A 72089-nucleotide genomic window follows, 5' to 3' on the forward strand; every position below is an offset into this window, starting at 1 on the left:
CATAAGTTCCGTGGGAAACAACGGTCGTGATTCCCATGGAACGCATGCAGTGCTGCCTTTTGAGGGAATCCTGGCCGGAGTTGATACACAGGGCATACGCTCCAGCCGGGATCCCTAGCGGCACCGTAGAAAACTGACGCCCGCATCAGAACTCAGCGGCGCTAAAGATCATGTGGCCGGTACTGCAGGATCATCTTTTCTGAGACTGGCTGTGACGGGTCACGGAATGGCCGGTCTCTTTCGTTGTGTGAACATAGCCTAAAGGTGAACAACACAACCAGAAAAAAAACTGACCAAAAAGAGAAACCTGTAATTCTTGGCCAAAAACTCACCAAGTGGGCGTGTCGTGGGGGTGTGTTTTAAAAACTGTCACAACCAACAGACCAACAGCAAACCATAATTTTTGACAGGTTTTCTATTCTAAAAAACAGCAACTTCTAGTGTGACAGGATCATTAGGTTTTTTACTTTTGTCCTGTGAAAATCCTTACAGATTTACATTATTGAATTGGGTGCGAAAAAAACAATAACACACAAATGACAGCATAACAGCTTAAACATTTTTTAGTAAATGAGGCCCAGTGTCTTTTTTGGCCGCTTAGGGGCATTTTTTTGTACCGCCGCCATTTCACAGAATTTTAAAGAATAATATGATAATAATGTGATATTGAAAAAATGACCATCAAAAGACATGGTGTGGTCGTGTCCTAACAGTGAATGGTGTCATTGGTATGGCTGCCCCTATAAAAATGTAATAAAGAAATTACAATTAGAAAGTAGAGATAAATTAGAAAAAAATAAAATTGCACTATCTGGCTCTGATTATTAAAGGGGTTTTCTGATTTAATATTATAAGACAAGTACTAGATGCTGGGGGGTCCATCCACTGGGTTCCACTGGCAGTCCTTTGCTTTGAATAAAGCCACAGGTCAGCATGTGACCTGCAGCTCCATTCATTCCCTATGGAGCTGCCGGACAGAGCTGGGGGTTCCATATAGAATGAATGGAGCTGCAGTTCATGGGCCTACCTGCGCCTCCATTAAATCTATTTCTTGTCCCCTATACAATCTCATACTTGTCCCCTATTCTGTGTTTGCCCGCTCCTCAGCTGGTTACTGCCACGTGGCTGATTATTGGCCGAATGAGCATTTCTCAGAATTCTCATTGCCGATAATCAGCCTGTGTATAAGGCCCTTTACACACACTGAGGCTCTCTTTACATGTATATGGCTGTTTTTACAGTCAGGTAACACTGATCAGGAAGTCTTTCAGGAGGCTTCAGAAAACCATCACTGGTTCCTGACCATCAAAGCAGTCTTCGGTAGGAGAGCGGCTGTCTCTGGCCAACAGAGTGATTGACAATACGATGCCACCTGATGAGGAATGCGTACAGTTAAAGGGCCAGTGTCAGCACCCAACGGCGCTTGCCCAGGTCTTGGTGCTGTCCTGTGATGCCAAGTAGTGCATCAGTAATTCCTAATGTGTATCTGAAGCTGTCTGGAATTCCGGATGCCTCCCATAGGGCTCTATGGGGCATCAGTGCTGGAATTCCAGACAATTATAGGACGTCTTTTAATATCCAGGACTATTTTCTGACATGGAAGCCCTTGAGGAAAAATCCTAAAGGTTGTCCGTGCCCCATAGAACCCTATGGGTCAGGATATTTACCTAGCTTTCCTTATAACAAATCTGGTTAGATTTTCCCAACGTGTGAAGGAGTCCCGAGTGTTTGGACATCTACTTGGCAAATAAGATTCGATGTGGATAATTGTAAAGTTATGCACCTGGGGACTAATATTCTCCATTCAGAAGTAAAGTGCAAAATCTCTAGCACCACTTGATTTGAAAGAATTTTTTTTGCTGAAGTGCCCCTTTAAAACAGGCATGGACCCTCGGGACAGGGATATAATATAATATTATTATAAAGCTTTGGTGCGGCCCCACCTGGAGTATGCTGTCCAGTTTTGGGCACCGATTCATAGAAAGCATGTCCTAGAGCTGGAGAGGGTACAAAGACGGGCAACTAAACTAATAAGGGGCATTCAGCATCTTAGTTATAAGAAAATATTAAAAGAATTAAAGGTGTAGTAAATAGTAAATACATTTTCCGACAAGAAATATGGGGAGAAGATGATTCAGGTACCCCTTCCCCCCTTTAAAAGACACGGGGCACCTATTAAAGTGCAGCAACCAGATGTACATGAATGTGAAATTGCGCTATTAGTTACAACTATTTAAAGTGAATGTACAGTACCAGTGGTACATCACTTATCTGTTTTTTTACCATGAATAGACCGGTGCCCCCACAGGGATGCCAGTGCTGCAGTCCCTTTTTTGAACTGCGGCCCGGTTCCCATGCGCAGCGCCGGTGTATTCCCAGACACCCCCTCCCCTCTATGATGTGGCTCCATTGATTCTAATGGAGCCACGTCACATGTAATTATTGGTGGTCAGTGGGTTTCCGGACGTTTCCAGACCCCCCCCCCCCCCCCCAGTTGCAAAATGGCACCCCCAACATGACTGGTAATATTATTATATTTTTGTTATGTTTTAATGGGTTTTATAATTCTCCTTTCTTAACAGATTCTGGCAGGATGTCTCCGGTGCAGTTCTTTCTCCTTACTATGGGAATTGCTCTTCTGGGTTCTGTTTCATGCTTCTATTCATACCTCTCTATAGTCAATTTTGATGACTTTTGTAGGAAGCACGTTGTAAATAGTAGCGATATAGATTGTAAGTATAAAATGAGAGAGATTAACTGGAATAATGAGTGCAAAAAGATAAACACCTTCATTATTGCTGAGAAGATGCAAGTCAGAGAAATCTGCGAGAACCATAGAAGGGAAGCCATGTGCTGGAGTCAGCAGACATTCAATGTCATTCATTGTATACATAGGAAACAACATCCTTGTACATATGTCCGGAAAGGGGAAAATGCCGTACATATTCAAGTATTATGTGAAAATGAGGCGCCGGTGCATTTAAAAAACACAAGTACAAGCAGCAACGTCTGTCCCAAATGTGGAGCTGGCACAGATCGCTTCCTCTAGTCTCAATGTATGACTCTTGTAACCCACTTGAAGACTGGTAAATATCTTCAAGATATCCAGATCTGCTATAATCTAAAGAAGACATTGAAGCTTTTAGTGCATGTACTTATCCATACTGTATACTGCTTGCTATCATTTGTTTCTTACTGCAAACAATAAAATAATAAATCATTGTTCGGCATTTCTACTCTGAGCCTTATTTCATCCTTTACTTTATAAATTTATTTAATTTATTGAAAAAAAAACAAAAGAAAATAATATTAAAGGGACACCGAGGACGAAGATACAGTAAGTGTCTTACTTTCCTCGTCCGCGCCGGTCCGGGGGGGAAAATCCGCTCCGGAGCAACATTAGGAGCACTGCCTCGTCATCCGGCCCACCCCTCCTAATGATAAGCAATGGAGGAGATGGGCCAGATGATGCAGCAGTGCTCCTAATGGTGCTCCGGAGCAGAGTTTACCCTGACTAAGAGTGCAGGGACCGGCCCGAGGAGAAAGGTAACACACATATCTTCCTACAGCAGGTTAGATTCGTATAACCTGCTGATAATTTTCCTTTAAACATGAATTGATGGAAATAGAGACATGAATACTTGTTGCTAGTACAGACTAGGCTCTCTGTAATATTCCTAGTGATCTTAGAGAATTTTGGTAAGTAATACCCAATGAGGAAGATTTATCAAACATGGTGTAAAGTGAAACTGGCTCAGTTGCCCCTAGCAACCAATCAGATTCCACCTTTCATTCCTCACAGAGTACAAACACACACCGTATACGCAGCAGATCTGCAGCAGCTTTGATGCTGTGTTCAGTTATTTAGATCTAATCTGCTGCGTATCTGCTGCTTATCGCAGCAGAAAATACGCTGCTTATACGATGTGTGTGTTTGTATCCTAAAAAAATTAAAGGTGGAATCTGATTGGTTGCTAGGGGCAACTGAGCCAGTTTCACTTTACACCATGGTTGATAAATCTCCCCAAATATCTTTGGTGAAACATGTTGATGCAGATATACTGGCTGATATACATGATTCACAATGGGCTAGGTTGGCTATGGATTATCTAATATCTTTGGAAGTCTCAAGTGATTTATTTGTTAACAGAATATTCTTATAAGTTTAGGATGATACAAGGGTTATTGGAGGGGGTTTATAAAAGCATAGGTGCCTAAAATTTGGATTAATTATTATTATTATTTTTTTTACACCTTGAGGCTATGTTCACACTACAATGGCAACAACGGCCGTACCTTGCACGTTGTGGAACCCTGCTTCTCATTCTATGGGATCCCGTGCGGTGCCGCAAATAACTGACGTCAGTTTTCTGCAGCTGCAATTCAGTAAATTGCGGCCGTAGGAAACCCTGTCAGTTCACACAATGAAGCGAGTGACTCCGGACGCTTGCTTCATTGTGCGCTATGGGAAGCTCTGATGCGGGCACACGCTGATGCACCCGCATCAGAACACTGAGGCCAGAAAGATCATCCGGCCGGTAATTAAGTACCTGCTCGGATGATCTTTGCAGAGACCGTCCATTCCGTGACCCAGCCGGGTCATGGAACAGCCGGTCTCTTACGTAGTGTGAACATAGCCTAACATGTCCTTTAATCTAAATTAAATTAATGTACTTAAAACTATTACTGGTAACCAGGGCCGCCATCAGGGCAGTATTGGCGGTACAGTTGTCAGGGGCCTGGTCCCAGCCTAGGATCAGAGGGGCCCGGCCGACCTGACAGCTGTACCGCACACAGTTCCCTCCACACAGGCAGGAGGGTGTCCACACAGGCAGGGCCCCCTCCGCGCTATCTCTGGGCCCCTCCCCCGCCCCCTCACTACCTTCAGTGCTGTCTTCTCCTCTCCTCATGTCGGGACAGAGAAGGGGGAGGGGCCCAGAGCGGCTGTGAGGACGAGAAGAGAAGCTGAGAACTGCAACACGTGGAGCCTCCCTGCATACAGTAGTGTGTGTGCAGTGGCGTAGCCACCGTGGTCGCGGGGGTCGCCGCCGCGACCGGGCCCGCCACAAGGGGGGCCCGCGGGGCCCCCCGATCAATCACTCTTGTGACCGCAAGCATTGTTTTGCTTGCGGTCACAAGAGTCTGGCTCCGTCTTTCCCACGGCTGCTGCGCGGCTGCCGGGGGTGTCGCGTCTTACCCCCGGCAGCGCGCGCATCCCAGAACTCCCTGCGCGCCTTGGGCCCTGACTTCCGGTTTCCGGCGCGCAGGGAGTTCTGGGATGCGCGCGCTGCCGGGGATAAGACGCGACACCCCCGGCAGCCGCGCAGCAGCCGGGGACAGATCGAAGGAGTGAGGATCAACGTGGGAGCGCGATGTCAGGTGAGTTAAGTTTTGTTTTTTTATCAGCCTGTACAGGTGGGGGGAAAGGAGGGGGCCATCTATGAGGGTGGGGGGAAAGAGGGGGCCATCTATGAGGGTGGGGGGAAAGAGGGGGCCATCTATGAGGGTGGGGGGAAAGAGGGGGCCATCTATGAGGGTGGGGGGAAAGGAGGGGGGCATCTATGAGGGTGGGGGGAAAGGAGGGGGGCATCTATGAGGGTGGGGGGGAAGGGGGGGAAGGAGGGGGGCATCTATGAGGGTGGGGGGAAGAGGGGGGCATTTATGAGGGTGGGGGGAAAGAGGGGGGCCATCTATGAGGGTGGGGGGAAGGAGGGGGCCATCTATGAGGGTGGGGGGAAAGAGGAGCCATCTATGAGGGTGGGGGGAAAGAGGGGCCATCTATGAGGGTGGGGGGAAAGAGGGGCCATCTATGAGGGTGGGGGGAAAGAGGGGGGCCATCTATGAGGGTGGGGGGGGGGGAAGGGGACCATCTATAAGGGAGGGAGGAAGGGGACCATCTATAAGGGAGGGGGGGAAAGTGGACCATCTATAAGGGAGGGGGGGAAAGGGGGCCATCTATAAGGGAGGGGGGGAAAGGGGACCATCTATAAGGGAGGGGAGGAAAGGGGACCATCTATAAGGGAGGGGGGGAAAGGGGACCATCTATAAGGGAGGGGGGGAAGGGGACCATCTATAAGGGAGGGGGGGGAAGGGGACCATCTATAAGGGAGGGTGGGGGGAGAGGGGACCATCTATAAGGGAGGGGGGGGGGGAGGGGACCATCTATAAGGGAGGGGGGGGGAAGGGGACCATCTATAAGGGAGGGGGGGGGAAGGGGACCATCTATAAGGGAGGGGGGGGGGAGAGGGGGCCATCTATAAGGGAGGGGGGGGGGAGAGGGGACCATCCATAAGGGAGGGTGAGGAGAGAGGGGGCCATCTATAAGGGAGGGGGTAGAGGGGGCCATCTATAAGGGAGGGGGTAGAGGGGGCCATCTATTTGGGGGGGGCAACATAGGGGGAGAGGGAATACACAGAGGGGGGCATATATTATTAGGAGGTCACATAGAGTCAGGGCTACCCAATAAATGAGGGTGTAAAGGGGACAGTACAGATGTGCAGTGTGTAGAGAGATGGAGATGGTGTCAGAGTGTGGAGCCTAATATGTCTGTCTGGCAGATTCTGTGGATTCGTGGGTCGGAGAAGTTCTCATAACGGCCTAGGACGGATGGAGAGGATAATGAAAAGGAAAGAACTCCGATCAGAAAAGACGTCTCCTATGAGTAACCTGATATAACTGCACAGTAATGTATATGGTGTATAGAGCCTGTGTAGAGCTGGGGCCACCTCTATATGACTGGATGAGGTGATTTAGTGTACTGGATATATATTGGTCTCAGTATACAGGATTTGGTCGGTAACAGTATGGCGGTAATAGGTAATATCTGTCTTGGTGTGTGTGTGTGTGTATATATATATATATATATATATATATATATATATATATATATATACATACAGTGGTACCTTGGTTTAAGAGTAACTTCGTTTAAGAGCGTTTTGGTTTAAGAGCTCACAGTTTTTCAAAATTGTGACTTGGTTTAAGAGCATTGCTTTGGTTTAAGAACTTCCTGTATTGGGTGGGAGCGCGAGTGGAAGGGGCATGACCTGCATAGCGGGGTCTACAGCACTGTACTCTAAACACCTTCCAAATCATAGCAGATCCACTTCAGGCTGGGGTTTACATCAGGGGACAGGACTGTGGGGGGGGTAATCTCTCCATAGCTGTAACCCCTCTCTCCCCGGACAGAGAGAGCTGCATGTATGTGCCCACATCTGCCCTGCTCATTCCTTCATGCTCCCTGCAGTCTCTGTCAGCCCTTGTGTTTCCCATCCTCTCCATTACTGTACAGTACAGAATAATAAATATATTTGGGGTGTGGAACCAATTGTCTGCATTTACATGATTTCTTATAGGAAAATTTGCTTTGGTTTAAGAGTGGATTTGGATTACAAGCACGGTCCTGGAATGAATTATGCTCATAATCCAAGGCACCACTGTGTGTATATATATATATATATATATATATATATATATATATATATACATATATATATATATATATATATATATATATATATATATATATATACACACACACACACAACAATAGCATCACTTGGTCGTGAAAGGAGGGGGGGGGGGGGGGCCAAGTTGGCCTCTCGCACCAGGGCCCAGGAGACATTAGCTACGCCCCTGTGTGTGTGTGTGTGTGTGTCCATGTAATGTGTGGGTGTTATTATGGCTGTAAGTAATGTGCATAAGTATGTATATCTGTGTGACTGTATGTAATGAATACTATATGTCTGTGTATGATATATATTATGTAAAGTGCGTGTGTGTGTGTTAATATGGATGTAAGTATGTGCATAAGTGTGTATATCTGTTTTAAGTGTGACTGTAATGTACTGTATACTGTATGTCTGTGTGTATGATATACAGTATGTAAAGTGAATGTGTGTATGTATATCTGTGTAAAGTGTGATGTAATGTATACTGTATGTCTGTGTATGATATATAGTATGTAAAGTGCATGTGTGTGTTATTATGGATGTACTGTACAGTAAGTCTGTAATGTGCATAAGTGTGTACTGTATATCTGTGTAAAGTGTGACTGTAATGTACTGTATACTGTATGTCCGTGTGTATGATATACAGTATGTAAAGTGTATGTGTGTGTACATGTATATAACCTGTAGATATGTAGGAGTCCTCCATATGACAGTCCCGCTGATCTGTCACTGTAGCCGCCTTGCTCCTCATTTCAGCGCTGTTCTTATTTTTGTAGGAATGAGGAGCGAGGCGGCTACAGTAACATATCGCACAATCAAAAAACATGCAGTTTTTGGAGTTAAAGTTTTACTGTAATTTAAAAATTTTTTTGACATGTTAAACAAACATGTCAACAATTAAGATCTGTCAGAATGCTGAAACCCCCTGGCTTAGCTTAGCAGGGTATGTTCACACAGAATTCTGCGGCGGAACTTTCCAAACAGAATCCCGCCTGCCTCAGTGTGCCATCGCCTGCCTATGGGAGAGCGCGCACTTCTCTGCTGCCGCCGCTCTCCACTGCAGTAAGTGTCATGTCACTACTGTGAGCATAGAGCGGCGGCAGCGGAGGAGCGTGCGCTCTCCCATAGGCAGGCGATGGCACACTGAGGCAGGCGGGATTGAATTACACCTGATTTACTCAGTGGGAACATACTCTAATGGTGCGTTTACACAGGCAGATTTATCTGACAGATTTTTGAAGCCAAAGGCAGGAACAGACCATAAACACGGAACGGGACATAAAGGAAAGACTGAGATTTCTCTTCTTTTCAAATCCATTCCTGGCTTTGGCTTCCAAAATCTGTCAGATAAATCTGCCTGTGTAAACGCACCCTTACACAGAGCGATAATCTGCCAAATCAGGCTGATTTGGCAGATTATCACCAATAATCATCTACTGAAATGATCATTTATTTATTCCAGCTTAAAAATCATCGGCTGTCAGGTTACACGTAGTGATGCATGCCCTGCTGATGATGATTTTTAGGCTGGGATAAATGAAACTATCAGCCAGCTGATGAATGCGCAAAAAATAAAAATAAACCTTATGCACACCTCTCCACGTTCCCGGTGTCCTTCTATCTACTGCCTCCTCCCAACAGCCACCGCCGCTGGAGTTTCTCAGCCTCTGAGGTGATAGGCTGCTGAGCCAATCACTGACCAGAGTGGTCCCGTCTCTGCCAATGATTGGCTCAGCGGCCTGTTATTTCAGAGATAAGCTCAGAAGCTCCAGTGGCGGTGGCTGCGAAAAGAAGCGAGAACAGTAGACAGGTGTGCTAAGGTTTACTATTTACCACTGGAGCAAGGGCTGCTTAGACATTGCTAACGCTTATATATATATATATATATATATATATATATATATTTATATATATATTCGGACAATATCGTCCGTTACGTCGCCACGTGTAATAGAAGGCGAGACTTGATAATATCAGATACAGACCAAGGGGCCGTCACTATCTGCTCAGTTACCAAGTCTCGCAAGAGATGGGGATGTGTGGGAGGGAAAAGGCGGCCTCCTAGTCTCTTACATGCCCCAACTCTAGGACCAGGGCCACCAGTCAGACACGTCACTGACCCAAGATGGTGCCCGATCCTAGCCAGCAAGATGAGACTAAATCATTTTTCTATAGAGTTCAAGACCTCCGGTTGTGGTAAGTGTAGATAATATAGCACTATGCGGCCAGAAGGGATAGTGACAGTATATTTAGATGTTATATAACTTTTATGGGGCAATACAATAAAATATGAATTTTGGCTGGAGTACCCCTTTAATTAAAATAACAGTAATTCTTAAAAAATTCTTACCTGCAACAAAGTTAATGCCTTCGGAGTGGCGAGCAGACGTAGCTGCTGCTGGGAGCTCGAGCATCATGTTTTTATTTTGGTTAATAGAGCTCAGGCACAGAACTCGGCTGGCATGGGAAATATCCAAAGTAACTGTTTCTGTACGCCACTGCGGAAACATCAGTTAAAGATACATCGCAAATTTTTGTGATTTTTGCTCTTCCTAATGGGGGGGCCCTGACACTTTGGCTATATGGGGCCCCAAAATTCCTGATGGCGGCCCTGCTTGTAACAGAAGTCTATATACCTTAGGACCCAGACACGTCCACAATGTATGGTCCGTGTAGATCAGATGTGTCAAACTCAGGCCCTCCAGCTGTTTTAAAACTACAACTCCCATCATGCCTTAGCCAACAAAGCTAAAGCTTTGGCTGTCCAGGCATGATGCGACTTGTAGTTTTGCAACAGCTGGAGGGCCTGAGTTTGACATCCCTGGTGTACATATACTGCAGACCAGATCTCAGAGATCCTGTCATCATGATTCCTTATGATGGCAGGAGCTCCAAAACTATTTTCTCGCTACTGTACTGACCCAGTGTCAGTACAGTATTGCAAATATTTAAACAGTTTCTGAGCTCCAAGCATCATAATGAATACTGATGCCAGGAGCTCTGAGGGTCTATCCTCAGTATACAGTCTGTGTATATTACAGACATGTAAATACCCCATATCCTGCTACCCAGCTCATATGGGCATTATAGAAATATCCCTTACACAGATGCACTTCTAAAAAGCTGAAAATATATAAGTCCTTTTCAGGGGCGTAGCTAGGGGTTCAGCCTAGGGGGGGCGAGTGAGTCTCAGTGGGCCCCCAACCGATTATGTTACCCATAGGGAAACTCAGTAGATGACAATACTTTCCAAATAATAAAGGGTATTTTCTACTACATTACTCATAGTGAACAGGGACTGAGAACAGTGGAAAAGACTTTCTATATTTCACATATATAACCATGTAAAAATTAAAGGGGTTATCCAGCATTGCAAAAACATAGCTGCCTTTTTCCCAGAAACAGCGCCACTCTGCTCCGAAGCTTGAAAGTGGTAGTGCAGCTCAGTTCCACTAAAAGAGAATGGAACCAAGTTGTAATACCACAAACATCATAGAGGAAGCTATGGCGCTGTTTTTGTTTTCTAATTAGTCATCCATCCATCCTTCTATCTCTTTATCTCATATCTATCTGTCTAATATCTATTGGGCAGCATGAGGACTGCCGACGGGTATACCCACAATACCAATAGAGTAAATGTATAGTACAAATGCTGGGTAATAACAATAAATAGTCCCATGCAGTCTAAGGCAACTATACCAAATATTCTATATGCAAAAAAGCCAGACTACTGCAACATAACTAAATGGAATAATTACTTTACTAATTCATAGAAATAATACATAACAATATATTAAAAATATCAGCAGCAGAAATATATATTAAAAATATATATTATATATATTAAAAATATAGTAGCAGAAATCAGCCCCGATAATCATGGTGTACAGGGTATATGAGAGCAGCCAATTTATGCCTCCATGTAGTATTTAGACCCAATTTTAGCCCTCATATAGTTCACAGGGTCCCTCTATGCTCTCATATAGTAAAAAGGCCACCATCTATGCCCTAACATAGTAGATTATCCCCCCCTTGTTCCTCCATATAGAAGATAGACCCTCCATGTGACCACCATATAGTAGTCAGGCCCCCCTGTACCTTCATGTTGAAATTCAGCTTCTCTGTGCACCCATATAGTAGTTAGGCCCTCTGTGCCCCAATATAGTAATTATTTCCCTCTGCATTTATCTAGTCTTTAGATCTCTGTGCAGGCAATCCCCATGTTAGTTAGTATCCTCCAAGTAGGCATCCCCTCCAGCACCATCTTATGTAGGTTATCCCCCAGTATTTATTCCCGATGCAGCCACTCCCCTCCCCAGCAGTATCTCCCTAGTAATCCTCCTGGTGGTTAAACACCACCACCACTGTGAGTAGATTGTACCTCCAAATTAGGTACCCAGATAGGTCTCCTCCTCTATACCAAGGAAAGCCATACTTACCTGCTGTGCGGTTGCAGTTCTGTAGTCTTCTCATGTCAACTCTCTCCCTTCTCTCTGAGTGCACGAGTGACATCACTCATGTCCCGCAGCTCTAAGGGAGGGAACGGCCTCTTGTGTCCACAACAGTGATTGGCAGTGTGGGGAGCCAATGCTCTCCTCGCCTTGTCAATCACCCTGCTGCATTCAACTGTATGTTCTCCTCACATACAGACGCATACAGCTAAATGGTCAGACACAACATTCGGTAGCCAAGTGGGCCAAGTGGGAGCACTGGTTGCTGGCCAGGGGCCACCTACAGCCAATAGACATTTATAATGTCTGTCAGCAAAAGCAATAGCATTCGTGGACAGCATTAACTGCCAAAATCTTCAGTGGGCCCCCTGCCTGTGTGGGCCTGGGAACGGCCGCCCCCTCTGCCCCCACCAAATTACGCTACTGGTCCTTTTACAAATGTCGATTATCAGCTGTCAGGAACACTCATTGCTGATGAACATCCCCTTTAAAAGGACCAGTGATCAGTCAATAAATAAAAAAAAAATTAAAAAAACAAAACACTGATAATTCTTGTTACTTCCATGGAAACTATACAGTCAGCGATGTTTTTTTTACCTTTTTGGGTCAAGTAGAGCTTTTTTTACTAATATGTTGCCACATTACTTGGTTTTAGCACAGAGACTGTTGGCCTCAGATAATACAATGTGGTGTTATTTTTGCATCTTTTACCACTGTGAAGGTAAGAGGAAAACATGTATTGAGAAACAGAAATGTGTTTTTACTGCTATCGCCACTATTTTGTTTTGCAGTTAGTGACAGTGTGGTTTTGAAAGGCATAAATAAATGTGTCACGTCTAAAAACTCCACCACAAAACCAGGTGATTTACAGCAAGGCCATGTTCACACATTGAAAGTTTCATATTAAGCACAGCCATTGGCGTCGATTTGCAACAACGGCCGTGATTAATATGAAACTTGCGTTGTGATGCCGTCTATGGAATCGCGGCTGGAGTGTATACACATAGTACACACTCCGGCCGGGATCGCTAGTGACCACGCAAAAAAACTGACATGTCAGTTTCCTACGGCCGCTATTCATTGAATAGCGGCCACAGAGAACCTGTCAGTTCACACAATGCGCATGCGAGGGGGGTAAGTTCTCATAGGTGGTAAGTTCTCATGGGGGGTAAGTATTTTTCGTTTAGGGGACGGGTTGAAGATAGGTATGTCTTTTTAGTTGTTTTATGCCATGGAAAGGCACTAAGGAGAGTTTGAGATTACCCCGGACACCCTCTTTAAAGCTTTGTAAACATTTTCCATACCTTGTGCTGTAAGGGTTTTGTATTGAATTGACATGTACAGTTGATCTTTAATAAAGCTATTCCTGTTTTCCAGTTTTACTACATGTCTGGATCAATTGCGCATACCACCACAAGTACACCAACACCCAGACATCACATCATAGTGTACTATCTGTGCAGATACCCAAGTTACAAAGTCACATGTAGTTAAAAAAAATGAAAAAAGTGTCCGATGAAGAACACTGGAAATTGTGTGTAAATTTTCTTGCCCCCTTACGTTGGTATGATGACGAGTGATCATAGGTACATATTTAAAAAGCCCCTGACTTTAGAGGATACCTGGAAGCTTAGAATGAAGCCAGATAAGGTGACCCATCAGGTGAGATTAAAAAAACACTATATAAAATGTAACACTGTAAGTTGTAAGATTTACAGTACATATATATCATACATCAAATAAATATCTCTTCCTTTTATATCAGGGGGTCCTTGCTTTAATATCTGAAAAAGCCAAGTCAGCCTACTGTTCTGATAAAAGGAGGATCTCGGTAAATTGCTTCATAATATTTTTCACCAAGAAAAAAAAAAAAAGCCAGGATGGTGGTTTTTTTTTGTCACATTTATCAGAAAAAAAATTAATAATAATAATATTATTACAAATATGATACTAATAGAGACTGTGGCGCAAAAAAATCGCTATAGCTCTTAAGAATGTAAGGAGCAAAAAAATGAAAAATGGGGGATTACGGGAAAAATTTGGAGATCGCAGGGAGTCTGACCTCTGATTCCCCCCCCCCCCCCCGGTGATCTCTGTATTGGACCCTGCATGCTCTGTTATGAATAGAGCCCTGGCTCAGCATGCGACCTGCAGCTCTATTAATTCCCATGGAGCTATGGAAAGAGCCGAGTTCGCAGCTCTTTCTGTTACTCCATAGGAATGAATAGAGCCGCCGGTCACATGCCAACCCGGGGCTCTATTAATAACAGAGCTGTCGGGGTCCGATGCAGAGATCAGTGGTGGAGGTGGTGGTGGGGTCAGGTTCGGACCCCACGTGATCTCCTACTTTTCCACTATCCTGTGGATAGGGGAAAAGTAAATTTTTCTTGGAATACCCCTTTAAGGCCAAAATCCACTGTGTCCTTAAAGGGTTAATGTTCACTGAGGACGCTTAATCACTGGTACAATGTACTGAACAGTTCCTCTTTGTGGTAGAAGTGGGGATTGTTAGAGGTGGCTGGGAGTATGTCTTGTTAGGATGGGGCGAGTGAAGGGGGTAAGTATGCTTTGTTGAAAGGGGGTAAGTATGTCTTGTTTCAGTGGGGGGAGTTAAAGAGGGGTAAGTATGTTGCCTTAGTTAATAAATCCAATCTAAAAGAAAAGTTGCAGCACTACTGTGGGATTAACTGGGGCAGGGGGATTACTACAGTGGGATTAACTGGGGGAGGGGGGTTACTACAGTGGGATTAACTGGGGGGGGGTTACTACAGTGTGTCCTATGGGGAGATAGGGCTTACTACAGTGTGTCCTATGGGGAGATGGGGGTTACTACAATTGGATATGGAGGCACAGAGGGGTCTGTACCATATGGGGGCACAGAGAATGACTGTGAAGCAGATGAGGATGATACTGGAGAGAGGAGCCTAAAGTGTTTGTCTCACAGATGGCCGGAGAGGTTTTCAAGATGGCCTTGCATGATGGCGAAGAAACACAAAAGTGACCAACAAGAGAAGACGTCCCCTGTGAGTCACTGAATAACAATCACCTATAAGGTCTGCAGAAGCTGTGTACAGTCTAATCTACCGCTATATGGTCACTGCTGAGGGAGATTACTGCTCTGTGTATAGTGGATGTTATGTAGTAATGGTATGGGGGGATAAGTCACTATGCGGTGAAGATCTAGTGGTATTATTTGTTTCTTATATAATGGTAATAGGTAATGGGGGCGAGGCACATTGCTGTGACTGTCCCTTTTTCCTCCCAGCAAATGTTGGGAGGTATGCACTCTCATTAATGAAGTCTATGAGAATTTTGCACAGAAAGCCACATCCATCCCCACTGTAACTGAATAGAATTGTTAAACAGCCATTAGGGATCCCTTTATACCTGGGAGGTGCCGGTCCCAATGGGGATCAGTGTATAAACACCATCAATATAAACAGGGACTACAGGTGGCGTAACTAGAAAACCGATGTGTGTGCACCTGCCGAATATACCCATATGGTGGCATATGTTGGAATTGTACATCGGGAGTTGCTATTGATAAGTGGATCTAAGAGCAGCCGCAAACATAAAATAAACTTATATCAACAAATCACTATGGGGGACATTTATCAAAATGCCCTACGTTGAAGGCATGGAAAAGGGGCAGATTGGACCGTTTTCTATGGCGTACACCAGTGACTTTCAACCAGTGTGCCGTGGCACACTAGTGTGCCGCGACACATGGTCAGGTGTGCCGCGGAGAAAGTTCCCCAAACTATGGTGCCCCTGTGAAAACAATGGGGGAGAGAAACCTGGGGATGGGGGAGAAACAGGGGAGAGAAGCAGGGGGGAGAGAAACATGTGGATGCGGGAGAGAAACAGCGGAGAGAAGCAGGGGGGGAGAGAAGTTTTGTGAAGAGAAGCAGGGGGGAGAGAAGTATGGTGGAGAGAAGCACAGGGGAGAGAAGCACAGGAGAGAAGCAGGGCGGAGAAGTATGGTGGAGAGAAGCACAGGAGAGAATCACAGGGGGGAGAAGTATGGTGGAGAGAAGCACAGGAGAGAAGTAGGGGGAGAAATATGGTGGAGAGGAGCACAGGGGAGAAGTATGGTGGAGAGAAGCACAGGAGAGAAGTAGGGGGAGAAGTATGGTAGAGAGAAGCACAGGAGAGAAGTAGGGGGGAGAAGTACGGTGGAGAGAAGCACAGGGGGGAGAAGAAAACAGGCCCAGGTTTCACACTGAGTGAGTATAAATAGATTTAGAATCTATATTATTAACTATATGTATAATATGTACTGTTTTAGTGTCATTTTGTGCCATTTTGGTTGGTGGTGTGCCCCGGGATTTTTTAAGTATAAAAAGTGTGCCGCGGCTCAAAAAAGGTTGAAAATCACTGGCGTACACCAACCTCCTAGTCGCCTGATGTGCAGGCAGGGGTGGCCTGGCAAGCGGGGAGAAGGCATGGCTTCTTCCCGCACCTCATTTATCAAGGTTTATGCCTAAAAGCAGGCAAAGTAGGTGTCAATTTTTTCACAATTCTGCAAGTGCAGGTTGTGCCCAATTCATTAAGAGACACATGCCTTATGAGTAAACTGGTCCTAATAATTGTCCCCTTTTGTGAGCATGTCAGACCTCCCAATCAAAGTTTAGAAATGACACTTTAAGGGTGGGTTCACACGTACCGTAGCCGCAGTGGATTTCACACTGCAGGTTCGCAGCAAAATCTACTGCGGATACCTTCACTGTCATTTTCAATGAGATTATGTACTCACAGCAGGATTGTCATCCTGCTGGGAGTATGTTAATGCCGGCCCCCTTAACACCTCCCCGCCGGCCGATAGATACATTACCTGATCCACGCTCCAACTGCATCTGAGGCTTCTGATCCCCGTAGGTCCCGCAGCAGTCACTCATTGGCTGGGCAGGAACTCCGGGAAAATTTGCTTTGGTTTAAGAGTGGATTTGTATTACAAGCACGGTCCCGGAACGAATTATGCTCGTAATCCAAGGCACCACTGTATATATACTAGATAATATATAAAAATAAGGCTAACCCAAAATTTTTTAATTTGTAAATTGCTGTGACAATAACTAAAATCCATCCACAGTAGCTACTGATTTCCTATACATTTGCGGCTGTTGTTTATTTCACCTGCAGGTGGCACTACAGGAAGCTAAACATGTGCAAAAAATGTCATAACAAAAAGAAAGTTGGGTCATTGTTAGTAGCAACCAATCAAATCACTGCTTTCAGTTTCCAACTTACATTAGTAATAATGTAAAGTAATGTAAAGTGTAAAGTAATTAGTATGTAAAGTAATTAGTAATTAGTTACTGGTGATATTGTTGAATACATTTTAATGGGTTTTTATAATTCTCCTTCTCTGTACAGATTCTGGCAGTATGTCTCCGATGCAGTTCTTCCTCCTCACTTTGGGAATTCTTCTTCTGGGTTCTCTTTCCTGCTCTTATCAAGAAAACGATGATGAAGATCCGTTTAAAGGGTTTAAGAGGAAACATATTGTAGGTGATAGGACATTTATAAACTGTACACATTTCATGAAGACATATGTGAACAAGTATTGGAACTGTACAACAAGGCCAATAAACACCTTAAAGGACAACTCCGGCGGGACCCCCCCTCCCCCCCCAAAAAAAACACAGACACACACAGACACCATACTCACCATCCCTCCGGTGACGATCGCCACTCCATTCGCCCGCCGTCCGCCTCACCGTCACCTGCGTCCGCTGTCCAGCGATGTCTCTTGCTTCCGGGTCCATGAGAGTGAAAAGGCTGCCATCGCGCTTGCGCACCGGCAGCCTTTTCATTGGCTGGAGCGCATCACATGGCTTCCAGCAAGCTCAGCCAATCAGGGCTCCCATTTTCTCTCCCATTCACTCTCAATGAAGACGCCGAAGAGGAAGAAGACCCGGACCGCCCCCCAGCTCTGACGTTACCCGTCACCAGATGCCGCCCGGGAGAAGAGGACCGTGACGACTGTAATAGGTAATGTATACATTCTTTAACTTCCGGGGTGGGGGTCGGGAGTCGGAAAGTGGGGGAAGGGGGCCAGACCGAATATTTAACCACATTACAAAGTTATATAACTTTGCAATGTGTGTTAAATAAGCCAAAAAAAAATTTCGCCAGAGTTGTCCTTTAATCTTTGGTTCTGAGGACAGAATCATTAAAACCTGTGGGAACGAAAATTATGCCTCCTGCTGGAGTAGAGAAAAGTTTGGGGTGATCGAATGTAGCCTGTCACAGGCAAGACATTGTAAATACAGGGATGGCAAATATAAAGAGGTACATATTCATGTATTATGTAAGAGTAAAAAACCAGTACATCTATTTGGAACAAATCCGCAACCCTCTGGCACGGTTTGGCGAACTAGTTTCCCAAAGCCGAATTACTGACCCTTGTTATCCACTTGAAGACTGGTAAATGTCTTCAGATTATCCAGATACATATTAAGTAATATGAAGAATAGCAATGAACGAAGCAGGCTTTGCTAAGGTTCTTACAAAGCCGAATGATCTGCTTTTGAATTCCGCTGTAGCCATGTTTTTCAGGCGATCCCCGGGATGTATTCACCTTCTCTACGGAGCAGTCAGACATCCGGATTCAAAAACCGATCGGCTTAACAAAACCCGCTTTGCTCATCTTTGCAACCCGCTTTGCTCATGAAAAAGCAATGCAAGTTTTTGCTGAATCTGCTTGTCTGCATGCTCTGTGCTATTATGTGCTTCTTAATAAAGAGTATTATTGCAAATAAAAATAATGATAAATATGCAAAACTTGGATATTGTGCCTTTTTCTTTTTTTAACTGGTAAAATTTCAGTTTTTTTAAAAAACACAAAAAAACAACAACAAATAAACATAACAGTAAAAAAGAAACAAAAAAACCTGAATGTTCATTGCCTGAATGTCAAAAATGTAAAACTTTTAAGGTATGGTTTACACAAGATGGAAAAGCTGCAGATTTGGAATTAATGCATACAGTATATGTAATAGCAAATGTATTTTACCCTGGACCCACTGCATTTCTGCACCAAAGTCTACAGCAACTGTGGATTGATTTTGAAATGTAAATTTCCCACTGAAAAGAAGTTGGTGTAAATCCACAATATTAGGCCTTATTCATGTCCCGTAAAATTGTGGTCACAGATCCACGACCATGGACAATTTTAGGGCTCATTGAATCCTATGTGTGCCTTCACACCATCTGTGCCGTCATCCGTGTCGTGATTCTTGCCGTGAAAAATTGGACAGGTCATAGTGCAGATGGTGGCACAGATGCCTCCCCCCCGCTCTTGTCACCCACTCCCATCTCCTCCGATCCTGTCACCACTCGTGTCTCTCCCCTCTCCCCCACTCCTGTTGTCACCGTTCGTTTCTCTTCCTGTTACCATCTCCCCAGCTCCTGTCACCGCTCGTGTCTCTCCCCGCTCCTGTCACCGTTCACCTCTCTCCCTGCTCCTATGTTCCCCACTCGTGTCTCTCCCCGCTCCCATCTCCCCCACTCCGGTCTCTCCCATCTCCCATCAACACTCCTGTCTCTCCATGCTCTCATCTTCCCCGTTCCTGTCTCTCCACGTTCCCATCTCCCCCACTTCCATCACCGCTCCCATTTCCCCCACTCCTGTCTCTCCCAACTTCCATCACCACTCCCTTCTTCCCCGCACCTGTTTCTCCCTGCTCCTGTCTCTCCCCACTCCCATCTCCCTGGCTCCTGTCTCTCCCCATTCCTGTCAGCCCCCCACTCTGCCCCCAGACAACACTCCCGATCCGCAACCCAGCTGTTTTTCATGGATCACGAAGCGGACTCGCGGTCCTTGAAAAACACTGGGCTTTTGAAGGAGGCCTAAATTTACATGGTGCAGACTCAAAATCCACACCTCATTTTATTTACAAATTGCCCATGGATTTTTTAATGTATCTGCTGTGGAAAATTCACAGTGTATGCATCCCATGAGAACATGCCCTTAAAATGGCATTTACAAGCAACCTGGTGACAGTAAAGTGCCCATTTAATTATTTTCCTTTTGCCAACTTTCTACATACACTGTATCACTCTATTTGTATAGACCGATTTAGGGGTCATTAGTGAATCATGCCCAGTTTCAATCTTTATAAATTACTATAAATCATCTATCTATCTATTTACATAAATCTTAACTCTGTTTAATTTTTGTTTTTTTCCGTCTCGCCTTCTAAGGCAATTAATATCCAACCAAATATAAAACATCAGTACTACCTCAGTATCTTATAGCTAAAAATAGTTTCCCAAATGCGTTTTAGGGATCCAGGCCCCTTCCTCAGTAACTTATAGCTATAAGCTACTGAGGAAGGGTCTCAGAAGCTTAAAATGCATTTAGAGGACAGTTCTACATCATAATTCGATTATTTACTTAAGAATTGGACAATGTCTTCTTTTTTCTATTTTAGCGTTTTATATGCCTTTTGAGGTACAGGGGTTGTCCATTGACCTTGGGTGCGGTACAGGTATATAAATGAGCCTCACTAACATTTTACCTTGCAGAACAGGTGATTAGTTGACTACCAATTACCTTTTTATGTCAAACATATTTTTCAAGAATTTTTGGTCATTTACACAGAAAATAGATTAGAAAAAAAAGCAACGTTTAGATTTCTAGCTCTATTTACTACAAAAAATATCTAAGACTTAATATGAGTTATATGCTGGGAAAGTATTGCAATATATTTAAGGGGTATTCATAAATCAATGGGGCTAATCTCCCTCCTAACTGCTTGACAGAGACCCCATGGCCTGAGGAAGGTCCTGGTTGGACCGAAACGTTGCTCGCTAACATGGTCCCTTGCTCTCTTATTCTTACTACAACGGTTGGAGTAAAATTCTATAATTTCTCACTGTACAATAAATATTCACATTTGCATGATTCAAAGAGTGCCGTGGTCTTACTACCAATATCTATTTAAGATAGAACTGCCCTTAAGTGATTATAAATACATACAAAATACAGGCACTAAGAATATAATATTACATTTAGTAAAGATAAAAATTACACCAATTCAAAGGTAAACTCAAGATTTTAAGGCACATTTCCACTGATATCCATGCCCACATGAATCACACCAAAATGGTGAAAAAGCTATCTGAGTACACAACCTACCTCAAAGAAAATGTGAGAAATACTGTGGTCAAACATAGTCAGAAAACATCCCCCTCACCACTGCCCTTCTTATCTTTTTACATCCTCGTACTGATATCTATTTTTGGTATTAATGTGAGGAAGGCGTGACTGAAGTGACATATTCTGGAAACTTCTCACTATAGCAGATACCACAAGTTTGGGAGGTGGGACATAGGTATCAGGTGACCTTTCAGGGGAGATAAAGCAGATACCAGATAAAGCAAATTTTATGAGGATCACATAAAATAACCTATAAAGTGTAATAAAGGCTTTAATGCTTAACCAATAACATATATATCTTCTTGTTATGTTAGGCTACGTTCACACATAGCAAAAGTGGCAGAATGCCGCCAGCCTCCCTGTCATAATGACACTCTATGGGAGGCTCACGCACCTCCTGTCTCACATCAACATGTTCATTCTTCAGCATGGAGACAGGAGCCAGGTGAGCCTCCCATAGAGTATCATTATGACAGGGAGGCTGGCCACCACAGAATTCCGCCATTTTTGCTATGTGTGAAAGTAGCCTTAGGATATGTTTTAATTAGGGATGAGCGAACTTTGGAAAAGTTCAGTTCGATCCGGCGAACTTTCGTGAAGTTTGTATTCGTACGAAACGAACCTAAAACAAACCTTGCTATAACGGCTGAATAATTGCAGCTACAATAGTGGGAGTGTGATAGGGTATAGCTTTGTTTAGTTGCAGTTTCTATTACAATGAAAAAAGTGGAAAAAAATCAAAGTGCAAAAATAGTGAAAAAAAATATAGCCAAGGTGTAAGTGATTACACGGGACATAGGACACAAAGTTCCTTGGAGCCAGTAGGGTGGAAAACAGACATTTGACAGTGAAACCAGCAGCAGTAATTGTACTGTATTGGACCCAGTATGGTTGAGAACAGACAAATGACGGAGGAGGAGCAGTGCACTTTCCAGAACATGGACGAGTGGGATGATGTCGTTGACCCCATAGTCATGCCTACTCACAAACAGAGTCGCTGCCTCAAAAGGCATCAAAAATTGGCAGGAAATGTTGGAAGAAACCTGTGCACTATGAGGTTTATCACATGTGCCATACAAGGTGTATGACTCAGCCCTCCCTGCTGCACTACAGAGACAATGTTCCTCCCATTGTCGGCTACAACACTTCCCACCGTTAGTTGATGTGGGGTCAGCCATTCATATATCTCCTCCCTGATGGCCCAGAGGAGCTCCTGCCCACTGTGGCTCCGTTCACCAAGGCTCACAAAACGGAGGACAGCCTGAGAGCACCGGGCCTGACATTGTTGGTAAGACCCCGGGGCAGGTTGGACTGCAGTCAAAGCAGCAGATGGTTGCAAGGTGGTGGAGGCAGAACTTGTGCAGAACTGGCCCCCTAAAGCATCGGGGAGGTGACAGTGGCAAGAATGGCCTAACTTTCTGGTGGGCTTCTGGGAGGATGTTGACCCAATGGGCAGTAACAGACATGTACTTTCCTTGCCCATAATTAAAGGACTAGACATCAGCACTCGGGTGCACGGTCTTGGACACCAAGAATACCAATGAGTCGCCAACATTTTGCTACACAACTGTGCAGTGATGGGACAGCTGATGGGACTTTTTTTTTTTTGCTGGGACAGTGATGAGATTTTTTTTAATTGTTTTTTTAAACTTGTTTTGTTGTGGCTAAACGGGGTTCTCCTATTTTATTTTTTGAAGCTTTCACTTAAAAAAGTAGATCAGCTTGAATGTGTCTTGGTTGATACTCACAGACAGCTGTCACATTACATTTTTGATTAGGCAGCACCCAGGTATATCTGAGGAGACTAACTTAGGGTCTCACCCTAACAGCAGGGCCGTATTTACCACTAGGCACCCGTGGTCCGGTGCCTAGGGCAGCAGCTTGCAGGGGGGCAGCACCAGGGAGTAGGAGGGAAAAAAACTAATTTATTTTGTTTTTATTTTTTTAGTCTCCCACCTCCCGGTCAGACTTGCCAGTAAATCTGGTGACTTTTTGAGGGGGGTAGGGGGGAGGTATGATGAGGTCTGGTGTGGCTGTATTGTTCAGGCCTGGTATGGCTGTGATGCCTGGAGCTATTAGGCACCAATCTATCAATCCTGTGGTGAGAATTCCTTCAGACAATATGCAGACTGCTGTAATCATTCATTCAATGTGGATATCTATGTTTTAAACAGTTAAAAACCATAAAAATGTGATTCAGACAATGTTTCTACATGTAAAGAAATGTGTGTGGCCGAAACCACACTCCCCCACGATGGGGCGTCTTCAGGTTTAGTGCCTAGGGCAGCAGCAGCTCTTAATACTACCTTACCTAACAGGGGTGACGTCACACATCTTGATATTCACAGAAAACCAGGATACAAGGGATTATAGGAGTAATAATCCCTTGTATCCTGGTCTATTCTGTGATTTTATTTGTTATTGTTATTTTAACCAGATTCGTTACGAACTTTTTGCAAAGTTCATAACGAATCTGGTTCATTACGGTTCGGTTTGCTCATCCCTAGTTTTAATAAATAAAGCCAATTCAATCTACTATTTTGGTGAAAAGTTTAGCGTTGACCCTTTGAATGTTGATGCGGAGGGGGGAAAAAAGTACTGTATATTCCTTATATTAGGAATTCTATTATTAGAAAGTTCTTTCCCGCTTGCAAATCAGATTATATCCCTGGATCAACAACACTCTTCTAGGTTCTAGTTAATATAACATGTTATATTATTATTGTTTTCCAGAAACACATCAAAGCCGTTTTTGACCGTAGTCTGACCACAATGTATGACCTTTGTACCCACTTGTATTCAGATATGCTATATTATAAAGAAGAAACATAAGCTTTTAGTAATTTTACTATTTGTTTCTTAGCAAAAATATAAAAATAATAAAAAGTCATTGTCCTTTCTTTTCTATTTTTTCTGAAGAAAAAAAAAAAAAATTATAACATGAATAGATTGAAATAGAAACATAAATAGTCATTGTCAATGGCTATGTTCACACAACCTCAAAAGAGAGTAAAGATGGCCGCCTTTTCTATTTTAAGGGGTTATCCAGTGCTACAAAAACCAGTCTCCAGTTCAGGTGCAGTTTGCAATTAAATTCCATTCACTTAAATGGAACTGAGCAGCAAAACCACGTCCAAGCTGGAGACAAGAGTGGGGCTGTCTCTGGAAGAAAGTGGCCATGTTTTGTAGTGCTGTATAACCCCTTTAAAAAGACCTCCGTTATTGTCGCGATGTAATTGACTTCAATGCAATGCATTGAAGTCAATGTAATGGCGAACGTCCAATGCACACAGTTTATAAAATGACGGATGTTATCTGCGCGGATGTCAAAAATGATCATGACAATTATTTTCAAACGTCTTTTCCAAACCGTGGACGTTATTTTTTAGTTGTTAATACAGCTTTTATTTTTTTAACCATCCTTCCACTGTTTTTACTAATAAATTCAATGGGTTTTCAATTAAAGACACAGCCAAAGGCCAATCAGTCCACCTAAGCTAGAATAATGTACCGACAGCCGTCATTGCACTGATGGGCGGCCAAACAACAAAATGGGGGACATCATTTTTTCTTTTCACAGAGAGTAAAAACGATGTTTGAACATCGCCAATATCTCCTTTAGGATTTTTAAATTGATGTTTCCGGTCATATTTGTAACAGTAAAGTCTTTATTACAATTATATTCACAACTGTCCACATACAACACACACACACAGTTTTATGTAATATTCCTGGTGTTCCTCCAGAGGTCTGGTAGGTAATAGCCAGTATCTTTTGTGACACATGGTGATGAAGGTATACTTGCTGATATACATTATCCTCAGTAGTCTAGTTTGGATATGAACTATGTAATATCTTTAGTCTAGAGTAATTTTGTTGGTTAACAAAATATTCTTGGTAGTTTAGAATGGTGCAAGGTTTGATAAAGGGGGGTGGGGTGGTATAAAAAGGCAAGGATGCTTATAAATCAATTAAGGTTCTAATGGCTCATAGAGATAAGAGCCCTTCTCTCAGCTACTGAGCTTAATAGACCAACAAAATATTCTTGGTAGTTTAGAATGGTGCAAGGTTTAATAAGGGGGGGGGGGGGGGCGTATAAAAAGGCAAGGGTGCTTATAATTCAATTTAAGGTTCTAATGGCTCATAGAAATAAAAGCCTTCCCTCAGCTACTGAGCTTAATAGACAAATTCTTTTTGTCCTTTTTATTTTTATATTTTTTTCTCCCCTGTCAAAACACAATAAGTAAGTAAAAATTATAATAATCAAAAGGACAATATTATAGTTTACTTAGAACACTTCATCCTTTTAGAAACAAGGGACTTGGCGGTTTCTCTTTGTCGTAGAAGTGCAGTGGATTGGGGGGATTAGTATGTCTCGTTGGAGAGGGTTAAGGGAGGTAGGTATGTCTCCTTCGTTGTTTCATTCCGAGGGGAAGCAGTAGGAAGAGTTTAAGATTATCCCGGACACCCTCTTTAAATCTGTGTACATTGTTCCCTACTCTGTGCTGTAAGAAGTTTGTATGGTATTGACATCTTCAGTAAAGTTATTCCTGTCCTTTTTACTACATGTCTGGATGAATTTAACATACCACCACGGGTACACCAGCACCAAGGCACAACATCATAGTGTACTGAACCACTTGCGTACCTGTGCAGGTGGCCCTAAGTTACTAAGTTACAACAATCATCCTCCTCATGGTCATTATTAGAGATGAGCGAATCGGGTTCGGGTTCGAGTCGATCCGAACCCAAGCGATACCCAAACGGCATTTGATTAGCTGGGGCTGCTGAAGTTGGATAAAGCTCTAAGTTTGTCTGGAAAACATGGATACAGCCAATGACTATATCCATGTTTTCCACATAGCCTTAGGGCTTTATCCAACTTCAGAAGCCCCCGCTAATCAAATGCCGAAAGTTCGGGTTCGGATCGACTTGAACCCGAACCCGGTTCGCTCATCTCTAGTAATGACCATGAGGAGGATGATTGTGGTTCGCTCATCTCTAGTCATTACACAAAAAAAAGATAAAATATTTCAATAACTGAAAGAGAAACAAATGTATTGTCTTCAAAACCTTCAAAAAGTGTCTGATGAAGAACAGGGGAAATAGTGTGGTCTTCGGTTGGTTTTTGTTGCTTCCTCACACTGATGTAATGGTGACGTGCTCATAGGCCTATATTTAAGAAACCCCTCACTTTAGAGGATACCACAAGCTTAGAAGCTGAGTCTGGAGCCAGCATCAGTGACCATCAGTAATCAGGTAAGATAATACAAATGCCATAAATTATAACATATAAAGTACCTACAACATAATACAACAAATATCTCTTCCCTTTGTATTAGGAGGTCCTTGCTTAAATATCTAAATAAAAAAAAGCCAAGTCAGCCTACTGTATTGATAAAAGGAAGATCTTGGTAAGTTGCTTCATATTATTTCTCATCATAAGATTTTAGGATATACAGTTACAATATTGTTGGTCACGCATACATTATCTTAGAAGATACCAGGTTGGCGCATTGACTATAAGGCTCCATGTGGTTTTACAGAGATAATTTAACCTGCATAGCCAGATTAACAATTGTGGGGACATCACAGAAACCCACCTGTTAGCCATGCATACGTGTCACTCTCTGTCTAATGAAGTCTATGAAAATTATGGATAAAAAGCCACATCCATCCTCACTGTAATGGGATAGAATTGCTAAACAGACATTGGGGATCTTTGTTTTCCTGGGAGGTGGTGGCTGCAATGGGGATTGATGTATATAGATCCCACAAGACATTGGTGCAACTAGAAAATACTTGCCTCATAGGTGGCAGACATACTAGGGTGCACATCCTTGGATACTTACTATATAAGTATACCTATACGGTGGCATATGTTGGAATTGTACATTTGGAGTTACTATTGATGAGTGGCTCTGAGGGAAGCCTCAAACATAATACGAACAATACGAGTCTTATATCAAGAAATCCCTGTGTGACCATCTTAGATCTCATAATCAAAATTTAGAAATCACGTCTTTAGGGGGTATTCCCCTCTCAACTAACTAAACTATATGTCATAGGGATGTATCAAGTTCAATTTTTTGGCAAATACCCTCCCTCTCCTGATATTCTTGCTCATTCCCTCCCCTTGTTGACAGCTCGTTGTCTAGGTTACCAACTACCACTCTACTCTAATAGCAGTGTCCAGACTGACATATTTAGATATGGTAGGGGCACATATATTTTGGTGACATGGGTGTTATAAGGAGCCAAAGGTGTTATAAGGTGTTCAGATTTAATTTGAGTGGCTAAATGGGGAACAATAGCAGAGACAATGGTCTCTTTGGGCAAGATGGGCTCAGGATTCTCTTGCTGGGAGTGGCTAGCACAAAAACACCTGGACAGAGCATAAGCTTTTACATTTTTAGTTGCAGGCCTGTAAGTAACAACAAAATTGAACCATGTAAAGAACAATGCCCAACATGCCTGACGTAGGTTTAACCTTGGGGCACTTCTCAAGTCGGGTTTCTATGATCAGTGACAACCGTGATGCGATGGAACCTTGGAGGAAGTGAGGCCATTCCTTAAAGGCTACTGCAATGTCGGCACTCCGCCACGTGGTGCCCGTGGATACAATCACAATATGTCAGCAAGGAATCCCGGCACTACACAACAGCTTAACTTGCAAATGTGCGTTTATTGACAAGATATTGTGCACACATACAATCGGGCAGAACGCGTTTCGGCAAAGTCACCTTTATCAACTGCCTGAGGCAGACTTTGCCGAAACGCGTTCTGCCCGATTGTATGTGTGCACAATGTCTTCTCAATAAACGCACATTTGCAAGTTAAGCTGTTGTGTAGTGCCGGCAATCCTTGCTGACATATTCCTTAAAGGCTGACTTGATAGCCGGTTACCTATGTCACAATTTCTTTCCATGGCTGGTAATTTTCTAGAGAAATAGGCACAGGGATGGAGATTAGTCAAGCAGCAGAACCTTGTGACAGTACAGTTTCTGCCCCCCACGTTTAACTCAACTATAAATGGTTTAGAGTGGTCAGGTAGCATTAAGACAGGTGCATTTATGAAGTATCTCTAAAGATTTTCAAAGGCTTCAGTCTGCCAGTTGTTGAGGTCTTCCTTTTTTTAGTCAAATCAGTCAACAGCCGTATCAGGACTGAGAAATTACAGATACGTTTACAATAGTAATTCACAAACTCCGGAAACAATGCAGGTCTGGACTGTGATTAATGTCAAAGAGAGAGAAACATTGACCCAAACTGAGCCTGACCCTCTTTCCCTGCCTACTTAATGTACTGCCCTAGATGGGAGACCCTAACTAAACCTGGCCCTCTTTCCCTGCCTACTTAACGTACTGCCCTAGATGGTATATCCCAACTGGACGACTGTCCCTACATTGCTAAGTGCTGTGGCCATCAAAGGAGAATAGTCAGCAGTCCATGTTAGCAACAACTGGGAACGGAGGGGTCAGATACCAAGTCCAGCTAAGAGAGCAATATAGTTCAAAATCAGAGACAATAGACCAAACCGTATAAGCAAGCAGAGGCCAGAAACAGAGGCAGGAATGCAGTAAAACCTAATTAACATGATGGTGCTAACATTACTGGTGATATTGTTGAATACATTTTAATGGTTTTTATAATTCTCCTTCTCTCTGCAGATTCTGGCAATATGTCTCGGATGCAGTTCTTCCTCCTCACTTTGGGCATTCTTCATCTGGGTTCTGTCTCCTGCTCTTATCGAAAAAACGAAAATAAAGATTTTGCAGGGTTTAAGAGGAAACATATTGTAGGTGATAGGAAGTTTATAAACTGTACACATTACATGAAGACATATGTGAACAAAAACGAGAGCTGTACAACAAGGCCAATAAACACCTTAATCTTTGGTTCTAAGGACAGTATCATTAAAACCTGTGTGAAAGAATCTAGTGCCTCGTGCTGGAGTAGAGGAAAGTTTAAGGTAATCGATTGTAGCCTCCCAAAATCGAAGGCAAGAGATTGTGAATATAAGGATAGCGGATATAAAGAGGTACATATTAATGTATCATGTAAGCGTAATAAACCAGTACATCTATTTGGAACAAATCCGCAACCCTCTGGCAGGGTTTGTAGAACTAGCTTCCCAAAGCCGAATTACTGACCCTTGTTATCCACTTGAAGACTGGTAAATGTCTTCAGATTATCCAGATACATGTTAAGTAATATGAAGAGGCAATAGCAGTTTTTGATGAATATGCTTATCAGTATGCTCTATGTATCATATTTCTTAATATATCGAGTATTATCGCAAATAAAAATAATGATATATGCACAGAATTTCTGTATTTTGCCTTTTTTTTACTTTTCAAATTTCAGTTTATTAAAAACACAAAAAACAAAAACAAAGTAAAAAAAAAAAAAATCCAGAAAGTCACCGGCACTACAGATCCCAGCATTCGTGTGTCAGGAGTTTAGGTAGACACTTTCCTCTTCAAAAGGTGTAGGTAGTGCTCTACTTATGACAGTTCATTCGTATTATGGTACATAGAAATAATCTTCAATGGCACTCACCATAAAATGTCACTTTTATTTTATGGTGAGTGCCACTGAAGATTATTTCTATATACCATAAAGTAAAAAACAAACAAACAAACAAAAGAGTTAACCTGCTTATTATCTTCTATACACTATTCATCAGCAGTCAGCTGAGCATACCTATTAGGTACACGGTTAGTGGCCGATGATTGTTAAACTTGCTGGAAAACAATTTTCAGACAACCATCGGCTCCTCGGCTGTTTCTTGTCTTTATTACGCAGGGCGATATCTGCCCGAATTGGCCTGATTCGGTAGATAATCGCTCCGTGTAATAGGGCCCTTAGTTTAAAGTCTTGTGTCCAAAATGAAAACTATAATTTCTCAGGATTATTTATAAAATATGTTTAACATAAAAAACTTTAAATAGTGGGTAGTTTTTTTTTTACTACATATTCCCTTTAAGATCCCGCCGACTTCAATTCTTCCCGTAAGTGGGAACCCAAGGGCCGGGAATCTCCATCTATAGGTCCTATCCTGATACTTGGTTTCAGACAGAAGTGGTCACTGGGAATAGGGAGGAAACTTGCTTCATCCCAGCTCTGCACCAGATAACTAGATTCCCTTTAAATTGCATGTATCCATTTCATTCGATATACCAGCATGTTAATTGTTTGCAAATGAAGTAACATAAAAACTCCCTCTATAAGAATACAAACATAACATAATATATTTTAGGCTGTTACTATACCCTATACATGTATAGTGCGTACTTCACATCTCTATCGTCTTCCAAAACATTTTGTTCTTTCTGCTTTGCAACAAACAACTTGCACTTGATGTGTGATGACATAGAAAACCGCTACCTATTCATTTCTAAACATTTTAGAGACAAAGGACGCCTGTTTGATAAAGAGTTCTCTCCTTTGTTGTTACATCACAGATCTTTTCAAAGCGTGCCTACCGTAGCTTTATTGCCATGTTGATTAGGATTGCATTCTTTTGCAGTACAGGCATATTTAGTGGATCCATTTTTTCTTTAGAATTCTTCTTTCTCTGGCATTGAGACATCATGGAATGTAAAGTAGAGTACTGTAATTTCTCCAGCAGTCTTCACTTTAGTCTGTTTATTGATGTAAAACTTTTCCTAACAAAAGACATCAAAAGTATTTTTTTCTAATTCGGACCCGATAGATGTAATTTTGCATCTACTGCTGAGTTTATTTAGCAGGTAAGAAATGCCTTCTAAACCACAACAGTGTAGTGCGCACCCGCCCCAAGGGGAGAAGAAATTAGATGTAGGGAAGAAAACCAGAAAAAAGTCTGCCACAAAATCGCACGTTTGCAATTCAAATATTAAACATCAACCAAAGAAAAAATTGCAGAACTAGTAAATGACTAAAGCATATATTTCTTCATTTCAATCAATAATAAATTACATAATTACCACCATGAGATAGAAAGATACACAGAAGTACAAAACTGGAGAGGGGAATGGATGTCAGTGGGGTATATGTGACTAAGGACAAATAATATAAGTAAACGGGGAACACCCTGTGTAAGGCACAGCTATATATATAGATTAGATGACCTCGTGTATGTGCAGGGCCAACACACAGGGCAGAAAAAACAAGTGTATATCTTACCACTCTCCAGCACAGACAGCCATCAGGAGCTGTTTTCTATGCTATGGGCTGCCGCTGTGCGTATTAGCGGCGGCAGCGAGCAGGGAACAAGGAGCAAACAATCGCTGACAACGCTCGTTTGCTCCTCCAGTCTCCCCGTGGATTACAGCCTAAGGCTATGGTCACATGTAGTATGAGACTGGCCGGGTCCCAGAACGGCCGGTCTCAGAAAAGATCATCTTTTCTCATCTCAGAAAAGACTATTCTTACCGCCGCTGAGTTCTGATGTGGGTGCATCAGTTCGTGCCCGCATCAGAACTCCCCAAAGCACACAATGGAGCGTGCGGCCAGAGCCGCTCGCTCCATTGTGTGATCTGACAGGGTTTTCTGCGGCTGAAATTCACAGAATATCGCCCACAGAAAACTGACATGTCCGTTTTCTATGGCGCCACTAGGGATCCAGGCCGGAGTGTATGCTATGTTTATACACTTTGTACGGGATTCCCTCAGCCTGCAGCACTACGTAAGTACCGCAGAAATCACAGCCGTTGTAACAATGGCTGTGATTTCTGCGGAACTTACGTAGTGTGAATGTAGCCTTAAGCTGAGACTTCCTGTCCTGTCTATGATAAGTATCCGGCCGCTGGAAAGTGATCTTTACAGCATTTTAAGTCAAAGGTGACACCAGTAGATAGCAAAGACAATAACAACTTAGCCTGTGTACTATACAAAGAATAGAGTCTGGAAATGTTCATCTTGTCTATGGGGCTTGCCATCAAACTGCTTTGAACTCAAACTGTATTTTCAATGAAAGTTTGCTTTGGTTCTCAAACACTTTTCTGCCACCCAGTCCTGAAGTTCTCGGTGTCTGAACGTTTTTGTGAGCGTGGATAGTGGGTTGTACGCGGTGAGTTTAGCACTGGTGAGGCATACAGTACAGTACAGTATAAGACTGCTGGAGTGCATATACAGTACAGAAGTAGTACAGTCAGTGCACCACCAGCTCCCCATACATTACAGTGCTGGAATGGGGGGGGACTCTAAACAGTAAGGGATGAGTGAGGAATTGGTGACTACTGTACTATAATTGCTGGTTTTGTTGAATGTTTCTTGTGTATAATGTCCTGTACAGTATATAGTGCTGCTCTGTAATGTCCTGTACAGTATATAGTGCTGTTCTGTAATGTCCTGTACAGTATATAGTGCTGTTCTGTAATGTACTGTACAGTATATAGTGCTGTTCTGTCCTGTACTGTAGGGATTATACTGGGCACTATACAATGTAATATATGGGTACTGTAGGTAATTATTCTGCCTTCTCAATTGAGAATCAAGGTAACACTGTATATATATATATATATATATATATATATGTTCCCCCCCCCCAGAAAATAGAAGCAGATTAGATTAAAGGAACTTACTTGGAAGTTTCGGAGCCCAGATACTTTAATGGCAAACCTGTATGGGATAAAGGGGCACAACATAGATACCTAAGGAATACCAGTAAAGCTACCAAGACACAAGAACACAGCATCATAAGTGGAGCAGCCTGTCTCAGATTTTGCATGGGCGCTCCTGAGCTTTTAGTTATGCTTCTGTTTATTCACTTACGTATCCTTATACCATTTAGGAATTATTACGGCCCGCTTTTACACCTACCATCTAACAGATGACATTATCAAGTTATAGTAGAAGATGCCTGTTATTATATTACAGATGAAGGGAACCGTCCTGTCCAGATACTGCAGATTATTCCGTTGGGTGAAATAAAAGATCATTTCGCATAGACTGAGTGCTTAGCTTTTATTGCGTCCCCATACATATCTGTGAGCAGAAGCTGCAAGGTTAAGCAGAATCTTACTAATTTCTTTAATGATTCCTCCTAATGCATTTGCCTCTGATTAAAGGCGCATTATACTCATAAAGAGGCCTGTGGTCAATCTTCTCCTCAATAGAAACTGATCAAAATGTATATCCCAGAATCCTTTGTCACAACAAGGACATGTAACCGAAGCTTCAGATGAGTGCTGCAGGAAGATTCCAGCGACCTCTGACCCAGACATATGATATGGTAATTGCTGGGATTCCAGTCCCTGATCATATTAAGGGGGTGACACAACGCTTTGGCTTCCTGAATCCTACTATTATATCATCTTCCACTGAACAAGCAATTTATTTTTAGGTCCCTTTCATTCGTAGCTGTAATGATTTTATTTCTCAGTTCCTTGGCTCCATCTAGAACTTCCCTTTTCAAATTTGATTTTTATTGACGGAACGTGTAAGGCTTTGGCCGCAGAGGGGATTTTTTATTGCTTTGTGAGTTGTGTTGCTTGTCCTGCTTGAGAATTGTGAAATGTTCTCTAAACACTCCATCCTCCTCTCCTTTTTTTCCCCCCTGACATAAATTTAAGCTTATATAAAATCTCACAAGAAGATGCTTCTATAGATCAGAAGTAGCTATTTATCATTCCCATTACCTTGCCCAGTGCTGTACATAACCTTTGTTTTGATGCTGTCAGGGATTATCAAGTGAAGACTACATTTTACATGATTCCTCTCCCCTCTTACAGACAATACATCAATTTACAGGTGCTTTAGTTTTAGAGGTAAAATAGGGCTGTAGTTATTCACTGAATGAACAGGATTTTTTATTTTTTTTTGCTCACTGACTCTGAATTAATGTGCTGCCCAGCATGTGAAACAAGATCCTTTCAGACATAGGTAGGTAGGAGAAGAAACCAAAGGAGCAGATAAGAGAAGATAAGAGACAGGAGATGAAAGGGAAAAACCTGAAAACTTTAAAAAAAAACAGGACCATGGTCATGCGACTATTTATTGCCTTGCTGGCTTCCAGTTGCTTTCTGCCACAGACACTACAACGTAAAAAAAAAAAAAACTTTTCTTTTTTTGCTGGCATACCTTTTTAATTTTGTATTCAGGAAACTAACAGATAATTTAAAAATCAGTCATGAAAACCCTGTCAGTGCACACTATGGAGTGTGCGGCTTTGGCCGCTCGCTTCATAGTGTGCTGCGGGGAGTTCTGATGCGTGCGCGCACAGATGTGCCCGCATCAGAACTCTGCGGCTGCAAAGATCATCTGGCCGTTACTGCAGTACCGGCGGGGATGATCTTTTCAGAGACCTGTCGTTCCGTGTCCCAGCCTGGTCACAGAACGGCCGATCCAATACGTAGTCTGCACATAGCCTAAGGCTATATTCCCACAACGGAAACGTGCCGTAATTTTGGGGGAAAGGCACTTGCAATTAAAGATCATGATTATTATTTGCGACCGTCATTATGAATAGATGTCAGTCTTTCCTCGCTAAATGTTGGCACGCTCCCGTAGTGGAAATGTAAACTAAAGGGGTCCATAGCCTCTAAAGTCCCCATTACATGGGCCAAAGGTGAGAAACAAGCGAGCGCCAAAGTGTCAGATCAGCGGTTGCTTGCCGCGCGGAGGAGGAGCAACAGCCAGCAGGCCATTGTTATCATTCAAAAATTTTGTTGAAAGACAACGATGCACTATGCACTATGTCGGCTGATCGTTGCCTTTAAACAGGAGCTATTACACCAAGTGATAGCTGTAACGGCCAATAATCGTTTGGTGTAATAGGGCCTTAGTTATTGTACACTAAAGGTGGCATATATAGAGGCGCCTTTCCAAGACCCCTGATCCGGACTTTACTGTTTGTTATCCTGTAAACTGTTCTTGTTGTTTAAAAGGTTTAAGTTTATGGTAAATATTTTAATACTTTAGAGGGGTCGCTGTGACCACTTCATCCGCAGGGTACGTTGTATTTTTCTTTCGGTGTGGCTGATTTTAGGGTAGTGTCTGAGTTTTCCTGCAATCCCTTAGTCATGTATTTTCTATCACTCGTGATTCCTCTATTCTTACTTGTTATTCTGCGTGTGCAGTCAGTTCTCTTGTGCTGCACTGCAGAATATGTGAGCGCTTAATAATTTAAAGATAATACAAGATAGATACAGATGTAGCAGAGCTGAATTTCTCCTTAACTCTTTGAGATTTTTTTCACACCTATTCCAAACCTGACAATGAAATATCACAAATGTGGAAACCACAAAATTGGTTCAGTTAAAGCTTAATTTTCTATAGAGGAATAGCTGCATTTGCCATAGGGCAGGGACAGGGTCTTCTTTCCACTGACTCTAAAACTTTTGCAAGAGATTCTACTATTGGCAGTTACAGCATAGAACTACACAGCCTGTATATAAGTAGTAAGTGGAGACGAGTGCACTAGAATCCTCTGTATGAACAATAATTCATGCAGTATTTCCCATAGGGCCCTAGAGCATAATGGAAGATTCAGTCTTCTGTAATTTGTAACTGAACAAAACAAAAAACAGCATAAAAACTATTCTGGGTGAGCATGGCCATGTACGTTTTCCCTGACATACTTTTTTTTTAAAGAGTCACTGTTAGTGATGAGCTAATACTGTTCGATCGAATAGATATTCGATCGAATAGTAAGGTATTCGATCTATCGAATATTATCAAATAGTTCGCCGAATATTCGCAAAATATTTGATAAGCGTTCAAATCCCCCAGCTTCCGGTTTTTACCTCCAAGTGGTCGAATAGATGTTTTTCAATAATCAAATACTTGTTCCCATAGACTTTAATGGGATTGAATAATTGATCGAATATTCGAATATTCGGGAGATATTCGTACGAATATTCGAATATTTCACTATTCGCTCATCGTTAATTTTTTTTTTTTTTTTGCAGAATTCAATAGTCCAGGCAATTTTAAGAAACTTTGTTATTGGGTTTATTAGTCAAATATGCCATTATCTGCATTTATAAAGCCTTTCCCCAGGTCCCTCCTACTCTCCTTTCTGTCATCCACTGCTCAGAATCAGCAAATCTAGCCTGTTTTACATCAGTCGGATCCTGTCTGTGCTATGGAGAGAGGAGGGGGGAGGAGGGATGTTAGTCGGCAGCAAAGAGCAGAGAACAAAGGATTACACCACAGGGAAACACTAAAAACCCCTTATCAGAGGTCTGAGAGGTCAGTGCTGACTGTCAGAGGAGATAGCCCGGTGAAGTAGCTGTAAATTAACTCTTTGTTGTGCTATTTTGGTGCCTTATTTCCCTCCACCCCTCCCCTCTCCATAGAGAACAATCAAGACAGGGGGGAGAGCTTCAAACTGCTTTTTCATGATAAAAATGCATTTTTCGGCTAATAAACCCAAATACAAAGTTTCTTAAAATCGCCTGTACTATTGATTTCTGCAAAAAAAAATTAATGACAGTGACACTTTAAGTACATACTTCTCCATGCTCCATTAATACGATATATATATTTTTTTTAATTCTGCATTGTGCCGATTGGAGATGTACAAACTATTGACTGGGAATCGGTACGCCTATCCTCAAAAGGATGTATTGTCTGCGAAAAGCAATCAATCCAATGACCAAGATATAAGTATCTTATCTCTGGACCTTTCACAAACTGGGAAAATAAGGAATGTGCACAAAATCTGTGTATGAACCCTGATTAAAAGCCACCTCGCTGCTTTAATAGCTGATGGGTAAAAATTTGTTTAGCCGATTGCTCATACTTACCATGCACATGAATTTTCATGGTCTCTTTATGGTGAGAGGAGGGGTAGGTTGTTGTGAAGTAGCTGTGGTGGTGCCTTATCTCTCAGAGAACCAAAGAGTCAGGTAGTTGAAACACAACATGCCCAACAGACGGAAGACTGACATGCACATTAGACAGTTGGCGAACCTGACAAAGACTTTAGTCAGATTCTAAAGTCTCAGGATTTTTTTTTTCAGATGGTTCGTCAAATAATATATTGGTACTTTTGCACAGTCTGCATGCCTTACCACACTTACTGAGCGCAATAAGGTTAAATTATGGTTGGATTCCACAGCTGTGGGCCCGTCACTTGTTCAGGATACCAGAAGGTTCGCTTTCAATTGTCTCATAAATTTGTTTTGTGTGGAAGTGAGACGCCATTAATGGTGAGGAGAAGCGTCTTTACAACATGTCGACATTTACTGACAAATCACTTGTCTGCGTTCGTATCACGAAGGGAAAAAAGAGAATAGTAATACATGGGTGACAACAAAAGGGCAATGAAAGGAAGAGGAAACGGGAAAATGGTAGGATGGAATTTGTCAGCCATAGCATGTAGTTTGGCTGGTACAGTTTGGGGGGGTCAACAACCATAGCAAAGCGAAATTTTTCAGTATAGTGCTCTGAAGACTTTTTTTTTTTTTTTTATACAGTGGTTCCTTTCTTCTCAAACCTAATTGGTTCCTGAAGGCAGTTTGAGAACCGAGCAGTTTGAAAACCGAGCAGTGTTTTCCCATAGGAAATAATGTAAATGTGTTTAAAGGGAACCTGTCACCCCCGATGCTGGGGTGACAGGCCCCCGACCCCCCGCTAGAGCACCTTATACGTACCTGATCCCGCCGGGTCCCGCTTCTTGATTCGGTCGGGTGACTGAGATATCAGCGCCCGAAGCCCAACGCTCATAGAGAATGACGGAGCGTTGGACTCACCTGTCATTCTCTATGAGAGTTGGACTCATTTTAGGAGCGCGAACGTCGGGCTTCGGGCGCTGATATCTCCGTCACCCGACCGAATCAAGAAGGGTGCTCTAGCGGGGGGTCGGGAGCCTGTCACCCCGGCACCGGGGGTGACAGGTCCTCTAATTAGTTCCAGCACCCACCTTTTCTGTTCTCCAGATAAACAAGGCATAGTACTGCTTAAGAACAACTCAGCAGAATAGCTCTGCTGAACCACACAACTTTGCCATGTAATGCAGCCTAGCAGCCTGGGTGAGATGTACATCCCATCCAGTACTTTACCAGCCACATGTCAACACCAGTTAAAACATTTAAAGGGAATCCGTCACTAGGTTTATTCCGCCTTAACTGAGGGCAACATAAAATAGTGACAGAAATGCTGAACAGATCGGTGTATTACTTACTGTACATCAGTTTGTTCAGCCGTTCTTCTAATATGAAGGAGAATCGGATTCTTGCCACACCCCTCCCCCCGCCCTCCAGCTGTTGATTGACAGTTGACTGCCTATACACAGCATGGATAGATAACTGCCAATCAGCAGCTGGTGGGTGGAGTTTTATGCTTCTCATGAATATCCAGGACTATTGGGCTCATGCACATAATGGAGAGGATTACTTATTGTCCATGTTATTCAGGACAATATTATCTCCTAATCAGCTGCACAGAACAATGTAAGTGATCCATCATTCTCTTTAGCTTCTCTGTCAGTGGTTTATGCTACACTTAGATAGGACAGCAGAAACCTACTGACAGAGTCTCTTTAAGGAGGTATAAGACACTAGGCAATGCAATAATATAGTGAAAGAATAATTCAGAAAATGTGCAATAAATGTCCCAGTTTGTGGGACTGGTATGTTGGAAATGTTCCTTCATGAATGCCAGTCATGGTAGAATACACATTGTATTGTATGCTAATTTGGCCTTAATAATTGAAATGACCAGGCTATTGTAGTGTGTCACTTCACTATTTAGCAAAGCAGCCTGCAGTAGATGCCAGAACTAATTGGCATCTTTCAGTACAAAATTAATGCGGCACATGCTTTAATAATGAGGTGTACATCCGCCACATCCAAGAAATTATTGGCCGCATACACAAGCAGGATATTGATGGGCCCGGCAAACCAAGGGAAAGGGAGACGGCCAGACACTAGCAATAATGACAATGGGGGTAACTTGAAGCTTCTGGGTCCTAATGCGAAAACTGCAACAGGGGCACTCAACTTTTACAGATTATATATTGTACATGTCCCTAAATACTGGGAGCATGGCAGAGTCTAGTTTATTCGGCTACAGCACCAATACAAGGGAGCATTACAATGCCCACCATGACTGATACAAATTAACCCATTAAGCATAACCATAATTAGTGTATATTAGGGATTTGTATAACTTTCTTTATGTAATAACATATTTAAAAACACATTTTGCCTGGAGTACCCCTTTAAGGTCAAGAGTCCAAACATATATTTAAAGGAGTTGATAATAAATAATCTATCTATATACAACTCCTTTAAATATGGTGGTGGTGGGACACGGGGAAGGGGGCCATTCACAGACATAACATACATTACAAAGTTGTATAACTTTGTAATGTGTGTTATTCTGTCAATAATTCTTTACCGCCGCACTACCCCTTTAAGAATCATACAAATCTCCTATAAAAAAACAAAAACAAAAACACAAATCTCTCTCTCTCTATGCATATTTATTTTCTCTTTATATATTTCTATAATTATCTATCTACCATCTTTCTATCTTTATTTCCATGTGTCTGTCTAATCTTTGTATTCATACAGTCGCTACAAATAATGGCAGCTTCTGGAACCCTGGCAATAAAAGTCCCATTAAATAGGAACTTGCTTGTAACTACTGTCCGTAGGGAGACTTTTTATATTACCGATTTTTATTTTATAAAAAGTGTAATTTAGGTTGAAGGACAAAAACGATAATTATTTTGGAAATCTCTATTGTGCCAGCTATTCTCCTATACCCAAAGACCAATTTTTATAAGATGCCGTTAGTGTTTTAATAAGGCGCCTCTAATTAGACCTATTGTGATAATACAACTGTGTGAATTAGCCGCAGCATGGCAGCTGTTTTTTTTTTTTTTCGCTTCATAAATGGAAGGTAAAAAAAAAAAGTACAAAATAAGTAGCAAACAAGCAAAAGATATTACAGAGGGAAAAAGAAAAGGCGGATAAATACATTGAATTAAAAAGAACTGCGAAGGAGACTGAAATTATGAAAATAGCATTAAAATGAATGCTATCGAGCATCAGAGATTGTGGAGTTTTAAGACTTTAGATAATGAGGAATCCAATCAAGTTCCTAATAAGACAGATTAAATAAAATTAGAGGAATCTTTGTTTCCCTCATTGCATTAATTTACGGTCTAATTCCCACATCTGAAATAAAGAGGGAAGAGACAGAGAATGGAGTTCAATAAGGAAACAGCTGCTAGCTAGAATCTGCCTGTACTGTCGTCAGGGTTGTCAGGTCAGCCATTGCAAAGCGGAAAATCTAATGCTATGGATGTAATTGGGTTTATTAGCCAAAAAATGCATTTTTATCATGAAAAAGCAGTTTAAAGCTATGGAGAGGGGAGGGGTTGAGGGAGATGAGACCAAAACAGGACAACAAAAAGTTAATTTACAGCTACATCACTGGGCTATCTCCTCTGACAGTCAGCACTGACCTCTCTAACCTCTGAATACCAGTTTTCACACAGGTCCCACTGTGTAATCCTTTGTTTTCTGCTCTCTGCTGCCGACTAATCTCCCTCCTCCCCCCTCCATAGAACAGACAGGGCCTGACTGTTGTAAAAGAGTCGAGATTTCCTGATAATGAGCAGTGGATGAGAAAGGGGGGGGGGGGGGCTTGGGGAAAGGCTTTTTGAATGCAGATAATGGCATATTTGCCTAATAAACCCAATTACAAGGTTTCTTAAAATCGCCTGGACTATTGATTTCTCCAAAAAAAATTATAAATAAATAAACAACAATGACACTTTGTCCAGAAAGAGAAAACCATGGCCGTCTCTTTTTTCCGAAAGCAGCGCCACACCTGCCCATGGGTTGTGTTTGGTATTGGTGCTCAGCTCCCTTATCCCCAGCTCTACCATGCCTTAGCAGTAATGTTTCTAGGTGTCTTGTGTTCCAGTGTAGGTGTTCTGTTTTTGTGTTCCATATTAAAAGGGTTGTCTAGGCTTAGAAGAACATGGCTGCTTGGGAGTGGGTTTTGTAGCTCAGTTCTATTAAAGTGAATGGAGCTAAAATGTAATGTCACAAACAACCTGGGGAAAGGGGTGGTGCTGTTTTTTTAAGAAAGTATTAGTTGTGCTTTCTCTAATGCTTGATTGCACTTTAAACATTGAATATTATTTTCACGTTTGACTACATTTTTGCTTGCTGCCTTATACTATGAGTCTTTTGTGTCTTTTATTGCATTCAAACCTATATTGTTCTCCCCAACCTGTTGGTTAGTCCAGGACCACATAAGATCTCTGCATTGTTAGATCTAGGCTACCCAGACTATACTCCTGCCTGATCTCTTGGTACCTTGTCTCAATGGCCGTTTGGCCAGCCGCCACCTATACCAGAAACTTTTCTAGTGGTGGTAACCTGGTGGTCACCTGCAGTAACCCATATTCGTATTCAAGCGTGAGTTAAAGAGGTTATCTGACAACCATCTATTTTACACATTTGTGCTCAGGTATGGGAAAAAACAAAACAACCACACGTCTTCTCCTTGCTGCCCAACCCCTGTCATGTCCCTCAGAGATTGGGGTTGTCAGAAGCCAGCTAGTCAGTGGCTGCGGTGGGAAACTGCTGCCACCACTAATTGTATGATCAGGCAATGGCTGACCCCAAAACTGGGCAGCGCAGTGGGGACCGGGACTCCATGACAGTGACGGGTATGGGGGACCAAGGAGGTTAAGTATGTACATTTTTATTTTTTATTTTACAACTGCAAGAGCACAAATGTAAAAATGTTGATAAGTCCTTTATAGGGGGAAAATCAGATGAGTTTTCTTTTTCATAGGGCCATTGCCTAATATATTGTGGGGGGAGGGGGTGGACACAAACGCCTATCACTATATGAGTTCACAAAGGGGGTGTAATACTATACAGGGGCACAGAGAAGGCTTAACATTACATGGGATACAGAGGGGGCCTAATGCTATAAGGGGGCATTGAGGGGGGCCTAGCACTATGTGGAGGCACAGGGGACATAACACTATATGGGAGCACAGAGGAAGCCTAATACTATATGGAGGCACAGGTGGAGGGGAGGGAATATTATATTGTAGACAGAGTGGGCCTAATGCTATATGGAATTACAGAGGAGGTGAATATTATAGGAAAGCACAGAGGGAGACCTAGACCTAATAATTTATGGAAGCACAGAGGGGCCTAATACTAAATGGGAGCACAGAGATGAGCCTAATACTCTATGGGAGCAGAAGGTGGCATAAAGCTATATGGGAGCATAGAGGTAGGCCTAATACTATGTGATGGACCAGAGAAGGCCTAAGAAGGCCTACTACATGGGAGCAAAGAAAGGCTTTACAATATATTGGGACATAGAGGAGGCCTCATAGTATATGGTGCCTAATACCATATAGAGACACACATAAGGCTTAATATGCCATACTGGGGCATGAAGTTGCCTGACTACTGTATGGAGCATGAGGTTGGGGGGGGGGGTGACTACTATATTGGGGCACAGAAGGGGCCTATACACTATATAGGATATATAGGATAGCATAATGAGGGCCTTTAACCCCTTCAAGACAGAGCCCTTTGATGCACAAAAGTCCGGGTCAAATTAATGCAATGTTCCTCCCCGCCTTCTAAGAGCCATAGGGCCACATGTATCATCCGGCGAATGGATGATTTTCGGCGGAAAGTGCCGATTTGCGTCTTTTTTTAAGCAAAAATGGCGGATTTGCGAATAAAATATTCGCAAATCGGCACTTTCCGCTGAGTACGCCAGGGGGCGGAAAGGGGGCGGAAAAGGGGCGGAGAGTGGGCGGAACAGAGGGCGCGGACTCAGAGTCCCCGCGATTTATCATCCGTTCCGCCAAAATGTACGCCGAAAACCTACTCCAGTCCTCAGCTGGCGTAGGTTTTCGGCGGTGCGCAACGCCGCGCACGGGATTTATGTAGAGGCAGTCCGCCTCTACATAAATCTCCGTAGCGCCGGAGCTGCGGGGGCATTTTTACGTCCGGCGTAAAAAACGCCGGACTTAATAAATGCCTCCCTAAGTGTTTTTATTTTTCTACCTACAGGGCTGGTTGGGGTCTAATTTTTTTGTGCCAGGATCTCTAGTTTTTATTAAAGTGGTCACCTTTACTTTGTGGGAAAATACAGAACAGAATTTCTGTAAAGATTAGATGAGGTGCTGGAGTAAGTAGCCTAAAATATTTGTCTGGCAGATTTTACAGAGATTTGTGGCCAGGAGAAGTTTTAATGATGGCCGGGCCAGATGGAGACAACAACTATCAGAGAAAGCGTCATCTTTGAGTCACTCATAGAAGACGCAGCTTGTGAGTAACTAGATGTAACTGCACTGCAATCACTTTTATGGGGGGCGGGGGGGGGGGGGGTGGCATGATAAGTTATGGTGGCCCCAGGTACATTATTTGCACATGGGTCTTTAGCACTCTTTATCCACCCCTGTTAAAACATAAAATTTAATGGAAGCAGATTTAGTCCCAATATTATAGGTTTTTACATGATAAAAAGTGTTTTTTTTTTTTTATCTTGAGCTGTACTACCTAGGGAACTTAGTTATATAAATGTTGCAAAACCATCATGCAAGATGTATGCTAATTTCAAATGGAAAACAAGTTCTTTGATGTTCTGTACACAATATACCTTTACTTCCCATTAGCTTTTTGTCTTTACTGCCGAGCTATAACATATCTTGCTGAAAGTTATATAGAAAAAGAGTAAAAATGCATTTCGGACTGCTGAAATAGAACACAGCTTATCTATGCTTGTGTTAAAATTTAGAGCTCTCTACTCTTCACTGCCATCTGCTGCCTGAAGCCAAAACTGCAGTAAACTGAAGCCTAATCCCAAAATGCAAGGAGATTGACCATTGCCTGGATTATGTGCAGCCTCTATGATTTCACCAAAAAGGAACCAAAAATTTATTCTATTCATTTCAAAGGGACCTAAACTTATGCCAATTCAAATATTCATCAGTTCCATGGCAAGGATTAGGAATGTCAATTTGCAATCAGTTTGTGATTCAATGTAGAGCAGAAACGCTTACTTTAGAAAAGTGTGAACTTAGCCTTAGGCATAAGGCGCTAAACTGCAAACTCAGCTCGGCAACATCTGTAGATCTGCATTTTTGTATCCTTAAAAACCTCCTGATTTTCAATGCTGACCTACTGTACAGTTCAGATCCGCTTATCATGCAGCGTGGATGCAACTTTCATTGACTATTTTAATGATGTGAATGTTTTATGTATATGAAGCTAGGCATGTAGAATGCCAGGTGCAGGAACTGTGCCATGATGGGCACTGCAGGCTAGTCTGGGGATATATGTGTGTATTGTGTGGTGGACAGCTGCTCCCCATAGAGGTCAGTGATTTTCACATTGATGGGAGTATTTCTGGCCTGGTCTCTGTCCGTCTGTTCCCAGGTAATAGGATAAAGCAGAATCACCAGGCCATGCTACACGCTGAATGCAAACGTTTGTAGGGTGGTGCTGATGTAGAAGCAAGCGCCATAGAGAACCATTGCTTTGGAATAACAAGTATCAGGCACCTAAGCTTTAGTGAATTGGGAGACTCTGCCGTAGTCCTGATGCTCCAAACACAGTATCAGTATCCTACAGACTGGGAGAAGAACTGTGAGCTGAGCATTGCACTCCCAGATTTCCTGTAATTACAGAAGAAGGCGGTAAAGGAATATGAAGAAAGAGGACAGGTGCGGATTAAACCAGGTGGGTGACTCCTGCCAAAAACACGAGAATGCACACTCACCTGGATGGGTCATACATTAGGCACTATTAACACTATTAAAGGGGTTATCCAGTGCTACAAAAACATGGCCACTTTCTTCCAGAGACAGCACCACTCTTGTCTGGGATTGCAGCTCATCACTGTCTGGGTCTTTCTTTGGGGCCCTGTGAAATAAAACCATAGAAAAAGGGTGACTCAGTAGTGCAGTTAAAGGGACTCTGTCAGTAGGTTTATGGTGTCCTATCTCAGGGTAGCATAAACTAGTGACAGAGAAGCTGAACAGAATGTTGTATCACTTACATTGTTCTGTGCAGCTGATCCAGAGATATCCTCCTGAATAACATGGACAATAAGTAATCCTCTCCATTATGTGCATGAGCCCAGTAGTCCTCGATATTCATGAGAAGCAGAAAATTCTACCCACCAGCTGCTGATTGGCAGTTATCTATCCATGCTGTGTATAGACAGCAACTGTCAATCAGCAGTTGGAGGGCGGGGGGAGGGGTGGGGCAAGAATCCTATTCTCCTGCATATTAGGAGAACGGCTGCACAAAATCATGTAAGTAATACATTGATCTTTTCAGCATTTCTGTCACTAGCTTATGCTGCCCTTATTTAAGGCAGAATAAACCTAGTGACAGATTCCCTTTAGGTCCCCAATAGGCATAAAATCTGTTTGGCACTTTATATTCAGTGACGCTCCCGGAGTAGAAAGCAGGTATTTTATTTTTAAACAACGCGTTTCTTCTTCAGGTTATCGCCAGAGAATACGGTCTTTAAACACTTACAATGAAGACAGTCTCTAGTGGTGAGACAGTAAAAGCAGGGAATCACAAGCTGAGCGCTTCTCCCGGCTCTATTTAGTGATTGATGGGATTTTGAACATTCAGGCTTCGAACAATCAAAACTTTGTCAATTTTTTTTAAAGTGACAGGCACACTTTAAATGACATTTTCCAAAAATCAGACAATTTTAGTAAATCTAGGCGAATATCCTAGTAAATACAGGATGACAAGTTGAACAATTGATCTCTTACTCTTTGCTAACTGGCTAATAATGGCAGGAAAGGCAGCGTGTGACCACCAGTGAGGGACCAACCATAGATACAATGCCTGGACAGGCCGGGGCAGGCAGAGCAGGGCTGTCTCTTACAATGGGGGGCGGGGGGTCTTTAGCTGGGAACCCCTCTATAACATCTAGATCCCTTAATAGAAATGTATTTTTGCATGTTATTGACATGATAACTCTGTAGGGTCACATAATAATAATAATAATAATAATAATAATAATAATAATAATAATAATTTATTATTACAATAAAATATTATTTTTATTTTATAATAATAATTATTATTCTTAATAATAGTAATAATAATAATTCTTATTATTCTTACAAAAAAATAAAAAAAAATAATATAATAATAATAACAACAACAATTTATTATTACAATAAAATATAATTTTTATTGAATAATAATAATTCTTATTATTACCAAAAAATTTAAATAATAATAATAAATAATAATTCTTACAAAGAACACTTGGGAGGATACCTGACCTGAGTATAATTATATTACCTGTGAAATACTAAGAAAATCCTCAAAACATGACCTGTCGCTGGGCTATGAGGACTGCATTTGAGAAGCACTGCTTTGGCTAAAGGAAGAAGCATTTTTCAGTATTTTTGCTGGACCGCAAGAAAAATCTGCAGCTATAAATCTGCATTGCCCTACGTGCCTATGTGTCCACTCTAGACAGTGTGTAACCAGCAAGCTTGAATCCTTGTCTTCGCTATTGCAGCCCCGAGGCGAACACTGAGCAGAAATGTAATGTGTGCAGTCAGCTCAAGGCGAGGGATGAAAGTGTCCAGGAGGTGGCAGCACAGCTCTACAAATGTGCTCAGAATGGGGCCTCGCATCCCATCGATTCTGTCTCACCTCAAGCAGGGATGCTTACGGGCAGGCGTATCAGCTCGGCGCAGTGTGGGACATGCCGCCATCTGCACTTATGCTGTGATAGCCTCTGTTTGCTGTTGTGTCTTGTCACACGCTGTGTGCGTCTGAGAGTGTTTAGGCATACAGTACGTACTGTGAGCATGTTGTTTATACTGGAGACAGGTACTCCATTTGTCTGCTCTGTGTTACCGTCTTCATACAATCGAGAAGCAGACTTCATGGTGTGACCCGAGTATAGACACACGCTGATACCTCATCTTAATATGGGATTTCTTAGACATGTTACTTGCATTCAATTAAACATCGAAGCGAAAAAAACTTGCAGACAGATTTTTTTTTTTGTGTGTGTGCAAATTCTGGTCAGTACTGGATGCATAGCGAGAGTGTATACTCCATTCCTCTATATTGAATATTTTCATGATATATATTTCCTTAGATATATTACACACTCTGGCCCCTTATACCATTTTTATTACTCTTGCATTAGTTGGCATCACAGTCATCTAATCCTTACCGACGATGGCATTCCGGCGGCAATAGACATTGCACGGCTTATGCGCATTGCACCCAAAAGTGCACATTATGGGGGCTTTTCTGGGGGGTCCTTAGAACAGAACAAAGGGATAACATTTCTAATAAAGGGAAACATAGAGATGTAGAAAGACTTACAGAATTTTCCCTTGAAATCGCATTTCAAGGGTATGTTCACACTACAGAAATCACGCAGACAACTTGCTGCGGATTCTGTCGCTCGCTCCCCTGCACTCCCACTTGAATTTCCACTGGTCCCATAGGCTCCATTTTGTGGTCAGGTGGATTCCGCCATTCACCTGAAGATTGAACCTGTTCATTCTTTGGGCTGACTGCGGAATCTGCCTGACCACGGAACCGGCGGACAGTGAAGCAGGCATGTGCGTTGGAATCTGCGGCAAGTTATCCGTGTGACATACCCTTAGAACATGACTGGGGATTTATGCCAAGCTAGAATTCTCTCCAGAACGAAAGAATAGCAATCTGTAGACACCTGTTTCCGGATATTTCCCTCCTCAATACAGAACAGGGTGCTGTCCTTTAAGAGGCCTATCACTGTGGGACAACATGATAATATTTCTCTTTAAGAAGACCGCCATAAAGACATATGGAGACTGTCAATCCATTCATAAGTGGCCTTCAAAATATTGGCATATATGATTTTACAGGGTTTAAAGCGACTCTGTGCCAACAATCTGACCCCCCCCCCCCCCAACCACTTGTACATTCAGATAGCAGCTTTTAATCCAAGATCTGTCCTGGGGTCCGTTCGGCAGGGGATGCAGTTATTGTGCTAAAAAACAACTTGCCAAACAGGAGTATCTGTGCCCTAACTTTGCACCACCCCTCCATCCTTCCTCCCCACCCTCCTCATCATTAGGAATGCCACTGGAACATTTTTTCTATGCTGAACATTGCACAGGTGCTTAACAATCCAGCCCATGTTCAGTATTCACACAGCTGAAGAATAGGAGACAATCTGCCTGGAGCATTCCTAATGATGAAGAGGGTGGGGAGGAGGGACGGAGGGGTGGTGCAAAGTTAGGGCACAGATACTCCCGTTTGGCATGGGCTGCAAGTTTAAAAGTTGTTTTTTAGGACAATAACTGCATCACCTGCCAAATGGACCCCGGGAAAGATCTTGGATTAAAAGCAGCTATCTGACAGTACAAGTGGTGTGGGGGGGGTCAGATTGTGGGTACAGAGTCACTTTAAATAAATGATTACCCAAGGGGGGTGGAGACATAAGGCCCCTATGGAAGTTCCTTTCCATAATAAAAGAAAGCCTGTGCAGTGTTCCACAGACTATAGAGCTAACCTAAGTTAGTCCCCGATCTTCTCAATTGGCCTTATTTACTGCTTCTATCACAGGTACCTCATTCCTCATGAAGGGCTTATCCAAGATAAGAAAAAGAGCTACTTTATTGCAAAATTAGCTCCACCCCTATCTGCAGGTTGTGTATGGTATTACAGTTTAGCTCCATTCACTTTAATGGAACTGAGCTGCAACAGCCCCAACCTAAACTATCTGGAAGAAAATGGTCATGTTTTTTTGCAAGCCTGGACAACCCCTTTAATCTATTACTGTCACTTTAAAATACATTTTTGATTTTCATTGGTCAGGGTCTAGGCATTCAGGTCTCCAATGATTGCTAGGTAGAGGAATTCTATGTATGTGATTACTAGATAGAGCAACTCTATATGATTGCTAGCTAGGAGAAGAACCAGATATATGATTAACTCCATGGCCACTTGTCTTGTCGCAGGAGTGTCTGGCTTCACAGACCTACTATAGAGCCAGTAGTGCAGAGCAAGTCTGATCGTTTGGCATTGAATACTGGTGGCTAAAGAAGTTAGATAAAGCCACAGGACTTATCGTGTTACCCTGAAAATAAGACATTCTCCTAAAATTAGACACCCCAACTAGTCTACCAACCAGCTTAAAGTTATGCATCCCCCCAAAAGTAAGACACCCCCCATAAGTAAGGCACCCGCCAAAAGTAAGGTACCCCCTGAAACTAGGCCGTCCACCAGAACCGATTGCCCTCCCCGTGCTTGTTCAATGCTGCTAACCTCCCTCCCCATGCTCTGACTGGTGCTGCTCCTCTTCCTCTCTCCGTCCCTGTGCTTGTCCAATGAAACTCACTTCTCTCCCTCCCAATGCTTGTCCGATGCTGCTCACCTCCCTCCCCGTGCTTGTCCAGTGCCGCTCACCTCCCTCCCCGTGCTTGTCCAGTGCCGCTCACCTCGCTCCCCGTGCTTGTCCAAAGCCGCTCACCTCCCTCCCTCCCCGTGCTTGTCCAATGCCGCTCACCTTCCTCCCTCCCCATGCTTGTCCAGGGCCGCTAACCTCCCTCCATATGCGCTGGCTGGTGCTGCTACCCTCCTTCCCTCCCTGTGCTTTTCCGATGCCGCTCACATCTCTCCCTTCCCGTGCTTGTCTGGTGCCGTTCACCTCTCTCCCTCCCTCTCCGCGCTTGCACGATGCCGCTCACTTCTCACCCTTCCCGTGCTTGTCTGGTGCCGCTCACCTCTCTCCCTCCCTGTGCTGCTCACCTCCCTACCCGTGCTTGTACCGTGACGCTCACCTCTCTTCCTCCCTCCCTGTGCTTGTCCTGTGCCGCTCATCTCCCTCTCTCTACCGGGAGGAGAGAGAGAAAAATAAGACATCCCCCAATAATAAGACATAGTGCCTTTTTGGGAACAAAAATTAATATAAGGCACTGTCTTATTTTCAGGGAAATACTGTAAGTTGTATCCGTGTTTTCCCAGACTACCTAGGGCTGCATCCAACTTCTTCAGCCACTGTTATTCAAATGCTGAACGATCGGATTTGAGCATGCTCGAGTTTTGCTCAGGGAGAGAAGCCCCTCAGCAAAGGGACAGTGAGAGAGGTAAGTATGCACTCTTCAATAAGAGAAGTTTCCCTGTAGCCTAGAATCCCCCTTCAAAAGATTTTTTTTTTATAAATATTTAAAAACAAAATCACCAAAAAACAATAAACATTTAATAAATAATTTCTGCTCAATAAAATGCAACATAAAGTATAAATATAAATAAGTAATTGGTATCTCTCTACATATTAAAACCTGTGCAATAAAGATATGGAATCAGCTCCGCTCTGCTACATTTACTTCTTTATTCTTCCCCCCCCCCCCCGCTGGGAAATTATGTATCCTTAAAAACCTCCTGTATTTCAGTGCTGACCTACTGTACAGTTCAGATCCGCTTATCATGCAGCGCGGACACAACTCTCATTAACTATTCTAATGATGTGAGTGTTTTACATTTAAGAAGCAGAATATGTAAAATGCCAAGTGCAGGAGCTGTGCCATGATGGGCACTGCAGGCCAGGCTAGGGCTATGTGTGCACCGGGTGCTAGACAGCTGCTCCCCATAGAGGTCAATGGTTTTCACATTGATGGAAGGATTTCGGGTCTGATAACTGTCAATCTGTGGCCAGATAATAAGATGATGCAAGGTCAGCAGCTCTTAGCACATGCTAAATGCAATAGTTAGTACACCCTAAGCTAGAGATGTTCACATTTCTTTAGAATTACAAGAGTCAGGCATCTTAGTTTTGTTAGTGTCACAATGCCGCCCCAAACAGCAGATGTCAGTATCATAGAAGCCCCATGTTAGGCTAGGTTCACAATTCCATCGAAGTCCATATGGTTCCACAGAACAGGGCCAGATCGTTTGTTCAATAACGGACACAAACTGATTGAGGTACCCAAAAGATCCCATTGAATTTGGTGGGCCCAGTTGAGCATCTGTCAGGAGTCCATTTATTTTGCACAATTTGAGCCGTAAAAGAGTGATTGCATGCAGCAAACTAAACTTCTGACAGAACACTGGTGGAAATGTGAACCTAGCTTTAGGTCTCCTTGTTTCCATATCTATAAGTTAAGAAAAAAAGCAGGATATGGCTATGCAGATTCAACATGATCACTGGTGGCAGGCATGGGGGGGGGGGGGGGGTTAGTGCTACTGAAGGGTTCTGTGCCTGGCGTTTTGGCAACTCAGTGGCTGGCAGTCATGATGGGCTAGATAATTGGCACTCATAGTGGGCTTAATGGCTAGGATTCATGGGGGCACTGGGGTTTTTGGCTGCCACTCATAAGGGACTTTGTGGCTGGCATTTGTGGAGGCTCTGTGGCTAGTACTCATGGTGGGCTTAGTGGCTGCCGCTCATAAGAGGTTCTGTAGCTGCCATTCATGGTGGGCTTTGTGGCTGGTACTCATGGTGGGCTTAGTGGCTGCCACTCATAAGGGGCTTTGTAGCTGCCATTCATTGTGGGCTTTGTGGCTGGTACTCATGGTGGGCTTTGTGGCTGGTACTCATGGTGGGCTTAGTGGCTGCCGCTCATAAGAGGCTCTGTAGCTGCCACTCATAAGGGGCTCTGTAGCTGCCATTCATGGTGGGCTTTGTGGCTGGTACTCATGGTGGGCTTAGTGGCTGCCACTCATAAGGGGCTCTGTAGCTGCCATTCATGGTGGGCTTTGTGGCTGGTACTCATGGTGGGCTTAGTGGCTGCCACTCATAAGAGGCTCTGTAGCTGCCATTCATGGTGGGATTTGTGGCTGGTACTCATGGTGGGCTTTGTGGCTGGTTCTCATGGTGGGCTTAGTGGCTGCCGCTCATAAGAGGCTCTGTAGCTGCCACTCATAAGGGGCTCTGTAGCTGCCATTCATGGTGGGCTTTGTGGCTGGTACTCATGGTGGGCTTAGTGGCTGCCACTCATAAGGGGCTTTGTAGCTGCCATTCATGGTGGGTTTTGTGGATGGTACTCATGGTGGGCTTAGTGGCTGCCACTCATAAGAGGCTCTGTAGCTGCCATTCATGATAGGCTTTGTGGCTGGTATTCATGGTGGGCTTAGTGGCTGCCACTTATAAGGGGCTCTGTAACTGGCATTCATGGAGGCTCAACTCATGGTGAGCTCAGGGCATGTTGGTATCATTAAGGGGAAACAATAAACAAGGCAAATAGAATATTCAATATGATAGATATGACAGAATAGCTTATTCTACCTGTTAAAAAAATGTATAGAAGTTATAGACAACCAACCAGCCCAATTGGGCTGATTTGGTTCCCTAGAGCACGGTACAAAGCTCCCATGCAGCTTGCAGCACGTACCGGCTGCGGCTGCAGCTTTATACTGTAGAAAATGAAGTTTAATCCCCCTGTGTGCAGCAGGGAGAAGTGTGGCAGGTAAAGGACCTCTCTGCCTATCAATCATCCCTACCGAGCTCACTGATAGGCAGAGTGCGGTGTTTATACAATGGCGGGGAGCCGCCCAGATAACTACCTGTCGCGTCTCTCTCTGCCGCACGCCAGGGGGGAAGTAAATTTTATTTACTCGGGTACAAAGTTGCTGCTTCAGCCGTGGCCGATACGAACTGCACAGGAACTTTATACAGTGCTCCAGGCGCTGGTTGGTTCCCTTTAAATGTAAACTTGTACGGTCTCCAAAATGCGACATTCTTTACAGGCATCAAACAACGACCTATTTATAATATAAAAAAAACGCCTGCAGAATGTAGGGAGCAAAAACTTTGTGTGACGATTAGCTTGGCCTTTAAACATGGCATTTTATTCCAATCAAAAGAATCTAAAGGAATGAAATATAAAGAATTATAAGAATAATAGTGTTGCCGGAAGGAATAGAAAACTATACAGTCCTATTATAGTAGTACTAATCATGGTTACTAAATATATATATATATATATATATATATATATATATATATATATATATATTTATCCAATTGATGTCCTACATTTTTGCCTTTGTCCTTGAAAGGTTCTATCAATCTACTTTTAGTCCTAGCACTGCAGCATCCTTTGGCTCAGAAAACAAACGTTCCATATCCTATTAATGAAGGCTTGGAACACAGGAACAATTCACAGAGAAGCTTTGTAACTTTATCAATACGGATGACACTGATTGATTGATTCCACTGTAATAGCCCTAGGCTAGGAATAACCGTAGGAAATCAACATGGCAGCTCCGAGGTTAAAGTGCACTGTTCTAGAGGCTTTCGGGGACTGGAAGTGTATAAAGATATTAAGTATCTGGACTCTGTACAGTGCGCTCATCTCATACAAGAAACGTTACTTTCCAAAAAAAAAAAAAAGTTGACCTCATGCCAGGCCTGAAATGACAAAAACCTCATTGAGGCCTCGGCATCAATCACAGTTTATGCTGCGGGATTTTATGGCCGCTCGGTAACGGGAGGGAAATAGCACGCTGATGTGCGAAGTCAGGAGAGCTTGTCCTAATGTCACTGATACTTTGTGATGCATCTTAATGGAGAACAGCTCGAGAAGTACCCTGTTTCTCCAAGGGATGAGAAAATGTCAGGCCAGACAGTGTCTCCTATTTGATATGTTATACCAGCTCCCTCTCAATGTATGTGCTAGAAATCTCACAGAGTGGACAAAGTGTCAAATGCGAGGAAGTCAGGAGATTACCCGAGAATTAGTGGAGGAATAATAAATAAAGTCAGTAGCCTGCTGGGGGATGGCTTTAACCCTGTAAGGACATGAGTTACGTTGGCCTTTAAGATGTGGCAGGTTGTCTTGTTTTTTCATCCCCCCCACCCCCCTACAATTTTTTTTTGTCATATAGCTAGTATTTTTAGTGACATCATCCTGGTATGTATAATGTACTGTAAAACATTTATTAGGTTAGTTCACAGAAATAATAAAAATAAAAATATTGCGACTCTGCGATTTTGCTTCTTTGGGTTTCAGCTTTGTTACATGTACTGGATTTTTCCATTTAATACCATTAAAGGGGTTATGCAGCAGAATTTTTTTTTTTATACAGATTTGTAATTTACTTCTATTTAAAAATCTCAAGTCTTCCAGTACTTATCAGCTGCTGTATGTCCTGCAGGAAGTGGTGTATTCTTTTCAGTCTTACATAGTGCTCTCTGCTGCTACCTCTGTCCATATCAGAAACTGTCCAGAGCAGGAGAGGTTTTCTATGGAAATTTGCTGCTGCTCTGGACAGTTCCTGTCTCGGACAGTGAAGGCAGCAGAGAGCACTATGTCAGACTAGAAAGAATACACCATTTTCTGCAGAACATACAGCAGCTGATAAGTATGGGAAGACTGGAGATTTTTTAATAGAAGTAAATTACAAACCTATAAAACTTTCTGAAACCAGTTAATTTGAAAGATTAATAGAGATGAGCGAACCGGGTTCGGGTTCGAGTCCATCTGAACCCGAACGTTCAGTATTTGATTAGCTGGGGCTGCTGAACTTGGATAAAGCTCTAAGGTTGTCTGGAAAACATGGATACAGCCAATGACTATATCCATGATTTCCACATAGCCTTAGGGCTTTATCCAACTTCAGCAGCCACCGCTAATCAAATGCCGAAAGTTCGGGTTCAGGTCGACTCGAGCATGCTCCAGGTTTGCTCATCTCTAAAGATTAACCATCCATCAAATGCACAGGTGTCAATCTCGCAGCCCTCCAGCTGTTGCAAAACCACAATGCCCATCCACTTTGGCTGTCCAGGCAAGATGGGAATTGTAGTTTTGCAAAAGCTGGAGGGCCATTAAATTGATACCCCTGAACTTATGCCCTGTAAAACATCTGCATTGCTAAATATTATGCCGCTCAGTGTATAATTAAGTATAGTATACTCATAAGTTGTCAACTTGGCTCAGAGTTTTAGCACCATTTACCCTATCGTTAAAACAGTTGGGGATCTTATGGGTTTAATGTCCAAAATCTTAGTTATCTTTGGTGAGGCCCATTCAAGCAGCTGTTGTAATATACTTTTAAAAAGCCTGCACCATCATTGTGACATCTGCCATGTATGTGGCAGATGTCAAAAAGGGAGAAGGGCTAGTCTGTCATTTGATAATTTAGAGATCAGCAAGGAGTTTGAGACAGGGGCTTTCGGGCCCCCTCTGGGCCTGGGTATGACTGCTACTTCCAATACCCCCTATAACTGCACCCCTGGCAAAAACCATTGACAAACTGGTATGCAATATATTTTAGGCTTAAGTTCACACAGTGTATAATTTCATTAAACTAACGGCCGTAATTACAGTTTTGCAACCATGGCCGTCATTTAATGAAATTGCCGATCATATTAATTACTATGGAATCTCTGCCGTAGTGTACACAATCTGTATACACTTCGGCCAGGATTCCAAACGGGCGCACAAAAAAATGAAAAAAATGTCAGTTTTGTGCGGCCACTACTTTACATTATCGGTTATGGTGATTTGGATTGTGAGCACACCCGTATGCATCCGCATTCCAAATCAAAAGATATGGGGTGAGATTTATCAAACATGGTGTAAAGTGAAACTGGCTCAGTTGCCCCTAGCAACCAATCAGATTCCACCTTTAATTTTCCAAAGAGTCTGTGAGGAATGAAAGATGGAATCTGATTGGTTGCTAGGGGCAACTGAGCCAGTTTCACTTTACACCATGTTTGATAAATCTCCCCCATGGAGTTTATCTGGCCGGTACTGCAGTACCTGCCGTTCTGTGACACGTGAACGGCCGGTGTCATGCGCTATGTGAACTTGACCTTAAAGAGCATTCTATACTAAAATAACTTATCTGTATTCACAGATTGGTGCTGTGACACAGATAGGGACAATTGTCTATGTCAAATTGGGACAGTGTCAGATGACAGAGGGGCTGACAGCTGGCATCTCTGCCATCTCCTGTTTCTCTTATGGCTTTACTAGGCATTGCTCCCACCTAGCCAGAATCCTGCTCCACACTGATGAGGGGCAATACCCCAAAACAGCTGTCTGTGGAAGGATACCTGGCCTTGTTTTTTTCCCTTGTCATTACATTGACTTATAGGGCCACTTAATATGGTGGTTTCCCTACAGGAGCCACCCTTGGCTGGGTCCTTCCCGGAGGGATATTTGGCTAGTCCTGTGTTTTGAGACTCTTAAATCAAGCTCCACGGGCTCTTCTTTTGCATATTTGCATATTTGTTTCTCATGGAGAAATGCACCTAGGATTTCACTGCATTGAGCGCTTTAACCGGCAGCCGGCAGTGTTATCATTTGGCTGGTCTCCCTGAGATCAGCTGTATCTCCAGAATAGGGCCAAGACTATTTCTTCTGAATCACAAATAAACTCTGTCACAAAATTCATTCTCAGTGGGTGCTGCTGAAGGTAGGGGGAGCATTGTACTCGCCATCTTCAGCAGCTCCATAGACAATGAATGAAGCATGGTGGTTGTGTACACACTCATCACTCCTTCATAACTTTCTGGATTCCCAGATGTCGTAACCCCTGTGATCTGACAATAAAAGACAGAGGGGGAGATTTATCAAACATGGTGTACAGTGAAACTGTCTCAGTTGCCCATAGCAACCAATCAGATTCCACCTTTCATTTTCCAAATAGTCTGTGAGGAATGAAAGATGGAATCTGATTGGTTACTAGGGGCAACTGAGTCACTTTCACTTTACACCACGTTTGATAAATCTTCCCCAGAGTATTTAAACTTATCGTTTACGTGTTTTTCAAGAAAATTAGGAAACATAAAATATTGTGTTATACAAACATATATATGAAACTCACGGTAGGAAGGTAAAGTGAAGAGACTCTTACTTATCTTGTTATAAAGTCATCTTTGTAACAATGTAATTTTAACGTACAGTATACTAACATGCCCTACAGGGTGTTAAAAAGAAGAGTATTGAGGTTCACAAGATCACAGCAAGGTAATGGTGTCTATAAGTGTTATGTATAGCTGTAATATGTTCATTTAGCCATCATCTAATAAAGACCCGTGTTATACAGTCTAGTATGACAGTGGAAGACAAATTTACATTTCTCAATATTGTTCTCACTTTTTCTTTTCTTCTGTATAAATTTCTCACCTTGTACCTGGTGTATGCCTTGTGTTTTTTTTTTTTTTTTAATTATAATATCTGTGCGCAACCCAGTCCCAGGGCTCCACTAAAAAACGCCATACCTTAGTGGTGTTTTGGGTCAAAAAAGTCACAGTGTGGCTCCTCTGTGGGGGAGCAGGAAGTGACAGTCTGGTCCCAAGGGGATTATAGTAACCCCATGGGCCAGACTGTGGTCTATTGACGATCAGCCAATCAACAGCTCAGTCGTTTTAAGCCCAGTGTGCCGCTTTGGTGAAGAAAGAAGACATCTATGGTGAGTATGAACCCTCCCGCACTGCCCCCGTCCCAGCAAAAAAATGGGTCACCTAAACCCCTTCCTTGCTGGTATGGGTCTAGTGTGAGATCAGTCTGGCCCCCAGACTGATTAAGTGGGGATACAATGCATCTTCACTTAGGCTGTTGGGTGGCAGACTGTAATCAGCTATCTGTGCAGATGCTGCTTACTGTAAGGAGCAGAACACCTGTCAAAATGATGTGTGTTCTTGCTCCTGTCCTTTTTTCTTGTGTCTATTTTGTTTTTTAGATATCGGTATTCTGAGGATTGAGTCAAATTCCATGGACTACGTTGATAAACAGCGTTTTTTTTTTTTTATATATATATATATATATAAAATGGTCAACGTGGGGTGTGGGGGTGTTTTTCTTTGAATATTTTTTTTTCAAATGTGTATTGTAATTAATATTTATTTACTGTTATTTTCTAATAGACGGCATCTATTACGAAGCTGGGGCTTAGTGTTAGCTGATAACATGGCTATCACTACCACCCCTCCCAATTATTACCCCAGTACCCACTACCACAGGGGTACTAAGAAGATCCAAATATCAGTAGTCCTGGAAAGTCAAAATTGGCGTGTCCGTGTTTGGGTCCGTGTTTGGGTCCAAACGTCGACTTGAAAAGCGTCACAGTAACACAAAACATGATATACAGATATACATAGACAGAAAAACGCCAGACAAAATACCAAATGCATTAGAAAAAAAAAATATACACCGCATTGGCGGCATCCTTTTTTTAAAGGGTACTAGGGAGATTTTTCTTTATTTATTTTTTTAATATAGCATAACTAGTTTTTCCAGCTTTCTCCTGTAGCATAGTTTTTCTATGCTAATCTTACTTCCATTAAAAGCATGGCAGGGGATTCCTTCCAGTAGTAGTTCCATGCAGGAGCCTCCAATGTTTTGATTAGAATTAGTGATGAGCGAACGTGCTCGTCCGAGCTTGGTACTCGATCGAGTATTAGGGTACTCAATGGTACTCGTTGGTCGGACGAGCATCTCACGATACTCGAGAAAATCTCATCATCCGTTTCCTGTAAGTTTGGGTACTATTTTTCAGCCAATAAACATGCAGGACACTCTTTGGTACATCCTGCGATCACGTGGGACCCATACCTGTCGATAGCAGCGATTGGTTGGCCAAATCAGATGACCCTGCCATGCAAAAATTGCGGCCGCCGAGGCTCGGCTCACATGTATGCTGGAAGAAATCAGGGACAGAGCTGCTGCTGGTCAAGGAGAGCGTTAGGGAGGGAATTAGCGTTCCAGTAGGCAGGGTATATACTAGCAAAACAACCAAACAGCCCTTGTAAGGGCTTCAAATCGTTTTAAAATAGTATTACTACAGACTGCTGGCTGGGACTTGCAGTGCAGCTACCACGATTTCACCAGCACACTATGGTGATCGGCTGCTGGCAGAAAGGGGACATTAGGTGTTGCATACAGACCCCTAAGAAGTGCTCAGTGTACTCTTTTATGATTTTGTGGCTGGTGGTGCTGCTGTAGTACATTGTATTGCTGGGATTTGTAGTACACCTGCATAGAACTTCACTGCTCATTGTAAGTGGGTGCCACAGAGTGTATTGGTGCAGCCACCACTAGATTGTATCCCACAGCCCCCCCAAAAACTAGTGGGACCACAAGTATATTTCCAGATTTCTGTCTTTCTTACTCAAGCCATATTTAAGTTCACTACTGCTTGCACAGATTAAAGGGGGGGGGGGGCACAGGGTGTATTGGTGCAGCCACCACCAGGTTGTATCTCACAGCCCCCCAAAAACTATTGGGACCACTAGTATATTTCTAGATTTCTGTCTTCATTACTCAAGCCATTCGTCTCGAGTAACAAGGACCCAGCATTTTAGTACTCGCTCATCACTAATTAGAATTCAAGCTTACTGTATGTTAGTTTTTCCTGGCCACTTTTTGCACCCATGTATACCATGTGACATATACTGTAAGTCACCTAGCTTTTAGAATGCAGAACACAAGAAAAGATGCAAAACTGAACTCTGTAGGCCGTGTAAAATATTAATACATCTGCAATCATTGGGTTTAGTGCGTCAATAACATTTGTTCATTAAATGCTAAAAGCCTTCCTGAACAACAACAACAAAAAACACTGCAAATTATATCTCACATTAAGTTTTAGAGATCGGTACATAGGCTCAGGAAGATACATATAATGTGTGAAGAAAATATATAAGACGTACCGTCATTATAATGTACCAACAGCAAGGGAATGAAACGTAGAAGCTGCAGCAATGTAGCCATCACACTTTACTTCTTCGGAAAACATCTTGTTTGGTATTTTTCCACTGAGATGTAATAATGTTATTAAGCTGCGGAAGAACAAGAACCTTGCGAAAACATCCCGAAGAATGTCACTCAAGGCCTCCATAGAAGAACACAGCCCTAATGTGTACCGCCATAAAGCGATGCTGCAAGGCTTCTATGCCGTACTGCAAACGCTCAGACATAGAAAGAATTCTTCAAGTCATAGAAACAAACTTTTCAACAAAAGGCTGGAGTACACATGATAGTACAGCAAAGTGCTGCTAATGCCGATGCCTGTGCGCAAAGTGTGTTTATCCCAAACCTATAGCTGAACCTTCTTCCGCATAGGTTAAACATTTAAAGGGGTAGTTCACAAAAATATATATATTTCAAATGATCTGGTTGCCAGAAAGTGGCAGACATTTGTAATTGACATCTTTTAAGAAACCTCCAGTCTTCCAGTACTTATCAGCTGCTGTATATCCTACAGGTAGTGGTGTATTCTTTTCAGTCTGGAGAATAGGAGAGGTTTCCTATGGGGATTTGCTACTGCTCTGGACAGTTCCTGACATGGACAGAGATGGCACTGTGTCAGACTAGAAAGATTACGCCACTTCCTGCAGGACATGCAGCTGCTGATAAGTATCGGAAGACTGGATATTTTATAATAGAATTAAATTACATATTAGGTAACATATTAAAGGGGTACTCCGGCATGAGAAAACTTTTGGTACAGTGCTGCAGTTATATAGAAAATAACAAAGTTATTCTTACCTCTCTGCGCTTCCCCAGTGTCCTCCCCAGTGTCCGCCATTTTTGAGATGGACTCTTCTAGGCAGTGACAGCCTTCTCAGCCAACCACTGACTGAGAAGGGACATCACTGTAGCCATTGATTGGCCAAGTAGGCTGTCACTGCTGAGACAAGTCTGTCTCGGAAGTGGTGGAGGAATTGTTCAGTGGGGGACCTTGAGACACCGCAGTAGGACCCCTTTAAAGGCATAAAAACATACCCATGCAATAAAGCCATCTATTTGCAAGGGATTTGCTATAGATACCCCAGGGAGGTGCCCTATGATATCCTACAGGAAGGCTGCAGGCCCATATAATGTTGTTGCCGTCAGCCTTCTGCTATGTCCGCCCTAGCCCCCTACAAGAAGTAAAGGGTTAACCTGCATTTTTTAAAGCCCTTTAAGCAGTATTTATGTTACCTGGTCTGGTTGAAAAGCCATTAAGGAGCAGCTGTATTGTGCTTTACTGCGGCTCAGACAGAGAGGAAAGCTTTTAGGACAGAATTTTTCAAAGGTTTATGATATATTTATATTTCAAGACCTTACAGCATCATAATCTTCCCTGAATTGTGTAATCACATTCACCACCATAGAGAGCCGACGGCGGTGACATATTTAAAGACGTATATTTTTAAGTGCTCGATGTCTATGTTTCAAGTCAGGGAGACACGTATAAGATGGTTTAGCACTTTGCGCTCGGAGATCCTTTATGTCTGAACCCGTAGCAGCAGTTTCGGATTTTCAGAGGCGAGATCTATTTGTACAGTTTTGTCAAGCATAAAAACAAATGAGCGTGCTTCCATTTACAGAATGAAGGCTTTATGGCGCTTCCGTCCGGACGCTCGGAATAGATAACTTGCTCTTACAGACGTAGCATTTGCTTCAACCTGATATGGGGGAAAATGAGGAAGCAGTAAAGGAAATAAATGAAAGCAAAGGACAGAGGATGGCTGTGGTTTATACTGCATAATGGAGGTCTGGACCTTGCAGGTTATACCAAATATTCATGAATATACCGTGTACCAGTCTGCTAAGGAACGCTTACATTGCTGAGGTTAAAGACACAATAAAGGAAACAGATTGCTCTGAGGGGTAGGAGGTGCACACATCTCTCTGAGGGTTTGTTACAGTGTATCAGGATGAAGCCAGTGACCATTGCCTAGACTGATGCTACGTTTACACGGAGGGATAATTCGCCCAATCGATCGTTTAACGATTTTGAAGCAACAATTTGGTTTTTATAGCGATCAGCGCTAGACCAATAAATCGTTGCTATTGCAATCGTTTTTAAGATCGCTTAAGCCCATCTTTTACACAGGGTAAATCGGTGAAAGACTGTTTACACAAAGCGATCTGCGAATTTTCAGCGAACGACGAACAACGGTTTAAGAACATGTTGAAAGATCAAAATGAATGATTTCTCACTTGTCGTTTGATCGTTTTGCTGTGTTTACACGGTACGATTATCGTTCAAATCCGATCGTTTATGCGAAAAATACGAACGATAATCGTTCCGTGTAAACGCAACACGATACAATCCTATTAGATAGTCTGTAAATGGAAGAGTGCTATTATTCACAGACAACAAAGGTGTATAACTTACAATGATAGAGTATGACTTACAGGACTAAGACATATCAAAGGGCTAACACATACATATGAACTACTTTTAGCTCTATCGCTATCCCGGCTGCAGCTCTTTGTGTTCAGATTGGCTTCTTTCGGTTAGCACAAGCCCAGCACGCCATGGCCAATTTTATATTTTTATTATATATATATATATATATATATATATATATATATATATATATATATTATAATAAATTTATTATAATTTTATATATATTATATATAAGCATAATTCAGGCATTCGTCTGTGCCTAGACAATGTTTCTTCTCAAGGGAACAGGTAAAGATGTAAAAGGAGTAGTGATGAGCGAATACTGTTCGATCGAATAGATATTCGATCAAATAGTGAGACATTCGAATATTCGATATTCGTACGAATATCCCGCGAATATTTGATAAATATTCGATATGCGTTCTGATCTTCCAGCTTCCGGTTTTACCCTCCAAATGGTCAAATAGATGTTTTTCACTAATCGAATACTTGTTCCCATAGAATTTCATGGGATCGAATATTCAATTTAGCTCTCTGACAACACCTTTCGGATATAGCTTTACCTTGCAAATCAATGTTTAACTCCTATAAGAAGCTATACAACATGACTGGGCATTTAAATCGACTCTGTACCCACAATCTGTCCCCCCAAACCACTTGTACCGTCAGATAGCTGCTTTTAATCCAAGTTCTGTCCTGGGGTTCATTCGGCAGGTCATGCAGTTATTGTACTAAAAACTATTTTTAAACTTGCAGCCCTGTGCCAAACTGGCGTGGCCTAGATTGTCTGTGCATTAGGCTGGCACAACCTCTCCATCCCTTCTCCCCACCCTCTTCACCATTAGGAATGCCCCAGGCAGATTTTCTCCTATTCATCAGCTGTGAGAACACAGCACATGGGCTGGATTGTTTAGGCACTTGCGCAGTGTCCACTGCAGAGGAAGAGGTAAAATTTTGCCAGTTATGGGTTATGAGTGATAAAAGGAGACCGACAGCCGGAGGAGGTGGGGCCTGAAGATACAGCCGGCAGCCGGAGGACTGGTGAGACGTGTTGGAACAGAAGCAGCCAGAATGGTAAGTATACACTGCTTGTTATCTGCAAACTGACAGTAAGGATACTGTATATACATAACTGTTGTCAGTTTCCAGGGCTGCACGAACGATACAAGGATCAATTGTGCAGCCGACAAATCTTTTATTCAAAAATGGGGTGTAAGTGTATAATCGCTGGGGGGTCTGACACCTGGCAACCCTAGATCTCAAGATCGGAGATCCCAATTCCTAAACTGGAATGAGTGCAGTGCTGAGTGTCCCTTAGACAATGAATAGTGTCAGTCCACATGCATGACTGCTGCCCCATTCCAACAGGCCCCTGTTTACTGGGGTCCAAGTGGTCAGACCCCAAGTGACCATACTCCTATCCACTATCCTGTAAGTAGGGGATAAATGTTGATGGTGAGAAAACCCCTTTAATATTATCATATTAGCACACACAGTATAAAATAGTCCATGAAAAACTTTCAAGGGATCAGCCAAAACGGTCACATTTTGCATCCACATGTACAATAATTCTTATTTCAGCACAATAGACACACACGGGCTAACCTTTCCTTGAATCGCATAGAGAGAGACTTTGTGTGGAGCATGACAGAGTTACTAATGGCCTTGTCGTATATTTAGGCACAAGGAAAAACAGCAACAATGAAGGTCCAAAAAAAATAAAAAAATAAATAAAAACACTCACTCTATCTATCTGAAATTATGTTTCCTGGATTCAAGTGAGCTTCTTATCCTTCAATGGGACATGACGTGGATCTACCTTGAAATAATAAGACGAATTTGTAAGAAATTTCCTTAAGATGCATAAATATATTAATGTCCTCATTGTCTGAACATTAAATATAAATGTACCAAACTGAATTCTGCATTGGAACAAGTTTTTAAGTGATGACTAACTCAAGGCTACAACAGCAAGGTCACCGATTTACGTAGATGACCCTAATATTTCACCCCCTAGACATGACCAAAGAAATTCTGAGTGTATAGAGGGAATGACCTCATTGTTTAGTTGTGAACTATGACGTCAATGTCATTACTCACTATTCCTCCATATCATTGATGTCCTAATTATCTCATCTTGGTTTTTATTATAATGTCAGATTATATCTATTAATTCATTAAACAAGTGATAAATAGCACTGTACCTGCCATGAGATAATTATACAAAGGAGATGATGAAGTATTGTTCAATAGTGTTGTATAAGATTAGAAAAAAAATAAATCAGTTTTCCCCCCTCCAGAAACAGCGCCATTCTTTTGACTGGCGAAAAGTGGAATTGCAAATGAATACGACGGCCTATTACTAATCTACTACATCTGGACATGTCTATAATGATTCCAAGCTGTTCTCGGTCATGAGAAATGACCAAGAACATGAGTTTGGGTTACTTCTGTTTTATTTGAGAGATCCCTTAGTTTTTTTAAGTGTTATTTGGGTCCTAAATTGTGTGTTAACAGGTTTGTTCAGTATGTTTTATTGTATGTTTTATAAAAATAAGCCAGATTGGGTTAAAATCTAGTAATAAAAAAAAAAATACTCAACTGCCTGACCCCCCCCCCCCCGTTCCAATCATGCACTGCTATCCTGATGACCCGATCCTTGAAACGCATAAATTGTGCATATTTTGATAAATATTTTAAACTTTTATCTGTTTTTAACTAATGGAGTTCTTTGGGCAGCGCTGACCATAATGGATTAGTCACACTTTTTGCTTTTGCACCCCCCTTTTTTTTGCCTTTCTCTACCGGCCCCTACCTGGGAATATCCCTATTCTGACTATGCTAGTTGGCTTACAGCCCCTAATTCTCTACTGGAAATATCAGCATCTTGCCAGTTTAAAGACCCGATATCCACCTGGGTGATATGTATAAAGCAATGGGGCTTAAAGGTGAGCACCCCATCAGCTCTCTGCCAATTAATCTGACTTGTTTGTTCAGCATCACACGAGGCGCTGCTGCTTGGCTTTTTCCTCCCCCTCTCCTCTATCCCCCATTCTAATGGAGCCTGACACCCGAGGATCTTTATTTCCTGACACAATCCTATTTTTCTATATTCCTTGTCTCTCACCATTTCTAACTAAAAGCTTTATGGTTTATTTTCAATAATGTCTCTTATAGGTGAAGAATAGAGATGAGCGAACCCGGTTCGGGTTCGAGTCGATCCGAACCCGAACGTTCGGTATTTGATTAGCGGTGGCTGCTGAACTTGGATAAAGCTCTAAGGTTGTCTGGAAAACATGGATACAGCCAATGACTATATCCATGATTTCCACATAGCCTTAGGGCTTTATCCAACTTCAGCAGCCACCGCTAATCAAATGCCGAAAGTTCAGGTTCGGATCGACTCGAGCATGCTCCAGGTTCGCTCATCTCTAGTGAAGAAACATCTCTGGGCTTCCAGTCGGCTACTTTTGGCCAGAAGGAAGAATGTCAGACTTTTGTGACCACTTATAGCACCTTATAGGTGGGACTCCCAGACAGACCCCGTCATTGTTGGTCCTTCTGAAAAGCAGGCTGTGTAAGCAGAACACAAATAACTTACATAAAGCCCTGACGAAAATATATTATGTAATGTTTATATTTATTCATTTCTATGCCACAATTTAAACATCCATAAAACCAGACATGTAGAGAAAAGATATTTAAAACCAAAAGCTAGACGAGGTGGAGGGGTACAATTCAGAATTTTAAACACTCTGTAAACAGTAGAAATTAGTTCAAGCCATGATTACACACACATATATATATATATATATATATATATATATATATATATATATTTATATATCTCATATAAAGTGCATGCTATATAGAAAAACAAGTAACTTTATTAAACGCCATGCATCTATTGCATATCCTACAATAAGAAGCTGGAACAAGACCTGCAATGAGACGCTATGGCATACAATTCTTAATCTATGTAAAACTCCATCAGAGATACTATTTACTTTAAGAGGATGGACAAAGCACCAAACCCTCTGCTCCAGCAGTACCCGAACAAGGCATAAGCCTCTGGCCTCTCCCACGCATTTTGCATTGCCTTCTTCAAGGAGTGGTTAGGAGGAATAGGGCGCCCTTTTATGTTCCCAATTTTTGTTGTTTGACCAATCATGTTTTAAACTACTGGCACCTTACTTATCGAGAGCTCCTGGTAACACCGGCATCCCTGCCATTTGATCATGCTGGACTGTCCCCGCACATCACTTTATTATCTTTGGCAGTGATAGCATTTTGCTTAGGCCTCCTCAGCCATTCAAAGGTGTGCATAGGAGCTTTATTAAAAATTGTATGCCATAGCCCTTCATTCCAGGTCTTGTTACCGCACCTTATTGTAGGATACACAATGGATACATGGGTAGTTGCTACAGCATTGGCACTTTTTGAAAAAAAATCAATCTATACATCAAGCACCTTATATGGTATATATATATATATATATATATATATATATATATATATATATAAACTTTGGCTATGGACTATCTTTGTGTATGTGATCACGACATGAACTCATTTCTACCATTTACAGAGTATGTAAAGTCATGAGTTGTACCCCTCCTCCTAGATTTTTATTTTAAAAATCTTTTGTGTTTGATTTTATAGATACTTGAATCATGATGTATTAATTGATAAAACATAATTATTTGCATACAATATATTTATAGGGATGTAGTTGATCAGGTTATTAGGGTCCCCTGTATTGTTTGTAGGATTTGGAAAGAGGTTTACCCTACATTTGGCTTGTGTGTAAGCGCTTCACATACACCATACACTTTTGTCGGCCCGTCACTCGCAGGCCTTTGTTCTGGGAAAGATAAGCGGCAGTCAGAACTCTTGTTATTTATTTATTTTTTCTTGAAGGTAAAAGTCACCAGCCCTAAAAGATTCTATGAAGAAGCTGGAAGAGGCCGTCTACAAAATCAATAATTAACAACACTTTGATTTAAACCACTACTGGACATCCCTAAAACTTTCCAGTCCCCCCTCCCCCATACCCCCTACTAGTCAGGTATAAGGCAGTACTGACACCTCATATACAATGATTTTTTGTTATACCTTTCATTACTAGTTCCGCTGTATTTGAATTTTCTACATTTTAGCGCTCTCTGTGATGCTGGTTGTTTGTTTGTTTGTTTTTTTTTATCTTGGGTTACGATTGGTCAAATTTATATATATATATAAAAACCGACTACTTAAATGTGACAGATCCTACTGTACTTTTTTTTTCTTTTGTGAATTCCTATATATTTTTTTAATTCTTCACTCTTTTTAACAACGTTTTCCAGATCAAATCCAACAATACTTTCAGTCTTATATATAGTTAAAGGGGAAGTGCGGTGTAAAACATTTTTTCACTAAATGTTATACAAGTAAATGTAATACAACATTGTAATGTGTGTTATTTAAGTGAATGCCTTCTCCCCCCCTGACCCTGGACTCGGAAGTGTGATACAGTATACTCATGGAATCACTGTCTACCCGGCCGCTATCTTGAGATTATCACGTCGTCTTCAGCCTGACTGCTCCAGCCCTCCCTCATGTCGGCCCCCCCGTCAGCGAGTCATCAGCTGCGATTACCGTACTACCCCTTTAAGTATTTCTGGGCGAGCAAAAAACAATACGAAAAGGTATTTTACAATCAATATCCAATCACTGAACCTGTGTAACAAAGAAACAATAGGGATTCTCCTTCAAGCCTCTCACACTACAGAAGGAGTGCAGGAGTACTGTACCTTAAAGGGGCTGGGCAACAACTATAAGAAATGGGAGTATAGTTAATTGCTAAAACTTTCAGCCATCTAGAGAATGAGGTCTGAGGTCTTCCATCAGTGTTAAAGGGGTTATCCAGTGCTACAAAAACATGGCCACTTTCTTCCAGAGACTCTTCCCCACTCTTGTCTCCAGCTTGGGTGGGGTTTTGCTCCTCAGTTACATTGAAGTGAATGGAGCTTAATTGCAAACGGCACCTGAACTGGAGACAAGAGTGGTGCTGTCTCTGGAAGAAAGTGGCCATGTTTTTGTAGCACTGGACAACCCCTTTAAGGTCCTGTCCTGTATGCTCACTGCCTCTCTATGCACTGTCCAAGGTACTGTTAGTGATGGCGGAGTGCTTTACTCAGTTATCTGGACTGGCAGTCTCTTCATTCTAATGAGAGACTCTGAACCCCTGGCCTTGGGATTGATGGGGTCCCAGAGATTATACACTTATCCTCTGAGGATAGGTAATCTTGGTATCACAGCCCCCTTAAAATTATTCTTTACCATTAGTCTGATATGTTACATCTAGAGATGAGCGAACCTGGAGCATGCTCGAGTCGATCCAAACCCGAACTTTCTGCATTTGATTAGCGGTGGCTGCTGAACTTGGATAAAGCCCTAAGGCTATGTGGAAAACATGGATATAGTCATTGGCTGTATCCATGTTTTCCAGACAACCTTAGAGCTTTATCCAAGTTCAGCAGTCCCAGCTAATCAAAAATCGAACGTTCGGGTTCGGATCGACTCGAACCCGAACCCGGTTCGCTCATCTCTAGTTACATCATTATTTTTATTATTCTGTATATACACTACTGTCAGTATGCTTTGCTGTACAGTCATTTACTCCATTGTTAGTAATTTATAAGTCAATAAAGAATGAATTTGAAAAGAAAAAGAAAGCGTCAAGCAGATCTTCTCATAACGCCATAGCCATTCCTGCTGCTGTAACAACATCTTAAGGAAGCCATGATAATCTTGTGGAGCAAACATCAGCACCTTATCTATATAGTGTAAAAAATAGCCACAAACACAGTGGTATAAAAAATAAACCTTAGGGTAGCTTCACACGTACCGTATCGCTGCGTTTTTAACGCTGCGTTTTTGGTGCGATTTTTACATGCGAGTTTTGATTTTCACATGAAAATCATGTGAAAATCAAAAATCGCATGTAAAATTCACACCAAAAAACGCAGCGATAAAAACGCAGCGTTAAAAACTCATCGATACGGTACGTTTGAAGGCACCCTTAAAGGGGTTATCCAGTTAAAATCTTTTTCTTTCAAATCAACTGGTATCAGAAAGTTATATAGATTTGTAATTTACTTCTATTTAAAAATCTCAAGTGTTCCTATACTTCTCAGCTGCTGTATGTCCTGCAGGAAGCGTTGTTTTCAGTCTGACACACTGCTCTCTGCTGACATCTCTGTTCGAGACAGGAACTGTCCAGAGCAGCAGCAAATCCCCATAGAAAACATCTCCTGCTCTCTACAGTTCCTGTCTCGGACAGAGATGTCAGCAAAGAGCACTGTGTCAGACTGAAAAGAAAACAACACTTTCTGCATGACATACAGCAGCTGATAAGTATAGAAGGACTTGAAATTCTTAAATAGAAGTAAATTACATATCTAAACCAGTTGATTTGAAGGAAAAAAAAAAAAAAAGATTTTCACTGGATAAACCCTTTAAATGGGGTTTCCCAGGCCCTCAATATTGAATGCCTATCCTCAGGTTATGTCACTATTGTCAGATGAGTGGGGGACTGACTCCTGGTCAGCAGATCCAATAGGCCCCAGTTCTCCATGTCCTTACACCATGTCCTTACATTGTTTCACCACAGCTCAGCACTGTACATTTTTAGCATTATAGCCCAGGTATTGTAGTCCTGTATGTTCCTGTTTAGAAAACGTTTCTACATTGATGTTATATTGAAGCCTTGATGCTCCAGGGGTTGTGTATACTCTGGTTATTGTATCTTCCTTATATATGCGCAGTGTGATAGGCAAGAAGTGCACCAGCAATGGCCTCTTACTAAAGCTATGAAGGTTTAGAAGCCCATAATAAAGTCACATGGTTTATAGGCTGATATATGAAGGGATTATATTATACTATATAGTTTCTTCTCTACATGGCTCGGAATAAGAAACCAGAGACCAGTAAGGGACATATAGCACATGGCGGCCACAACTCTGCCAGCTCTCTCTTACCAACAGACACAACCTGACGCTTCCTTACTGTGTCCTGTAACCAGATATGGGGCAGGTTGTTATGGGGCGTATGGTAGAGTATAGTGCGGGTAGAGTTCCTCCAGTATCAACTCTAGTAACAACTGGAGCTTATAACCAAGCAGAGAGATATACAAGAAGTGGGATGGTGGCTAACACATGTCCAATACAACTCATATCCATATAAACATGCTGATAGATAGGTATATAGAGAATATGGATAAACGTGATTGGTCGGTTACTGGTCACATGACCCCTGCCACGGCAACCGTGACATCACAGGTGTATGTATACATGATTTGAACCTCGAACTGGCAGTTGGTGTTGACAAGCGACGGTGAAGGAGATGTCTGCCAACCCCAAACCGAGTGCGACGATGGAGAAGAATGGAGACGGAGGACGAAGGAGGAAGAGAGAGAGGAGCGGAGAGGAGGCCATCTTGGTCCCATCGAATGAAGAAAAGAAGACATCTAGGAAGAACAGCCAAGAGAGGAAGAGGCGCAGGGTGACTTCCAGATCGGCTGAGAAGATGTCTTCCAATCTGAAGATGGACCAAGTGGATGAAGAACGGAGAAAGTGTTTAAAGAAGAGACAACACAACGGGAACTCTTCAGAAGAACAGAAGACGGAGGTCAAAAGGGCTAAGCAAGAGCCGAAGACAGAAGACCCCAGAGACTCAGGTAGATACACAAAGGGGGGATTTATCAGGCTGCATTACAGTAAGATTGTGCTGAGTTGCCCATAGCAACCAATCACAGCTCAGGTTTCATATATAACCAGCTCTGGTAAAATGAAAGCTGAGCTGTGATTGGTTGCTATGGGCAACACAGGACAATATGGAGCGGTCACATATGGCGGCTTTCATTGTGTTTTGTACATGTAATAATATTGTATAATTTTGCAGCGTCATCTTGGGGCACATATAATGTTACTGTTTGGGGGGGACAATAATAAAGCTATTTTAGTCCTTTTTTGTATGTTGTGGCTACAATGTATAATGTGCAGTATAATATATAATGATATCATATATATAAGGACACGGCCCTATGGGATCTTGTGTATTGTAGCAGAAGGTGTATTGGCTAATAGTAATATCTAATATATCATAAAATGTACTAAAAAACCTCTCCAATGGGAAACATAATGGGGGACGCCATTGGTTTATGGGTGTCAGGATTACAGAGGTCGCCGTGCCGTGTAAATAACAGGATCACTTTATGGATAAGGAGGAATATTACATTGCCAAATTTTGGTTTTACCTTTTTTGCCCCAAATTTATTAATGTTAGAAAATAACCCTCTCTTCTTTACTCATAGACACCGATCCCAGCTCAGACGCCATTTCTCACATTGCTCTGGTAACATGACAGCTGAGCTGGGATCGGCTCCTATGAGAAAATTACTCAGTTATTGATAATTTGGACCAAAAACCTTTTTTAAAAACAAAGAAATAGATTTCCATCTCCATGTTGTGACATCAAGTCCTTTTTTTTATTCTCCATTAATGGACCTTTGTGACGGATCGGTTCTTGTGGGATGAAATGTAGTTGGTATTGGAGCATTTTGGGGAACATCAGACTTTTTGGTCACTTTTTACTCCATAGTTGTGAGGAGGGAAGGTGAACAAAAACAGCAGTTCTGTCCCTGGGTGTTTATATGGCGGTCACCGTGCAGGATATAGAAGGGGAGATTTATTACAGACACAGTGACAACGATTATATCTAATTTCTGATTGGTTATATTATTGGATATTTTAAAAAACAGATGTGCGTTGATCCTTTTTTTTTTTTTTTTAATAATGAAAGTCAATGGAAAAACGGATCAAAGCGGATGCACACAAATGCATCCGATTGTTGCAAAAACGGATGAAACAAACAAACAAACAAAAAATAATTGAAAAAATGCAGTGTGAACCCAGCCTTA

At 42.4% G+C, this 72089-nt stretch overlaps 1 protein-coding gene across 1 annotated transcript in view; it reads left to right on the plus strand.

The window, feature by feature from the left end:
* The first annotated feature begins 70456 nt into the window (after positions 1-70456).
* LOC138773036 (protein kinase C delta type-like) overlaps positions 70457-72089 on the plus strand; it is a 13112-nt gene continuing 11479 nt past the window's right edge. Inside the window, exon 1 of the mRNA XM_069953939.1 lies at positions 70457-70847. Within this exon, the coding sequence (XP_069810040.1) occupies positions 70514-70847 (334 nt within the window). The 5' untranslated portion in view covers positions 70457-70513. The remainder of the gene's footprint in view (positions 70848-72089) is intronic.

The sequence above is a fragment of the Dendropsophus ebraccatus genome, chromosome 1 (genome assembly GCF_027789765.1).
Source record: "Dendropsophus ebraccatus isolate aDenEbr1 chromosome 1, aDenEbr1.pat, whole genome shotgun sequence".
In the NCBI taxonomy this organism is placed as follows: Eukaryota; Metazoa; Chordata; class Amphibia; order Anura; family Hylidae; genus Dendropsophus; species Dendropsophus ebraccatus.